A 70,638-nucleotide genomic window follows, 5' to 3' on the forward strand; every position below is an offset into this window, starting at 1 on the left:
CCCTGGGGGCTCTTATGTTCTGGAGGGAGACGAGCCTCTCTGTCTGCACGAGGCCCGTGGCGTCATCACTCTGAGAAGAGGTGGGGGGCAGGGAACTCAGCTGAGCTGGGTGGTTTATCACTAAGGAGGCAGGATCAGGCAGCAGGGCCTTTCATCTGGAGGGGACTCTGTGACCAAGGCTGAGGGTGAGAAAGATCAGGCAGCTGTTGGGGACTCGTGCCAACGGGCAGAGGGAGGTGGGGTTCCCAGACTCGAGGAGCCCTAGGAGGCTGGACAACTGACGACAGAAATAAAGACACGGAGTGTGTGGCAGCCATCAGACCTGGAGGCCTGGAGGTGGTCACAGGGCTGAAGAGTGACCAGGGAGAGCCTGGGGAAGGAACGCCGGCAGGAGAGGGTTTCACAGAGGAGACAAAGGGAGAAACCAGAGAACGCCCACCAGGGACCCAAGAGAAGAGAACCGTCTGTCAGACCAGCCGTGTGTGAGAGAAAGGAGCAGAGACTGGGGCAGAGACTAAAGAATAGAGACGGAGTAGAGACTGGAGTAGAGACTGGAGGAGAGATGGAGTAGAGACGGAGTAGAGACGGAGTAGAGACGGAGCAGAGACGGAGCAGAGACGGAGTAGAGACGGAGCAGAGACGGAGCAGAGTGGAGTGGTCGGAGCTCCCTCTGGATCCACCCGGCCTGACCACTGGGTCGGCTGAGGGGGCTTCTCCAGGGCACCCGCATCTGCCCCCGGCCGCGACTCCCAGCGCCTGCTCTGCAGCGCCGCCTCCACGAGTCTGTGTTGTCCCGACGTCGTCCTCGTGGCTGCACTTTCCTCCTTTCTGCTGCGACAGAAACCCGGGTCCCTTCATCCTAGAAGACCTGCCAAGAAAAAAGACTCTGAAATCACCGAGCAGAGGAGAAGGAGCGGAATGGCCCGAATCACCAAATTCAAGCTCAGGGATTCTAGAGCGGACTCGACCCTGCAGAAGGCCTCAACTCAAGGCAAACAGAGACGGTCTCGGCGCGGTCGGCGGCGGCGGCGGCGCTCCCCGGCAGAGGCGGCTGAGACGGGCTTGGCCGCCTTCAGGGACCTCCCCGACCTTTTCCGGGGAAGCGGAAAGCTGCCCTGGGTTTCTGCAACTTCGCCCTCGCCCGCCAGGGTGGGGAGGCGCGCCTGGAGCCTCGAGGCGGGGCTCGCGGGGACCGCGGTCCCGTCGCCGCGGCTGGAAGGAGGCGAGCCGGGCCCGCGAGCCGCCGGCCGCGGGGGGCCCGTCACGCGGGGCCTGCGGCGCCCCCTGCCGGCCGCGCCCTGAACGACCGCCGCTCCGGCTTCCGGAGGGGAGCCGGGCCCCGCGCCCAAGTCGCTCCGCGAAGCGGGAGCCGCGGGGCGGCCGCCGGGTCAGCAGGGCTCCCCTTCAGGCGAGTCTCAGCAGATGCTCCGAGAGCCGCTCCGGCCCAGACACCTGCCTGAGCATCGCAGCCCTGCGGGCTGGGAGAGCCAACCCCTCAAAGCCCAGAGCCGAGCCCTTGGTGCGCCTGGGCCCGCCCCGTGCTTGAGCTTGGGAAACGCAGACGGAGCTCCAGCGAGGTGAGCCCGGAGCCCGAGCCCAGCGCGGAGCTGGGCGGCTCCGGCTGAGCTCACGGCCCGGCCGGTCCGCGCCCGGCTGCGCCCTGACGGTGCAGCCACGGAGAAGCCGCCATCGTGAGTGCCGCCTCCAGGCTCGGCTCAGCTAGAGGTTACGCCTGGGTGTGGAAAGCGAGCTTAAAAATGTCATTTAGAGAAAAGGAGTCAGTATCTTTCAATACCCAGCAGAGCAGGCGTGCTTGGAGTCTGGGTTGATTGGGTTTCTTGCTGCAAGCCCGTGGGTTACCAGGTCTGAGCCCCTTGTCACAGTCAAGACGGTTGACATCCCCGTTGTTGCAAGTAAAGTACCAGAAACGCGCTGACAGGAATCACAGTAGTTTCAGTGATGGAAGTGTGAAACAGCTCAATGAACTTTTTTTTAACCCCACCAAACCTCTTTGCTTTAAATTTCTCACACACCGACCTCTTTTTTTCCCCAGAAACACAGCTATCGCCTTTTTCTTCCTCTCGCTGGACCACAGCCGCGACCAGCAGCCCACTGAGGGCAGGGCCGCCTGCTCTGTCCGCCCTCCGGGCCAGCGTCTCTTGCAGCACCCACCCGGTGACCACACCCTAGGGATTACTGGGTGCATCAACAGCTAAGTGAAGTGAAACAAGCTTGTTACATTTTCACTTCTGACACCAGATTCCAAGCGGTAGGGCGCTTCCTCGCAGCAAGCAGATCAACATAACCGGACACTGGCTGCCTGGAGTAACCTGGGGCGAAGGGTCCGGGCCACAGGACGACCCCTTCCTTAGCTGCCACTGGGCTTGCAGGTCATCTCCTGGGCTTCCCACTACCAGGCAGGGCTCCGGCTCTACTTCAGCTCATCACAATGCTACACCAGGTCCCTACAGTGGTAAGGTGACTGGGGAATCTTGACCAATATCTGTGCAAATGAAAAATGCTGCTGCTGTGTCAGTAAACAAAGGAGGCTGCAGCCCTCCAGCCCCGAAAGCCGCCGAAGGTGAGGCCTAAGGAGACTCAGGGTGGAGAGGGGACGCCCCCATCACACCGTCAAGTCACCCCAGAGGGCCTAGGACGGGCGGACACAGGCCACTGGGCCCCGGCAGCCCGGGTGCAGGTTGAAAGGAAGGTGTCAGTGAGCCCGGGCTTCACAGCTTCTCACACGTAGAAAAGGGCCGAACACCTTACCTAGAGACGTCTGCTTCCTTTTGTGAATAGTGATCTTTTGATGTTGCGACTAGCTGGTCTTTGTTGCAAAAACTCCTGCAGATCCTGGCTCCCTCCCCACCAACCACCACCTCTTAGGAGCGGTCCCTCAGAACCATCTGAGAGGCTGTGTCCAGGGCTCAAGTCTTCAGTTTTGTCCTCCAAGTGAAGCATCATTCTCAGCTTTAAGGCTGTGCATTTTTTTCAGTCGACATACATATGCACATATTTGTATAATAAGCACACTCACTGGAAAAGACTCTGAGGCTGGGAAAGATTGAGGCAAAAGGGGAAGGGGCAGCAGAGGACCGGATGGTTGGATGGGATCACCGACTCGACGAGCAACCTTCCAGAGAGATTGTGAGACAGAGGAGCCTGGTGTGCTGCAGTCCATAGGGTCTCAGAGTCGGACACGACTCAGTGAGTGAACGGCAACAATGCGTGTCACGCAGGTCTACAAGTCACAACTGATACTCTTTTCTGATATAGATTTGGCCAAAAAAAAAGAAAAGTAAAGAAGAGGAGGAGCTCTGCACGGAGCAGGGGCCCAGGCGCTTCAGAGACGGGTGATCAGAGGAGCTGATGGTGAGGCTGCTCCTCCTCTGCCCGTCTGCCAGGTCCCACAGGACCCGCAGGTGGGGCTGCATTCCCCTGGTCAGTGGGCTCGAGACTGTGCAGGTCACACTTCCTGGCAACCCCTGCTCACATCGATGAGGTAATATTTTCTAAAGGACTCTGAAATGCATCTCTAATGAATTAAGTACAGCACACCTGCAGACGATTGAAGTAACACATACCTTTAGGCCCAATCTCGAGCTCTCAGAAACCACACGTTGTTATCGGAATCAATACCCTGGTCGTTTTGTATTCCTGAAATACGGGCTTTGTGCCAAGCACATCTGTCTTGGTAGAAACAAAATCATTTTCTCCAATTTTCATGCCTTTGCGTTTGCTAAAATGCCCTTTTGAATGCATAGTTCAGCGCAAACATCTTATTTTTTTCTGTAGACTTCATACTTCTATAGGACCATCCAGAAAACAAATTGGAAGAATTACTTTAACTCTTTGGTTAATATTTACTGGACACAACTTCAGCTGCCATGGAAATGTATGTGTGTGTTTATGGCACACACACGCAATGCCACAAGTCCTCGATCTTAACTAGAAGCACTTTCTATTTGAGTCTTTGTATAATCTGGTCCATTCCTTCATGGAAATTGTTACCTGGTTAGATAATATACAAGCATTTAAAGAGATGATTAAAATCGAAATGACATGTGCTAGCGTTTGATGAGCAATGCCAGAGTGCTGCAGCCCAAGGGAAACGTGCGTGTCCCACGATGTTCCCCAATTTCTGCTGAAACATGACGGGTGGGTATCGGCCATCCCTTTCCCAGCTGAAACTTAGGCCCAGACTAGTCACCTCTGACAGATGGCCCAGCTTCAGGAGGACCATCAGCAGTGGTAGCGGGGGTGAAGGCAGAGGGGCAGGCGGGCGGCATTTACCCTAAGATTTAAAGACCCAGGGTGTAGTGAGTGTGGGAGGGTTCTGTTGGGTCCTGTCCGGTCTGGCTTGGTGCTGCCTGGGTCAGCCCGAGGGACTCGGGCCCTGGCCCGGCCACCTGCAGCGCCCCGGCCTGCGTCTCTGCAGAGATCTCGGCATCTCTCCCAGGGGAGCCTGGCCTCGGGAAGCTGCAGCTGGAGCCCACGGGCCTCCCTTCGGGGGGCCAGCCTGTTGCCGTGGGAGCGGGAGCAGCAGTGACACCTCACAGTCTCTCGTCGATGGTGGGCATTTCCTCCTCTGTCCCCTGTGGCTGCGGGGAGGGTCTGCGTCCATAGCCCTCACGTGGACAGGGAGGGGAGCGGGCCCTCTCCCTCTAGGTCGTGATCATGAGACTGTCCAGGGGGCCGACCAGACCCCCGACCCCCAAAGGCTGGACTCTGCACTGAGGGTGTCACCCTGCACCCGCCTCCCGAAGCCTGGAGGCACGGCCTACACGGCGCCCCAGGTCATGTGGACGGCCATCGGGCAGTGAGCCGGGAGAGCCTTCCTCTCTGGGCACCATCCACAGAGGCCGCAGGGAGGACAGCTTCCCAGCACGGCTGCTGTCCCATCTTCCCTGCTCTGAGCCCATTAGAGGTTCGCGTGATACCAAATCGTGGGAAACTCTAAGTGTTCAGACGATTTGTTTACGCGGGTGGATGCAATCGAATCAATAGCAGGTGTGCCCCGAGTCCGGGGAGTGATTTTCTGGAATGGATTCTGAAATTTCTGCCACCCGGGGGGTGGGCGTTGTCAGGCCGTGTGATGAAGTGTGGGTCAGTTAGAGAGCTCGGTGCTCTAAATCAATGCCACATGACGGTCTGCTCAGGCCGCTGAGCAGCGCATGGTTCTTAAAGGGCCTTGACGAATGGGACTTAGTGGCCTGTTTCCCCGCCTCAGGCCCAGGATGAAAAGGTGATTCTGCAGAGTCCAGATTTCACGCCAGTCATGCTTTGGCCCTGGGGCTGCAATGGGTTTAGCTTCTCAGGGGTCCACCACCCACTCCATGTGGTACCAAGGGACCCCGGGAGCTGGTTCTGTTCCCTTCAGACTGCTCCGAGCAAAGAACCTGGCAGTGTCGACAGAAAACCAGGGTTGAGCTAAATAACTGTGGGGAAAGAGCAAATTAGCCAAGATGGTCGGCCTCTTGCCCCACGATCGGTCAGTGTGGTTCTGCAACAGCTGGGATCACTCACAGCGCTGAGCGTGTGCATCGCCGTGCACCCCTTCAGCCCTGGCCACGTCTGTCTGTAAGCGTGTATACACTCCACTGAAAAGCCCCTGAAGCTGCGTTCCGTCTGTGTCCACCGGGTCAGCCCCGAGGCAGGAACGCAGCGTGTCCGCTGCTGCGGCTGCAGCCCCAGTTGGGAGAGTAGATGTGCCTGCAGCTCCCACGGCCCCTCGAGAGTTCTCCCAGCTTCCCCACTCGTGCCTGCCTGCCCTGTTCAGCAAACAGTGTGAACAGGGAGACAACTGGCATAGTCGGCAGGACCAGTGAGACAAGAACCAACACTTGTCTCAACTCGAGAATCATCCTGGGGCCTGCTGAGTACTAGGCCTTCTGACCCTGCTCAGACTTGTGTCCATGCAGGATGAACAGCGAGAGGAACTTTGGGGGGAGATGGACCGTGAGACCCTCTCTGGCCCCAAAGTCCAGAGCTTCCCCACGAGCCTTCCCTGCTGAGACTGTTTCTACCTGCGCTCGGAAAGGCTTTGCTGGTTGTTGAAAGTGTAAGTTGCTCAGTTGTGTCCGACTCTTTGCAACCCTGTGGACTATACTGTCCATGGAATTCTCCAGGCTAGAATACTGAAGTGGGTAGCCTTTCCCTTCTCCAGGGGATCTTCCCAACCCAGGGATTGAACCCAGGTATCCCACATTGCAGGCAGATTCTTTACCAGCTGAGCCACAAGGGAAGCCCGGTTGTTGAAGGGATTTCATCCAAAACGATATAAAACAAGGCCGGGTGAGGAGATGCCACTGAAGACGTAAACTTAGCTTGTGGGGTGCAGAGCCAGGACCTAGGGGTGACCTGTGTTGCCCTCTGAGGGCCAGGGAGGGTGAGCCAAGGCGGTGCTACCAGGGTCCTTCACGAGGCACCCCCGGAGGCAGGACAGCCCTGTGAGAACCTAGCTGCAAGGCAGAGACAGTTCTGAGGCAGGAAGTGGGCCGGTGGCTCACTTTTCATTATGGGGCCGTCCAGGCTCCCAGTCCACTTGGCCAGACCTGAGCACGCTGCAGGCCCCTGGGGGCTCAGCGCTTTGCTCCGAAAGTCAGTGTCCAGGTGCCTCACAGGACGTTGCCCGCGCTGAGCCTTGTGCCGCCAGAAGCCCTCGGCTGGGGTCACTCAGACTCGTGGGCGGGTGGCCCTCCCGCCTCCTGGGCACAGGGAACCGCCTTTGCGTGTGGCCTCTTTCCTGATGCTGCTTCTCACACCAGAGACCCTGCGCCCCTCTGTCCCCGCCAGCACCCACCTTCTTATGGACCTGGCAGCACCTCTTCCAGAGTCTTCAGCCGGAGCCCTGGTCCTTCTGCTTCCTGCACGTGGACCCTTGAGCATCTGGGCTGCGCTGGAGCGGCGGGCACCAGGGACACTCCCGCCAGGGACGAGCCCCAGACAGGCGCCGACTCCCTCAAGCACCCGCACCTAGGAAACGAGAGGAGCGGCGTCCGGGTGCAGGCACATTGTCTGAAGGGCGACTGGGCATTTGCTGCAATCATTCTACTGCACACTACGGCTTACTTGACATTAAATGGGATTTTTTTCCTTCAAAGTTGAACTTGGCAGAAATTCACTAAAAATGCTAGCTATACTCCTAAACCACAGGGAACATAAATCATTGAAATCAGAAGTGTTTCCAAGGAAATTGCCATTTAATTTTCTGAAAAGCAAGCGAAATACAATAACAGGTATGATTTCCCCTTCAGTCAAAGGGGGTCAGTGGTGGGGAGACTGGGACCCTTCAGCCTGAAGGGGACCCCCTCAGGATCAGGCTGCACTGGCCTGTGAAGGGGTCTGCGGAATCAAGGCCTTGTTGGGGGCGATACCGTGGGTGAGCCTGACTCATCAGGCGGGACTCCAGGAAGCCCTGAGGCAGCAGGTGGGGCAGGGGGACCCTGAATCTGCCACCAGCCCAGCACACAAGCACGGCGACACCAGGGCCTGGATGAGACCCAGCCTCAGGACCTGAAATGAGACCCGGGCACAGCTTTCGGAGCTCACACCGCAATGTCTGTTTTGCAGAGAAGCCTAAAGTGAAGTCGCTCAGTCATGTCCGACTCTTTGCAACCCCATGGACTGCAGCCTACCAGGCTCCTCTGTCCATGGGATTTTCCAGGCAAGAGTACTGGAGCGGGGTGCCAGTTCCTTCTCCAGGGGATCTTCCTGACCCAGGGATTAAACCCGGGTCTCCCACTTTGCCGGCAAACGCTTTACCCTCTCAGCCACCAGGGAAGCCCAACTAAGGCAGTTGCTAAAACTTGAATTACCTGCTGTCATTTCCCAGCAAAATTCTCTGCAACCGCTGCAGTACAAGTGAGAGCTGTGTGTTCGGGTCAGGGTGGCCGTGCTGTCCCTGGGCCGCCCTCGGGGCACAGGCCTCTAATGAACCGCTGGCTCGGCCAGACCCTCCTGGTTCTCCGACGCCTCATCCTGATGGAGCTGGGGCTGTGGGTTTTCCAGCCAGGACTGCAAGAGGAAGGGAACGGGAAAACTACAGGCCGCGTAGTTGGGTTGCTGTGGGTCCGAGGAGGCCAGGGCTGCAGAATTTAGCTCCAGCGTGAGAATGAGGCGCAGGGACTCACCGGGTGGAGGAGAGGGCGAGAGGCGGTACAGAATCCCACCAGCCCTGCTCACGGCGCGCGTCCAGAACAGGCAGCATTAAAGCGGTTGGGCCGTGAAAGCAGGACGCCACCGTGTGTGTGTCTGTGTGTGTGTGTGTGTGTGTGTGTGTGTGTGTGTGTGCGCGCGCGCGCGCGTGCGCGTGTGTGCGTGCGTGCGTGCGTGCGTGCGTGTGTGTGTGTGTGGTCGGCAGGGGCTCCGCACACAGGCCGTGTTAAATCTCCGGGTGACTGTGTCCTCGGGCTCAGCATGAGTCTGTCTGGCCGTCCGCCTCGCCCTCCGCCGGGAGAGAGCTGGCCATGGGCCCGCCCCTCGTCCTGAGGGAGAGGCCGCCCTGGGCTGGAGCTGTGGGCACAGCGAGGCCTGTCGGAGGAGCTTCCAGAAGCAACAGGTCATTGTCCAGGGTGGGGCAGCTTCAGCGCCGGAGTAGACTCCAAAATGCCCAAGCAAGCCAAAGACGAAAACAGCGAGACAAGCGGGCGTGTTGTGTGCTGTCATGGAGACACACTGCTTTCTCCCCAGCCTGCAGCTTGGGTTGTTACCCACAGCAAACTGTACGTAAACTCTGAATTTCTAGCCCCTTTATTGTGACACGAACAACTAAACCAGCTTTTACTATTTTTTCAGGTTGAATCTTGGGAAAATTCCAAATCATATTTTCTTTCAGGGTTGATCAAACACTGTATGGTCTTTCCCTGCAGTGACAACTGCTGGCATCTAAGGCGACAGCGGCGGGGGTGAGGGCGGGCGAGGGTCTGCGGCTCCGGGACTGTGGCCCCCCCCACCCCCCCGCCTCTGCTCGCTAGGCCCCTGGGCCACGGCTGCGCCCCTGCTCCGCGAGCCCCGCTGGCGGAACAGATCAGGATTCAGGCGGCGTCGCAGGTGCCTGTCCTCTGCCTCCACGGCTGCTTCTCACCCACTAACAGTTCCAACCACTGGCCTTCCGTCCAGTTTTAGAGTAGAAAAAGAAGGGAAACCGAGCGTCTCCAGGCGGGAGCTGGACTCTGAAGGCGCGGAAGCGATTCCCGGGCCCGGCTGACAAGCGCTGCAGCGCCCCCTGGAGTCGCGCGTGCGGACGCGCCCGGAGCCTGGGACCGGCTCCACCTGCCGCCTTAGGCGGCGGGACCCGCGGAGACCGCCGGGCCCGCGCCTCCTCTCCCCCTCGCTGGGCACCCGGGAGCGGGGAGGCTGAGAATTCAGACCGCCCGGCGTCTCCACGCGAGTCTGAGGAGTAGACAAAGCCGTGTACCAGCAGCACGAGCGAGAGCAGGGCGGGGAAGCTTCGCACCCGTCGGGCGTCTTGACCCTTGCTGTGATCTTATAAATAAGGCAGGTATCTCACAAGGGTAACAAATCCAGAAAAAGTCAGTGCGCTGGCCGGACACGCACGCCCCCAGACAAGTTCAGAGATCCGGGAGTCAAGCCTGCCTCTGACCCCAAAGACCCTGCACACTGGGCCCTGTTTCCCAGGCAGGGCCGCGGGGTGCGGGGCATGCGCGTAAGCAGGCCTGCGCCCTGGGAACGCCCTGTGCGGTGCCCGGGATCTCACAAGGCAGGGACCCTCCAAGGGCGCCTGCGGGCTGAGACGCAGCACAGCGAGGCCCCACCCTGGGCGCGCGTCCCGCACGCACGCGCCTCCGGGAGCACCCAGCGGTTCATGATCACGTGCTCCTCGTTAGCCCCTGTGCAGTGACGCAGGGAACGCCACAGCAGGGTTCTGCGGCTCTTGTTCCTGATTATAAGTTAACTGTACAAGAGTTTTAATTTGCTGGGGGCAGAATCGACCGCTCAGCCCACATGCACCCCAACTTGCAGCCTCTGTCCGTTTCCCGTGTTTCGGTTGTTCCAGCCGAGGAGGAGACTCCAGGTGGTACACGGTGGGTGCTCTGCGCTGGTCAGGCACACCCCTCGGCTGGCAGATGGGTCCCCTGGTCACTAAACCCAACCCGAGCAGGCCATCAGTCACAAAAGCGAGGTGACGACTGGGCGTTCTGCTGCAAAAAGGGAGCAAACCCCTCCCTCCCCACATTTCTACTAAATTATGTCAAAGTTTTAAATCTTCATATAATACATCAAGCATGTTTTCAGAGATTCTTGGATAAACTTTTATGCTGTCAAAATATAAACTGCCTGAATTTACAAGTTTAATTCTGCAGCTTTTACCATTAAATGCTTGTAACTTCAACACTGAAGTCTGACTTCCCTCACACTGAATCTACTATTTTGTTTAAATAACTGTATCAGTAACGGCTTGCAGAGCATAATTTAAAGAGTGAAAAGCCTGTCTTGAGCAACTTCAAGGCAACGCCTTGTGTTTCCCGTGGTTTGCACGACGATGCTCAGCAGGCAAACCTGTCAGGAAGACACTGGTCCTGGTGTCCCATCCATGGGTGCCTGCTGAGCTGCAGGAACGCGGCAGGCGGCCGCCAAGTGCAGCGCAGTTTGCTCACTACAGCCACAGGCACAGCGTCGTTACAGTTTTGCTTATTGCACGTAACCAGGAACCAAATCCACACCCTTTTGCTCAAGCTTTGGGGTGACACAGGGCTGTAGGAAGGAAGCCGTGACTGGGGATGTGCCTTCCTTCACCGACCAAGACCCCCAGCACAGAGAGCTCATGCACCTCAAACCCTCTACAGGGGGCCACAGACACACACTTTAGACAAAGTGCTGAAGGGTCAGGCACAATTCTGGCTTGTAGGACTTCCCTCAAGCAGCAGGACAGTGTTAACACTGCGATTTAAGCCTCTGAATATGAACTTACTAGAAATAGTTAAAAAGTAAAAGTTTGTGTTTGCGAAAACAAAATATAACTATTTTAAAACAGACTGCACACACCAGTGAATGAAAAGGTCCATGCCATGCCTTTAGGTTGACGAGGCATTAACACCAAAGTTAACCATATTGTTACAGTCATCACAGGGAAACGACGACTCAGTCAGTCCCATATTAAGACAAGCTGAGCAACCAGATGCTGAAAACGCCCCCACAGCCTCCCCGGCTTCCGCGGGGCCAAAGCCGGGATGTTCCCAGCTATGTGTCCGGTCCCCAGGGCCCCGGCCTGACTGTAGGTCTGCAGGGGACCAGCCATCGTCTGGGCTCACAGGAACTGGCCAGCTCGGTCCTGCGCTCAGAGGACTGCTTTGGACGTGGCGGACTCCTCTGAAGCCAGGATATGATTAAGCGCCCTCAACGGGTAATTCAGGCACGCTGCCAGGCACAATGAGCTTAAAATCTAGCTTCATGTGACGGGACGTTTTCAAGTCAATGTTTAAAATGTTCCTTACAGAAGTCTGAGATGAAGGACAGGTCAGAAGCCCCAGAGACGCATCGTGGAAGGTCTGTGCACACGGACCGGCGCTCAGTCATGTCCAGCTCTTTGTGACCCCAAGGACGGTAGCCCAGCAGGCTTCTCTGTCTGTGGAGGTTTCCAGGCAAGAATACTGGAGTGGGTTGCTATTTTCTACTCCAGGAAGTTCTATTCACTTCTAAAACTAATGTCAAAATTCAGGAAACTGTTTCTCTACTGAGAGCTTGTAACTATCTATAAAGACTTTATCTGGATTCAAAATGTAATTTCATAACCTGTCAAAGTGTCACCGTTTGAACTTCTAAATATAAATACTTTCATATGAACAAATATGACTTTTTGAAATTTGTAAAGTATATTTCAGTTCAGTCGCTCAGTCATGTCCAACTCTGCGACCCCATGGACGGCAGCACACCAGACCTCCCTGTCCATCACCAACGCCCGGAGCTCTCTCAAACTCATGTCCATCACATCGGTGAGGCCATCCAGCCATGCTTCAGTTAACTTCTTAAAATTATGATAACCACGCACAAGCAACCTTCTCAAACCCAAACCAGGAGCCAACAGCATCGTCCCTCCTGAGGGCTGTGCTTGGACAGGGGGCCCTCTGCTCAGCGGCCAGCCTCCAGCTGCAGCTCCAGACGGGACAGGAGCCACGACCTCCCGCACAGAAGTCTGTTCACAGGGGAACCGCACCTGCTCCAGCCGCCCTGAGAGGGCCCGCCCAGGGCACCAAAGGGCACAAAGAGGGGAGCACAGAGACACAGTCAGCGTCTGTATTTGCCACAGAAACTGTTTACTTGTAACGGTCCTTCCTGAAAGCAACACCAGGGGCTCATCCAACCCCCGCCTCCAGGGACCCCGACGTCTCCAACTGGACGGAGGGCAGGTGGCCCCTCGTGTTCTGTCCAGCGGCCACACCACCCGGAGAGGCCACCACCGAGCAGACAGACCAGGGTGACCGGGGTGGTGGGTCTGCCCAGGCGTGGGCACTGCCCCTCGCTCAGGCCCTGTCGCCAGGTGGACGGGGCATCAGATAGCTCACACCAGGCACGGGGGCTGTGGACACACGGCCTTGGGGGGGCCCTGCGCTGCTGTTTGTCCAGGTTAACTGGAGCGACCGGCGCCGCTCAGGCCCGGCGTGCACACAGGGCGTGGTAGGCTGCGTCTGTCCTCACAGCGTGTTTGCGTGTGTTCCAGGGGATGAGAAGACGCCTGAGCGGAGCGGTCACTCCTCCTTGGGCCGCGCCCGCGCCCGCGCCCTCCGCTGCTCGCGTAAGCTCCGCAGGTCGGTCATCACCGCCAGGGTCTTGCGCACCCACAGGACCTGGAAAGAACCGAGCGGACGCGGTCAGCACTGGCCCCGCGTCAGGGGAGGAGGGCGGCGCGGCAGCCCGGGAGGCACATACCACGATGGCCAGGGCGTTGAGCAGCAGCGGCGCGGAGAACACGAGGGAGATGAACGTGCCCCTCGAGTCGAAATACTGGTGTCTGGAGAACAATCTGTCTCAAGAAGGATTTGCGGGTCACCAGCTGTCACAGACGGCACTCCCGCGACTTTCTCTATCTCACAGAGTCTCGGCAAGCCGGCCTCTCACTGGGGGCAGGATGGCCCCTCTGTGGCCGCCAGGACCCCCACTCCCACACCGCCCAGGACCCCGGCAGGAGCCGCTGAGCACAGGAGGACAAGATGATCAGAATCGCCGCTGCACTGGGGAGAGCTCAGAGTCCCATGTCTGATGCGACCTTCCTGACCCTGCAGAGGGACGACCCCAGCCCCTCTGGAGAGCAGCGGCCTACACCCAGGCCCTCCGGGCGTGGGCAATGCGCACGGGGCCTCCTGGGGGGCGGGGGCGGGGCAGCAAGCCCAAACCAGGCTGCCCTCCAGGGTCTCAGGGATGATGGACACTCAGGTCACGGACTCAGGCACGCAGCACGGCTCTGGGTCACAGGGCACAGAGCCCTGCAGGGCGGGGCCCAGGCCGCTGAGGGCTGCTGGGGAGGCGAGCATCCCGATCACAATCAGGAGGCAAAGTGGAGAGGACGGGCCGCGTGGGCAGAGGGCAGGCTCTGCACCCGAGAGCAGGGCCGGGGGCGGCGGGGCTGGGGCTGGGACTGCGCGGGGCCCCGGGGTCAGGCCGAGGGCAGACCCGGAAGCAGGGCTCAACCAACCGGGGCGGCATCGCCCCCAGGGAGGGGCGGTGCTGGGGGTGCTGTGCTGCCCTCCCCAACCGACCGTGTCAGCCTCCCGCCTGACCTGAGAAGGCAGAAAAAACAGCTGCAACCGCCGAAGGGCAGAAGGCTGGGGAGTGGATCTGCAAGGTGGCGGGGTCAGGGGAAGCATGTTCCCGGACAGGGACCCAGCCACCCAGGCGTGTGCGCAGGGAAGGACACACAGGCGAGGAGGGAGCAGCCGGTGTCCTGGAAACCCGGGACCCCGCGTTTTCAGGACCAAGGACACCAAGTAAACCACGGGAAGGTCACGAGCTCCCCACCACGAAGGAGTGCGCTTCTGGACAGCAACCACCCCGTCTCACAGCGAGGAGTCTGGGGTGCGGCAGGGCGGAAGTCTTTGTAAACAGGAGCTGCACGCCGCCTGAGGGCGCCCTGCAGCCGACAGGGGTGGTTTCAGACACAGCCCACGTGCCCAGGACCGCTTACCTCCAATTCATCGCCGCCACTTCATTGATGTACTCGGCACAGTAGACCAAGGTCACTGAGGAGAAAGAACCCCGGGTGAGAAGTCAGAGGGCGGCCGACCACCACAGCCTACACATCCTTCGGAAGAGCGCGCTTCAAACGTAAGAACAAGGCCGCGCTACGCGGCTCGGGAGCCTGTCTGTCCAGTGCGTTCCTCACGAGGGCCCCTCGCAAACTGGAGGAACGTCCTCCCCGGCCTGGCGCACTCCTCACTGCGACGCAGGCCCCCGGATAACCTCCCGTCTGGATTTCCCGCCTTGCACACGATCAACTGAAACATCACCTTTAACATGAATTTTTGCATTCTGTTAAACTACAAGCAAAATCTTCAGTGTCTTCCCAACAGCTGCAAGATTAAGAGCCCAGCCTAGCCTCTGAGGCCCTGGCCCACCCTACCTATCTGAACACACGTCTAGCTCGTCAACATCAGACATGTGCTTCTCTGACAACTGACCCAACGCCGACTCTGTCACCCTGGTGCTCTCACGGGTGCCTTCGCCCCACGTGCCAGCCAGACACCTGTTCCTTGTCTCACCTAAAGAAAAAGAGATTTTTCTCTCTTTTTATGCCCCACACCAGGACTTCATTTCCTCTGTGAAATGATTCCACACAACTCTGTCCCTTCTCTGAATCTCGATGGATCTTATAAGCACAGATCTTACACTGCGGATCTTATATTTCTTGCCCTGTGTGCAGCTCCCAGAGCAAGCTGAGAGGCTAAGCCCACAGAGGGGGGCCCAGAGTCAGCGTCCCAGGAAACACAGCTCCTGTTTGCGTCACCAGTATTCAGCACCCTCCTGGGAGCACGGTAGGTACTTGAAAGACTCCTTTCAAGTCCAATATCCAAAATGACGTTTATTTTTATAAGAACCAAAAGTGAAATACGGGAGTGGCCTGAAATCAGAGAGAGGAGGATGGGGAGGCCTTGCAGATGCTTTTACATATCATGAGGCTGCAGAGGGAACACCCACCCACCCCCAGATCACACACACACCCTCGATCCCAGCAATCTGAACCCTGAGCAGCGGGACGGCTGATTCTACTCACCCAGGCACAGGAAGTGCCCCACCTGCAGCCTGTACCTCTGGGATGAGAAGCAGGTGAGCAGCAGGCAGAGCACGTGGAAGACAGCCAGCCCCACGAGCCAGGGCTCTGTCCAGTCCGTCTGCTGGAGGACAAACAGCAGAAACAAATCAGGGTCCTCTCGCACTGGGGCCAGGCTTCACACGCCGTCTTCTCTGAGCATGTCCAGAGCACCCACCAGGCTTCACAGGACACGGGATCGGGAGGGGAAACATGCGCCCCCACCCAGGGACCGTCGCTCATGTCCCTGGAGGACAGTCCACACAGCACTGAGGGCTTCACTGTTTGTCAAGCACAGCTCCTAGCTGGGAGAACCTAAGGACTTTCCATTCTGGGAGAGAAGACACGGAAGCCTGGTTCTGGAACGCACCAGGTCCCCGCGGAGGTAAGGCTACAACTCCTATTTCCAGCTCCCTAGACCAGTGATTAAAGCCTCGGAAAATCTGGGCTGCCCTCCAAACAGCGCTAGACCTCAGGTCAGCTAAACTCTAGGGGTGGCTGGTCCGCACACTTAAACTAGGACCCCCTCCCGGAGGCTCAGGTCTCTCGCGGGTAAGGGGCTGGAGTCGAGACTCGCGCCTGCCCCTTGCCCACTGCGGGTCCTCGCATCCAAGCCCAGATCTGCCCCTTCCCTGCGCCGCGCAGCAACCCCGCCCATCGCGGGGCCCCGTCCCAGGACGCCCCGCCCCTAACCCGGGCCCGGCCCACCTGGGCCACGCCCCGTCCGGGCCCCACCCCTTACCCGGACCCCGCCCCCAGGCCCCGCCCCGGAACGCCCCGTCCGGCGCCGCGGGCGTCCGTGTTGGAAAATTCCGAGCGGCCCTCTGCGCCAGCGGCCGAAGTGGCGGAAAGGCGGCGAGTTACCGTGATCACGGCGGGGATGCTGACGGGGAACCTGCTGACTGAGAATGCGGATGGCATCGTCCCCAGAAAGGCCCAGTCTCACCACCACCTTTTCGTCTTCCCGCCCCGCCTGGATAGGACAAGGAAGTCCTTTAACGTCCTCTCGCGATATTTCCCACTTGTCGCGAGGCCTACTGTGCCTGGAAGGGGGGGGGGGAGGCCGGCAGGCAGGCCGGCCGGCGTCCCGCCATCTCGCGATATCTGTAGTGCCGCGTACCGGGTCCAAATCTCGCGGTACTCCGTGGCGTTGCAGTAACGTGAGGGAGGAAACAGGCAGACGCCGGGTTTTCTCCACAGCGGGTCGGTGCGGGCTCTGGTTCTGTGGCGTGTGAGCGCACCAAGTCGCGTCAGTGCTCCTACTCTGCGTCTGCGGACAGCACCCCTCTGTCCGGGAGCTCTCCAGGCAGGAGCACCGGGGCGGTCGCCAGGCCCTCCTCCACGGGGTTTTCCCGACCCGGGGACCGAACCTGCGGCGCCTGCACTGCAGGCAGCCGGTTTGCCGCGGAGCCACCGCTCCTGGGAGCGGGAAGGGCTGGGGGCGTCCCGCCTTCTCACGGCTCAGCTCCCGGGGCCAGGCTTCGGAGTGGGTGTCGCGCAGTAGTGGTCTGGCCTCTGGGAGACAGGAATGACCCGGACCCTTGAGGACACAGGACGGTGATCCGAACCCCGGCCCGCAGAGGACACTGACTTGGACCCTGGGGGACCAAAGGTCGGGGGAGAGTGACCTGCATAGTCTCAAAATGAACTTCCCTCTGGGTCCTTCTCTTAACTGGCTTCAGTCAAGCTTCACGGAAAGGCTGAGTGGTGGAGGTGTGAAAGTCGCTCAGTCGTGTTTGACTCTGCCACCCCCTTTAACCAGCCTGCCAGGCTCCTCTGTCCCTGGGGTTCTCCAGGCGAGAATACTGGGCAGCAACACCCTTCTCCAGGGGACCTTCCCTGCCCAGGGATCGAACCCAGGTCTCCCGCATTGCGGGCCACAGTCTGAGCCACGAGGGAAGCTGAAAATCCTGCTCCTCAACCACTCGGTGGGGTGGACGTTATGAACTCACTTCACAGTGAGAAAACAGACTCAGAAAAGTAAATCCCCTGCCCGGGGAGAGGGTTAGGGTATGGGTGAGACTTGGCTGGTTCCATGGCACAGACTGCCAGATGCCTGCCCCACCAGCCTCCTCCTGGGCCCGGTCTAATGAGAAGCACTTGTCTAGATCAGCTCAGTCGCTCAGTCGTGTCCAACTCTGCAACTCCATGAACCGCAGCACTCCAGGCCTCCCTGTCCATCACCAGCTCCTGGAATTTACCCAGACTCATGTCCATTGAGTCGGTGATGCCATCTAACCATCTCCTCCTCTGTCGTCCCCTTCTCCTCCTGCCCTCAATCTTTCCCAACATCAGGGTCTTTTCAAATGAGTCAGCTCTTCCTATCAGCTTCAGCATCAGTCCTTCCAATGAACACCCAGGACTGATCTCCTTTAGGATGGACTGGGTGGATCTCCTTGCAGTCCAAGGGACTCTCAAGAGTCTTCTCCAGCACCACAGTTCAAAAGCATCAGTTCCTCGGCGCTCAGCTTTCTTCACAGTCCAACTCTCACATCCATACATGACCACTGGAAAAACCATAGCCTTGACTAGACAGACCTTTGTTGACAAAGTGATGTCTCTGCTTTTTGATATGCTGTCTAGGTTGGTCATAACTTTCCTTCCAAGGAGCAGGCGTCTCTTAATTTCATAGCTGCAATCACCCTCCCCAGAGTAGTGCCATGGATTCAATGCCTGATTCTCTTCCCAAATATAACCTAGTCCCTGAATTCATTTCTCCAGCAACTTTGCAGGCCAGTGCTCTGACCTGAGATGACTGATGTCCGGGTCTGAGGGCGGATGTGGCTCTTCTCTCGGTGGAGCTGGAGCTGTGGGGTGAGGGCCAGCAAGGCTGTGACTGTCCACCCTCACATGTGTCCGTGTGAGGATTCTGTCAGGAGATGGGGCTCTTTGGGAGTAAGAATCTGCTGTCCTGCAGTGACCACTCTTTCTCTGACGCTGGACGTTTCATGCTCAGTGTTTACTCCCCTGACCTGTCAGGGAGATGGTTTGGAAAAATCAAAGACTTCAAAGGCAGTATTTCTCCTTTCTAATGATGACTTCCTATGCTAGGGCATAGAGATCAGGCTCTAGGCTTCCTGCCGACGCTGGCTTCTGCAGCGTTGCTCGAGAAAGGCAGAGGCAGCGTGACTGACAGTGTCTGAGGCGGGCCAGCCTCATGCCTTTAGCAGCTGCTGCTCATCCCTCTGATTCCCCAACAACCTGCCCCAGGAAGTGACCGGGTCAGCTCTCCGGTCTCCTGTCCTCTCAGGGCTGCCTTCAGAGCAGCCACAGGTGAGTTTCTCTAGAGTCTAGAACTGGTGGAGAAGGCATGTGCGTGTCAACTGAAAAATAATGCACAGCCCGAAAGCTGAGAATGGTGTTTTATTTGGCAGACAAAACTGAGGACTTAAGCACAGAATTCAACCTCTCGGAGGGCTCTGAAGGACTGCTCCCTAGAGGTGCGGGAGGAGCCAAGATATAGAGGTATGTTTCCACAAAGGCCAGTTAGTCAGAACATCAAAAGATTGCTATTAATTAAAGAAAACTAGACATCGCAGTTCAGGGAATTTGGCCGCTTTCTACGAATGGGCAGGCGGAAGAGTGGGCCCACTGATGTCACCCCTTTGATGTGCACTCCAGCTTCCTGGCGTCCTGGGCTCTCACCCTGAGTCTGCCCGGGGCCCCTTCGGGTGTCCCGCGTCACCCTTTCCTCCGCTTCGGCTCATGCAGGGGAGGGGAGGGGAGGGTAGATGGCCAGCAGGGGTCAGGAGCCCGAGGCCCCGCTCAGGGCGTCCTCCTCACACCCAGCTTCCAGGGGCTGTTAGTGGCTTGCAAGTTACCACATTCGCACATGCTCAGTTTAACTTTTTCTTCAGTTACTGCTTTAAGATCTTGTCATTGCAAGAAGCATGACATTTTTGTTATCACAATGATTAGACTTGCTAAATTTCAGAGAATTTTAAGGAATGTCATAAGAATGTTCATAATGCATTATCTAATGTCACGTGTCCTCTGACACTGGGGCTTCTCTGCAGAAGGGACCATCTGGCCTGTCAGCCTGACCTTTCCTGATAGACATGGATCTTCCCAAAACCTCAGTTCACTGCATTTTATTCTCCAAACCTCTGTCCATCTGACCACATGCGTGCTTGCACGTCGGTGTCCATCTCTCTCTGCCTCCTTCAGGGGCCCATTTAGGCAGAATCTCCTTGCTGTTCCCACAGGGAAAGCAACAGTAGTGTGTTTTCAACCCCACAGTTGTCAGGAGACAACTGTGTCAGCAAACAGAGATGTCTGGAAATAAAGGATATGGGCAAATTCACCTTGTGAGTTGAGACACTGACCTCCTTCCAGAGAAACTCTGCAGGCGGTGCCCAAAGGCCTCTTCCTTCCCTTTAGCTGTCACTGTGTGACCCTTCCGCCTCACAGGCCCACAGGTGAAGCCCTGTCCCTCAAAAGACACAGAACTGGCTACTTTCTTGGTCTTTGAATTAAACTTCCCCTTGGTCTTTGAATTAAACCAATTAATGTTTCATTGGTAAAAAGAATTAAAACGGAAATGCCGCGTTCCTTTGCTCACGAAGATGCTGCTCCAAGTCTGCTCAGTTCTGAACTGGCAGGTACGTTGTCCTCCCTGGAGACTGCTAAAATGACAGGTGTCAAAAAACAAGCACTTATGTGAAACGTAACAGTCCATAAATCTGCTCCAAATTGTGTATGATAGTTTAAACAGCGTTTTTGTTAAACAGCCTTTTGTTAATCATCTATTGTTTTCCAGTGGCTGCTGTAGAGAGTGCTTTTACTTTTTTCTCACGTGATAGTCTATTTATAAAACGTTGAACATAAATGAGCGTTAATATTCACTTTTTCCAAGAGAGTCTGAAACTGAGCAGCTCAGACCTGAGAAGGCTGAGAGTCTGTCTCTCTCCTGACTTTGAAATCGCTCTGCCCCGTATGACTTATGAGAACATGTCTTTATTTTCTTTACTGTCTGTGACTTCACACTGAACTCAGTCTCATCACGTTAAGAGTCCAGCCCATGCCAACACTGTCTCCTGCACACAGCCACAGAACGTGTTTATGAAAGTTGATGCATTAAACTGTTTTATGGAAGCTTTACCTGCAGCAATAACGTTAAATCACATCTTCCTTTCCTGCCAGAGTGCAATGACCTTCTCCTTCCGGGTCACAGGAGCCACATTCTCCACGACTTGTCTGTTTATTTTAAGGGAGGAGCCAAGCTTCTTTTCCCTCTCTAGTCTGGTATACCTTAATTTGTAATGGAAATCAAATTATTTCTGCAACAGTAACACCTGTTTCATTGACGTACTTTCTTTCCACTGAGTAGTACACGTGAGCTGAGGGTTGTGTGTCTACTTTACATTCACTGAGGCATAAAAGGAAGGTTAGTTAGAATTCTGTCAGGCCTTCCCTCTCGCCAGGTCCAGTCTTCCAATATAAGTCCCATCTTCCTCTTGGAAATCTGTCACAAAAATCTCCCATTTTTATAGATTCTTTTTCTTACCATTTCCTAGCACCATCAGAGGGTGGAAAGGTAGACTCCAGGGGCTCTGGCCTCTGAATTGCTTAACATCATTAATCACCAGGGAAATGCAAATCAAAATCACAATGGGAGACCACCTCGTGCCTACTAGGATGGCTATCATAAAAAAACAAAGCTAAGTGTGAGCAGGAATGGGGGAGTGGGGAAAAGCAAACTGCGCTCAGCAGGGCAATGAACGCCACTGTGGGAAACAGCATGGCGGTTCTTCGAGAAATTAAAACAGAGCCACTGTGTGAGCCACAATCCCACACGGGGACAGGTATCAGGGTTAAAGCCAAGATCTGGGAGAGAGGCCTGAACACCTTGCATCGTTCCCTGCAGCACCATTCACAGCAGCTAAGATACGGCAACACTGTCAGTGTCCATCCATGGCTGAATGGGCCAGGAGCACGCAATGTGTACACACAGTGGAATATGACGCAGCCTGGAAGAAGGCACTGCTGCTGTTTGGACAGCCTGGACGAACTGGAGACACTGTGTTAAGGGGAGTGAGCCGTCACAGCACAAGTCCACTCGTACGAGGAGATGCTTAGAGTCATCAGAAGCCGAGAATGGGTGCTGGCAGTCTGAGACTAGAGCTGGGGGGGCAGAGAGGGAAGGTCAAGGGTTAAATACCAGTGCTGCAGGTAAGCTGTGGAGACCAGCTGTACAGCAGAAATCTGTACAAAGGGTGGATCTCATGTACTGTGGTCCTACCACAATCACACAACAGCAGGAGCCGCCACCACCTGTACTTGAAATGCTAATTCTCCGTGTCACCGATTCCATGAGTGTTGGTGACTAAGCAGCTGAACTCCTCGAGCTGGCTGCTATCAACTGGTGTAACCATTGTGGGAAACTGCCCTTTACCTTAGAATCTGGGTGTGCACACATCCCGAAACTTCGCATTTCTACTGCGGTCACACAGCCTACAGAAATGCATGCATGGGTGCCTGTGTTTTTGCCAGTTTTATTTATAACTGACTCACGTTGTAAAGAACCTCCCTGATGGCTCAGACAGTAAAGCGTCTGCCTACAATGTCGGAGACCCGGGTTCAATCCCTGGGTTGGGAAGATCTCCTGGAAGAGGAAATGGCAACCCACTCCAGTACTTTGGCCTGGAGAATCCCATGGGCACAGGAGCCTGGTAGGCTACAGTCCATGGGGTAGCAAAGAGTCGGACACGACTGAGCGACTTCACTTTCTACTTTCTTTCTTTCGCGTTGTAAAAACATCAATGAACAGGCCCTCCAGCTCCGAGGGGTGAGGCTTCACGCTCCCCAGCCTGAAGCGGCACCAGGCCGTGGCATCTCTGGGCGCATGTCTGGGCCCAGTCTCATGAACAAGGACACGATCCTGCTGGATAAGGCCCAGCTGGCCCAGGGTCACCTTGCCTTGACTGTTCACATCGGCAGGGACCCCAGGCCCCAGCAGGCCCTCCTGAGGCCCAGTGCTGTGGCCTCGAACTGACCTGGTCCAGGGTGACTGCACCTGGACTGGTCACATCGGCAGGGACCCCAGGCCCCAGCAGGCCCTCCTGAGGCCCCGTGCTGTGGCCTTGCACTGACCTGGTCCAGGGTGACTGCACCTGGACTGGTCACATCGGCAGGGACCCCAGGCCCCAGCAGGCCCTCCCGAGGGCCTGTGCTGTGGCCTTGCACCGACGTGGCCCAGGGCATCTCGGCACCAGGGAGGCGGTCAGTGCAGCGCAGGCGCGGGTCCCCACCAGCGTGGCAGCAGGAAGTGCCGCTCCCCACGGAGGAGCCGGATGTGAGGTCTCGTGTCCGAGGAGCTGCCCCTCCCGCCACCGCGACCTCTGCTCATCCTCCAGGGACGAGCTCTGGGCAGCTGGTCCCCTCAGACCCTGCCCCAGCCTGTGGCCTCCGAGTCCGGAGGTGTCGCCCAACGCTGGTGGGCCTGCCCCCTGGCCCCTGGGGGCCTGCAGGGGTCCTCGTCTCCTTCTCTGTCTTCACCTTTGGTAATTAAAGTCAGTTTTTTTCACCCCATGCAGAAAATATGAATTCTTTACAATTTTCTTTTCCATTACTGTTATAGATTAACCCCTTCAAGCCACCAGATTTTCACTTTTCCATACTTACTGAGAAGGCACTTGAGCTGAAGGGACAAGTACCTTCTGAACTCAATCACAGCCAACAGCTTCTCTCTTCACTGTGAAGGGCCTCTGAATGTGTGCGAGTCTTTCACTAGGAAGAAATTTATAAACTGATACTAAACTTCCTTAAAGGCATTCTAGATAATGAGACAAACACCACGTTTGATGTGCCAGGGATTCAGTCCCGGGAATGCTATTTACGAATCACCAGCTGAATCTTATCACGGGAAAACAGATTTAGTTTTCAAACAGTTTTGAGAAGCATCTGAAATTCAAAATGCACCGAACCTTCAAATGCTTTTGAAGGAGGTTTTCTGCTGAAAAGCTAAAGACTGAGCTCTTTAGCTTCCGGCTCCAGGTCAGGCCGCCTGCTGTGGGGGAGCCAGTGTGACTTGAGCACCTGGAAGCCCCCCGGGCCTTCCCACCCTGGGCACCTTGAGGACCTGGGCTGGTTACAGGAGTGATTGTCTTCGGTGTTTTGCCCAAAGCACTCTAGGGCTCCCCTTGGTGGCTCAGCTGGTAGAGAATCCGCCCGCAATACGGGAGACCCGGGTTCGATCTCTGGGTTGGGAAGATCCCCTGGAGAAGGGAAAGGCTCCCCACTCCAGTATTCTGGCCTGGAGAATCCCACAGACTGTACAGTCCACGAGACCACAAAAAGTGGGACACAACTGAGAGACTTTCAGTTCAGTTCAGTTCAAAGCACTTTTAAAGGCTAGTGTGACATTTTCATTCCTAACCATAAAAACAATATAAAATAAACTTTGTGAAATTATGATGAAAACATGTAACCTAAATCTATTACATACCTGATAATGAAGCAGTAAGTCAATCACAGTTAAGGGTGTTTGTGCACATGCATTTAAATACATGGAATTTATAAACACACACAGAGAGGTCCCCTGCAGCAGCCCCTGTCCGCTGGCCTCCGTTAAAGCTCTCTGTCCTCGGGTCACGGCCTCTCAGATTACTGGGAAACAGCGGAGGAGACGCCACAGGCTCAGCTCTTGGTTTAGGGTCTTAGCACAGGATTTGACCTCCTTCTGACCTGGGTCTGAATCTCATTCCTGCAATTTAGGAATGCATATTGTCCTGGACAAAAGGCAGGGTTCTCTGAGGATGAGCGTCCTTGTCACAGTGATCTCCCACTGGAGTTCCCATGGGTGTTAAGTGTGTGCACACACACACACGCACACCCCACACGCGCCCAGAGTAGCCAGTCCAGCTCGTTAGCCACACCGTGCTGACGGCTGCATCAGGCCATTTAACCTGATACCATTCCTGGGAATAACCAGCTAATAACCTGCCCAATTCCTGGCAATTTTTCAGATGCTTTGCTCAAGAAACTCCAAATATAACTTAGCTCTGATGCTTGCCCATTTCATGCTGTGGCCATGCGAACAAGGAGTTGTGTGCTGTCTGTTGCTTGAAGGAGACACACGTGTCTTTTTGAATTTCGAGGCAAGCGAAGGCTCGCTAAAAGGTGACCGTTGTTAAGGCTAGTTTCTGCGCACATCACACGCGTCACGAAGTAGCTGTCGTGGAATGACCACCGCTTCTGAATATCAGCTTACCCGCAATTGGTTCCCAACTGTTGACCACGTTCAGTTGCTTAACTTTGATCTGTTTCTTTGTAGACTTTGCTCAGTGTATGTCTCAGTCTCATCTTTGTGAAACAATTGATGACTGGCTTGAAAACTCTTTATCCCAACAGTATTTTGTATAATTTACTAGCTAATGAGCATCAGGGACAAATGTTGAAGAATCAGAACAGCAGGTGATCTGCAAGTCACCCCAGCTCCACCAGGGCTTTCTAACCGTCCCCCTCCCTCCACCGTCCGACAGCCGCTCTTGGTTGCTTTCTGGACCGAGGTCAACATTCCCCCTCCAGCTCCCGAAGCTTCCTCTCCTGTGGCTTCACTCTTGCTCCTCCCCTTCCTGTGTCCTTTGCTCACCTCCTCAGTAGTGTCTGTCCTCCTGCCCCGAGAGGACAGGAGCCCCCAGCCTGCTTCTCGGTTTGCAGTCACATTAAGCAAAACTGGTAAATTCAACTTGCTTTATCTCTTAAAGCAATGGTCCCTAACCCCCAGGCCGCATCAACCAGTACCGGTCCATAGCCTGTTAGGGGCTGGATCCACAGCAGGAAATGAGCGGTGGCTCCGTGAACAAGCTCCGTCTGTATTTATAGCCACTCTCCATCGCTTGCATTACCACCTGAGCCTCACCTCCTGTCAAGCCATTGGTGGCATTAGATATTCATAGGAGCACAGACCCTACGTGGACTGTGCATGCAAGGGGTCCAGGCTGTGAGCTCCTTATGGAACCATCCCCCTAGCCCCTTACCCACATCCATGGAAAAGTTGTCTTCCATAAAACCAGTCCCTGGTGCCAAAAAGGCTGGGAACCGCAGCCCTAAAGCAGCAAATGCCAGAGCTGGACGTGGTCAGGGCCCTGCGTGTGCTCAGGCCCGGCTCTGTCGCCTTCTATCTGATCCCAGGTGAGTTCCAGAAGTTCAAGCCTCAGCTTCCTTTGCTTGGGAGAAGGGCCAACAGTTTCCAGTGACACATGTGTAAGAAGGGCTCGCACAGAGGAGCTGCCTGATATTCCAGGAAGCCCTGGCCCAGCCAGGCTCCCACCACGCAGCCCCTCAGGAGCCCTGAGACCTTGGCGGGACGGTCAGCTATGCCTGGAGGCAGAGGGTGTGAGGGCAGAGAGGCCCTGGAGCTCAGGACCTGAGCTTGAGGCGCCCGCTCCTGTCAGCTGGCTCACTCCTAAGCTGATTGCCACATGTCACAGGGCAATTATTCGTGACGCACTCAGCAGAAGGCCCTTCAGTCTGCCGTTAGTAATTTCAAAGGCAACAACAAAATTATATAAAGAGCATGTAACACAAAGGAATAACGGACTTCCCTTCGATCGTCTGTGTTTTCTTTTCAGCTTAGCCATCTCTTTTTCACTTTGACTATTCCTGTCTTAATAACAGCAGGAGTGAACCAGCCCTGTTCATTACTCACAGTGATGTCAGGATCCCTGAGCATCACCAGTGATCTTTGCTGAAACCTGGAGAGAGCATGTATTACCGAGTGTGACCACTAGGTGGACACCTGCCCACTTTCCTGCCCCTGCAGGTCTGTGTGCAGTTCAGTTCAGTTCAGCTGTCTCTCAGTCGTGTCTGTTCCTGGAAAAGGGGATTTTTATAACACTTGCATTATCCATTTAGTCATACTTGAAACTGTCTGTTCAGTTCAGTTCAGTTCAGTCGCTCAGTCGTGTCCGACTCTCTGCGACCCCATGAATCGCAGCACGCCAGGCCTCCCTGTCCATCACCAACTCCCAGAGTTCACTCAGACTCAACGTCCATCGAGTCAGTGATCCCATCCAGCCATCTCATCCTCTGTCGTCCCCTTCTCCTCCTGCCCCCAATCCCTCCCAGCATCAGGGTCTTTTCCAGTGAGTCAACTCTTCGCATGAGGTGGCCAAAGTACTGGAGCTTCAGCTTTAGCATCATTCCCTCCAAAGAAATCCCAGGGTTGATCTCCTTCAGAATGGATTGGTTGGATCTCCTTGCAGTCCAAGGGACTCTCAAGAGTCTTCTCCAACACCACAGTTCAAAAGCATCCATTCTTCCGTGCTCAGCCTTCTTCACAGTCCAACTCTTACATCCATACATGACCACAGGAAAAACCATAGCCTTGACTAGACAGACCTTAGTCGGCAAAGTAATGTCTCTGCTTTTGAATATGCTATCTAGGTTGGTCATAACTTTTTTCCAAGGAGTAAGCATCTTTTGATTTCATGTCTGCAGTCACCATCTGCAGTGATTTTGGAGCCCCCCAAAATAAAGTCTGACACTGTTTCCACTGTTTCCCCATCTATTTCCCATGAAGTGATGGGACTGGATGCCATGAAACTGTCTGTACCTTCCCTTAACCCCAAGGCCAGATTATTATTCAAATGGGCCCATTTGATAAAAATACTAGGTGTCTGTTAAGTTACCACAGCTCAGTCCCGGCCCCTGGCCCGCCGCGCTGGAGCTGCACGCGGTGATGCAGGCCCGCCTCCGGCCACTGCGCCTGCGCGGAAGGGCTGAAGGCAGAGCCAAGCGGGACGCGAGCCCGGGGTGCGGGGCCTCACGGGCCCCGCCTCACGGGCTTGCCTGACGCCTTTTATAAATAGCCCTGGTCTGGGAAGGGGATCTGGAAGTCATCACCCCAGATACTTGCTCCAGGTCAGTGCTGTTTAGAAGCAGCTCAAAGCTGTTTCAGGCAGGGATCCTTCTCTCAGTTCAGTTCAGTTCAGTAGCTCAGTCGTGTCCGACTCTTTGTGACCCCATGGACCGCAGCACGCCAGGCCTCCCTGTCCATCACCAACTCCCAGAGTTCACCCAAACATATCCATTGAGTCGGTGATGCCATCCAGCCATCTCGTCCTCTGTTGTCCCCTTCTCCTGCCGTGGGTCTTTCCGCCCCAGCCCCAGGCGAGAAAAGGGACCGCCGTGTGCAGTCAGCGTGGAGCGGGAGCCGCCTGGGGACCAGGGGCCCGCCGCGTCCTGCTGGACCGACCTAAGCACTCGCCCACTGGGGGCCCGCAGCTCCCGGACGGGGCAGGGCTCCCCGAGGCTCCCCGGGGTCCAGCCAGGGCCACACGAACGTGGGGCGCTCTTCCTGCCTTTCCGGGGTTCCCCCACCTCCTCCTGGAGCGAAGCCCCAGCGCCGGCGGACAGTCGCAGCGTTTCCCTGGAGAAGAGTTGTTCTCGGAACTAAACCCGAAAGGAAAGGAGCTGGACACAGAGAGGACGGGCCTCGCCGCAGGCCGGGCAGCAAGCTCCTGGGAGCCCGCTCGGTGAGCACATTCCCGCCCTTTGTCGTCGTGAGTGAGCGCGGCCAGCGCTTCCCACGACGCGAGACAGGTGCTGGCTCCCCGTGGAGAACACGGGGCGCAGATGGGGGATTTAGCCGTTAGGGAGGCGGGGGCCTTTTCAGGGCGATTAGACGGGCGCGGGCGTCGGGGTGCGCGCGCCGCCGCTGCAGGCTGCGCGGGGGGCCTGCGCCGCAGGGAAGGTTCCCGGGCTTCCCGCCGAGAAGGGGTCCCGGAAAGCCGCGGCAGCTTCCGGCCGTTCCCGTGCAGCTCCGCTGGGGGCCGCGTGAGCTGCGTTCCAAGCCGAACCTCGCCCTTCCCGCCTGCTGGGAGAGGCGGCGGCGGCCCGCTTTCGCCGGAGGGCAGGTTTGGTCTGGAACCGGCGCCGAGGTGGAGAAAGGGGCGCGGGACGCGCTTCTGGCAGCACCGGCTCGCGGAGGCGCTGGAGACCTGGAGCTTCCCGAGGGGTCCGCGCGGGGGTCTGCCGCGCCCTCGCTCCGCACCCAGCGCGGTCTCGTTCTGGACTCACCTGACCCGGAGGCCTCGTCCCGGTGGAAGAGCCACACGCGTCTCCCTCGGAACCGGTTAACGGACCTGGGCTGAAGGCCCCGCTCTGTGGAGCCGCACGCGTCCGGCGGGGCCCCTGGGCCAGCGGCCTGGGCCCCTCACCTGCCCGCGGGCGGCGGGGTCTCCGGGCCTTAGAGCCCGCGCCTCCGGCGCCCGCGCTGGGCTCCTTCTCACATCCTTCTTTTCCTTTGTCTTAAATGTGAGAAGCAGCTTCTGGGGGCAGCGGGTCAACTGGTATCTTTCGGCATTAACTTATGTTAATTTTGAAAATGAGAAGGATGGCTTGAAGATAATGTTTAAGTTTTTATTTCTGTTCTGCTGTCTTCTACAAAGCAGTTGAAAACGGGATAATCTTTCCAACTCAGCAGAATATGAGGAAAGCGTTGAGAAGTGACTTTTATTTGAAGAAAATGATTGGAAGTCTAACAAAACATAGAAAACACTCGAAGGAAATGGGATGAAAACATGACTTGTGACGCTGCTTGGAGATGGGGCATGCGCTTTTCAGGTCCCTTGGCTCCTTGGAAACAGGTAGGACTTGCCAAGAGTGTCTACAGGCCTGACTTACACCAGAAAAGTCCAACCAGGAAGGAAGCTCCTGTGCCTGCTCCACGCGGCAGGTGTAGAGCCCCAGAGCGCTCCAGTTCTCTGATGCTTCATGAAAATGCACCCTTTTTGCTTTTAAAATTGACATCTAAGTCCTGGTGTATACCCATTTAAAGTCACTGCTGACGTTTTTCACGTGTCCAAAGAGCTGAGCTGTGAAGCGAAGCCTGGTGAAAGGAAAGCACCTTATTTTCCTGTTTACTAATTCTTATACATTATTCAGCTGGTTGGAATTCCAGGGGTTGGCGGGCGGGGGTGGGGGGCCTGGGGTGGGAGTAGGGTGGGGGGTTCTGGGATGCTGGAGCCACTCTCCTGGGCTGGTCCAGGCGCCTGTGCAGTTTGCAAACGTTCCCTGAGCCTGGGAACGTGCACCTTTCTGTATAATGCACTCACTTACTGAAACTTTCTTGAAAACACTCAGGATACAACACAAAAGGCTTCTCCTGGAAAAGGACGGGACAGTTTTAGCATCAGAAATGATAACTGTTAGGGATGGAAACACCTATTATTACATAAAATTCCATGAATTATTGATGGTTCTCAACAGTAAAATCAAAGGAATCAGGGATCACTTTTGGGAAATTCTAGACATACAACTCGTAATTTTGAAAATGGAAAGAAAGAGAATAAAGCATTGATCCAGCCTTTCATATAAAAACTGTACCTCAGAGTAACCAAGGAGTTGATAAAGGGAGGTTTCTCTGTGTAGAAATATTTCAGCTAATAAGTGAGAAAATGGTAATGTTAAAATATCATGACTTTGCTATCCTTAATACATTAATGAGCCTGGGGGGTGATGGGTAACGCCAGTTAGTGAGGGAGACAGAGAGAAAGCGGTGACCAGACCCTAGATACGTCTTGGTCGTGGGGCACAGTGTCACCAGGGGAACAGTCTCACCAAAAACGTGGATCAGCACCAGGAAGTTGGTGAAGCATCTTGATCTAAGGATCAATTTATAGCAAATACTGGGAACTGACGAAAATACTTTCAAAGTCACACGTCAGGGGTGCAGTCGTCAGCACCAGCTGCTGGGGCTTCTGGAAGACAATGCGTTGCTCAGTGTATTCAACACACAGATTGTAAGAGGGAAAAGAAGTCGACAATATATTTCAAGTTTCAGAATGTATTGTTAATTTCTTCAAAGACTGTTTCTAGGGTTCAGCCACAGATGAGAACTAACTGGGAGCTGATGGCTTATCCATTAGGTGAAGAGAACGTTTCAGTGTTACGTGTCTATACGTGTGGATATAGAGGTGAGCTCAGAAACGTGCCTTAGGAACAGCAGCACGACCGCAGAAAGGAACACGAAGCTTTCACGGCCGCGTTACTGCTTACAGAGAAGCTGGAAACAGGCTGAAGTCTCCAAGCGGTGAGAAGCGGCCCACCGCCTGGCGATGGGGCCAAGCCCGGCCCTGAGCCCAGCTGGGTCACAGCCTGGACGTCTGGCCTCTCCCATGAGCGCCCTCTGGGGTGGGTTTCAGTGGACCATCTTACGAGTCTTTCTCAATTTATCCTCTTTGGGCCCCTTTTTCTTCTTTTGCTGTATTCTGTTTTGGCTTGAACGGGTGAATTTTCATGACCCAGTCTGTTCCTCTGTTGACTTCTGTCTCTATTATTTGTCAGTGGTTTCCCTCAAAATCACCAATTTTGTCTTTACTTTTTATGGTTTACTCTGACATAGTCTCACCCGTCTCTGTCGTTAGAGACCTCATGGCAGTGAAGCCGCCCGCAGTCTCTCCTGTATTGTCTGCGCGTCCCTCCGGCTTCAACTTCGTGCGGCCATCTCGGCATGTTCTGTGTTTTGTTCCCTTAAATAGTCAACTTGTGAAGAATGAGGCGGAAGAAAGGGAAACCCTGCTCTTATCCACCTTCCTCTTTTCTCTTCCCAGTGTGTGTTATTACTTCGGACACCACGCTTCTTTCTGATAAAATCTCTCTTCAGCCTGAAGAACTTCCTTCATCATTTCTCAGGGTGCAGATCAGCTGGGAACACATTTATCAGCTTTAATTCGTCTTAAAATGTCGTTATTTATCCTTAATGTTTGAAGATGATTTTGCTAGATGCATTCCTGATTTGACAGACTTTCCATCCAGTGACATTTTCTTCTGCGGCCAGTCATTATTTTTGTGACAGAATATCCTCTGTGAGTTTTATCATTGCTCCCGACGTGGAATAAATCTCTGTCTGCATCTGGCTGCTTTTTAATCTTTGGTTTTCAGCAACTTGCTCCAGGGGCCTCGGGTGTCTTTCCTTGTGATTCCCCTGTTCAGGGTTTGCTGTGCTTTCTGGATCTGCAGATTGCTGTTTCAGATAATTCCGGTTATATTCTGCCAATAATTGCTTCACATATATTTTCTGTCCATTCCTAGGCAAAGCAGAAAAGGAAAGATTGTTGTGCCCAAGTCGCGAAATCTCCTAATGACCACCAGGGAGCCGATATCCGATGCAAAAGCAAGGGAGTTTTTATTACCAAGCTCGAGCTGGGGCTCCCACCGATACCAACTCAGCAGCTATAGAGAGGAGCCCTGAGCTGTGGGTTACATTGCTTATATAGGGTATTATTGCAGGAAAAATTCAAAAAACGGGAGTATCCGGGTCTGATTGGTCACCTTCTGGTGAAGGGTTAGGTGTTCAGTTCTGATTGGTTCTCCTTTTCCGGGCTTCACTCGAATTTCCCGGGCTGGCCAAGGGTTCTGATTGGTTTGCAGGTGGTGGGGTGAGGTCAGGGGATTTCCAAAGGCTCTTTTCCCGGAACCTTACAAAATGGGAGTAGCTTTGATTCTTCAAGATATATCTATTTTTTTTTTTAATTTTAATTTTTATTTTTTTTTAGTTTTTTATTTTTTAAATTTTAAAATCTTTAATTCTTACATGCATTCCCAAACATGAACCCCCCTCCCACCTCCCTCCCCATAACATCTTTCTGGGTCATCCCCATGCACCAGCCCCAAGCATGCTGCATCCTGCTATATCTATTTGAATGCAGAGTTCCAAAGAATAGCAAGGAGAGATAAGAAAGCCTTCCTCAGGGATCAATGCAAAGAAATAGAGGAAAACAATAGAATGGGATAGACTAGAGATCTCTTCAAGAAGAATAGAGATACCAAGGGAACATTTCAGGCAAAGATGGGCACAATAAAGGACAGAAATGGTATGGACCTAACAGAAGCAGAAGAGACTAAGAGGAGGTGGCAAGAATACAGAGAAGACCTGTACAAAAAAGATCTTCACACCCCAGATAACCCCCATGGTGTGATCACTCACCTAGACCAGACATCCAGGAATGTGAAGTCAAGTGGGCCTTAGGAAGCATCACTATGAACAAAGCCAGTGGAGGTGATGGAATTTCAGTTGAGCTATTTCAAATCCTGAAAGATGATGCTGTGAAAGTGCTGCACTCAATATGCCAACAAATTTGGAAAACTCAGCAGTGGCCACAGGACTGGAAAAGGTCAGTGTTCATTCCAATCCCAAAGAAAGGCAATGCCAAAGAGTGCTCAAACTACCACACAATTGTACTCATCTCACATGCTAGCAAAGTAATGCTCAAAACTCTCCAAGCCAGGCTCCAACAGTATGTGAACCATGAACTTACAGCTGTTCAACCTGGTTTTAGAAAAGGCAGAGGAACCAGAGATCAAATTGCCAACATCCGCTGGATCATGGAAAAAGCAAGAGAGTTCCAGAAAAACATCTACTTTTGCTTTATTGACTATGCCAAAGCGTTTGACTGTGTGGATCACAAAAATCTGTGGAAAATTCTGAAAGAGATGGGAATACCAGACCACCTGACCTGCCTCCTGAGAAATCTGTATGCAGGTCAGGAAGCAACAGTGAGAACTGAACATGGAACAACAGACTGGTTCCAAATAGGAAAAGGAGTATGTCAAGGCTGCATATTGTCACCCTGCTTATTTAACTTATAGGCAGAGTACATCATGAGAAACGCTGGGCTGGAAGAAGCACAAGTTGGAATCAAGATTGCTGGGAGAAATATCAATAACCTCAGATATGCAGATGACACCACCCTTACAGCAGAAAGTGAAAAGTAACTGAAGAGCCTCTTGAAAGTGAAAGAGGAGAGTGAAAAAGCTGGCTCAAAACTCAGCGTTCAGAAAACTTAAGATCATGGCATCTGGTCCCATCACTTCACAGCAAATAGATGGGGGAAAAGTGGAAACAATGACAGACTTTATTTTTGGGACTCCAAAATCACTGCAGGTGGTGACTGTAGCCATGAAATTAAATAACACTTGCTCCTTGGAAGGAAAGCTTTGACCAATCTAGACAGCATGTTAAAAAGCAGAGACATTACTTTATCAACAAAGGTCCATCTAGTAAAAGCTATGATTTTTCCAATAGTCATGTATGGATGTGAGACTTGGACTATAAAGAAAGCTGAGTGCAAAAGAATTGATGTTTTTGAACTGTGGTGTTGGAGAAGACTCTTGAGAGTCCCTTGGACTGCAAGGAGATCCAACCAGTCCATCCTAAAGGAGATCAGTCCTGGGTGTTCACTGGAAGGACTGCTGCTGTACCTGAAACTCCAATACTTTGGCCACCTGATGCAAAGAATCAACTCACTGGAAAAGACCCTGATGCTGTGGAAGATTGAAGGCAGGAGGAGAAGGGGATGACAGAGGATGAGATGGTGTGATGGCATCACCAACACAGTGCCCATGAGTTTGAGCAAGTTCTGGGAGTTAGTGATGGACAGAGAGGCCTGGCATGCTGCACTCCATAGGGTCGCAAAGAGTCAGACACGACTGAGTGACTGAACTGACCTGAACTGAACTTTTTCATTGATATTTTATCTGGGCCTTAAAGTTCATGGTTCACACCCTATTGAAGCCTGGCTTGGAGAATTTTGAGCATTACTTTACTAGCGTGTGAGATGAGTGCAATTGTGCGGTAGTTTGAGCATTCTTTGGCATTGCCTTTCTTTGGGATTAGAATGAACACTGACCTTTTCCAGCCCTGTGGCCACTGCTGAGTTTTTCAAATTTGCTGGCATTTTGAGTGTAGCACTTTCACAGCATCATCTTTTAGGATTTGAAATAGCTCAACTGGAATTCCATCACCTCTACTAGCTTTGTTCATAGTGATGCTTCCTAAGGCCCACTTGACTTCACATTCCAGGATGTATGGCTCTAGGTGAGTGATCATGCCATGGGGGTTATCTGGGGTGTGAAGATCTTTTTTGTATAGTTCTTCTCTGTATTCTTGAACCTCTTCTTAATATCTTCCGGTTCCGTTAGGTCCATACCATTTCTGTCCTTTATTGTGCCCATCTTTGCATGAAAATTTCCCTTGGTATCTCTAATTTTCTTGAAGAGATCTCTCATCTTTCCCATTCTGTTATTTTCCTCTATTTCTTTGCATTGATCCCTGAGGAAGGTTTTCTTATCTCTCCTTGATATTCTTTGGAACTCTGCATTCAAATAGGTATATCTTTCCTTTTCTCCTTTGCCTTTTGCTTCTCTTCTTTTCACAGCTATTTGTAAAGCCCACACATTTGATTAACAAAATAGACCCATGTGTGGCCTGGACTACCACTCCATGACCTGGAATAATAAAGGTGCTTTATATGCAGCAACAAATTACATTAAAAATAAGAAACAAAATTATACACTGCACAGTAGTAACTATGTAAATTAAAATGCACAAAGAACAGTCTCACATATTTTTTCACACAGAAGTTGGACTACAAAAACATCCATTAATTATAAAAGAGTGAGTGCCTACTGGAGGGAGAATAAAGACTGGGAACAGGGAATAAATGGGACAAAATAGAAAATACAGTTTCATAACAGAGGGGCAGCCTGGGCTTCTGGTGATCAGCTTTTGTCGAGCACAAAACACGAGAGAATCAACTCTCTTTTTTAGTATCTTTATAATTGAGAAAGACTGTGAAGTCATAATTTAAAACTGGTTTTAGATTATAAAAGCAGATGAATTATTATTAACAAACAACATTTTAAATCAAATCTATTAAGCAGAGGCTGTTTTTAATGCTACTGATAGATAAATGTATTGACAAAATAGCTAAGTGTTCTATTAGATGATTAAATGGAATCCGAACAGTCATTGCACAGAAATAATAAATCTTCCATTATTTTTTGACAGACTGGAAATTATCGAGACTCTTTAATTAAAATATCATCAGCTGCGATGGAAAATCCACTAATAGTTTGTGGGTAAAAACGTGAAGTTAGAAGATAACAGTTTCCTCGGTAAAACGCCAGTGTGTGCCTGCTCAGCCGCTTCAGATGTGCCCGCCTCTCCACACCTCCATAGGCTGCAGCCCACCAGAGTCCTCTGTCCTCATGGGCTGAGTGGGTTGCCATGCCTTCCTCCAAGAGATCGTCCCAACGTGGGGACTGAACCTGCATCTAGGTGTGTCTCCTGCACTCCAGGCAGACTCTTCATTGCTGAGCCACCGCGGAGGCCCATACAATGGCAAGCTTCAGCCGTAATTGTCACTATTCACATTAAATGAAGCTGGCTTAATACACCAACGAAGTCAGGGATTGTCCGAATACATTTTTCAAATGATGATAAAAGATATTTAAAAGAAACTCACTTCAAATATAAGGGCATATGTAGGATCGAAATAAAAGGCTGGGAATAGATATACTCCACAAATTTTAATTTTAAAAAGTAGGGATTATTATATTTACACAAGATAAACCCTAGAGCAAAACAATTTACCAGGGACCAAGATAGACATTACTTATGGATAAAAAGATTGATCTGTGCAGAAGGCATAGCAATCCTCACTCCTGAAAAAGAAAGTAAATCCATTAAACAGAAGACAGGAAAAGCATGCAGATCACCAGTGAAAGACAACTAGGTTCTTTTAAAACAGTTTAAAAATGATACGCCTCCAGTGAGACTGAAAGACAGGAAACAGAAAAGGTGTAAAATCCCAGCACGAAGGAAGAAGGGCGATGCGTCCCTGTAGATGCCACAGATGTTGAAGCGCAACAGGATTTGCCCACCCTGTGCACGAGTCTGACAACACAAAGTGCCGTTTCCAAAGAAAACACACTCAGTGTGAGAAGGATAATCGGAATAGTTATGCAAGATCCAGAAAGACCATGTTCTGGAATAGGCCAACTGGCATTATTCAGTTGGTGAAGCAGGAAGAAAAATGAATTACGACTTCTGAGCAGACCCTAAGGGTCAGTGAGATGCCACCGCGTGGACCAGCACGCACAGCACGCACAGACGCACAGCTTTGCTGTAAAACCAGACTGGAAAGGGCTTATCTGACAAAATGTGCTGTTCCGTTCACTGTCGCAGGGGAAGGGTTTTCTGTGTGAAGAGTGCAGCCCCCAGGTAAACTCCCGCCGAGGCGTTGGCGCCCCGGGGCGGGGAGATGGAGTGAAGGGGGCTGGCCTCCACGGTTGCTCGCGCCCACAAGGCGCTAGCCTCAACCTTTGGGGAGTAACCCAGCAGAAGCCAAGCAACCTAGAATTCCGTGCATTCCAGCACTTTCCAGGATGACCACGGAAGCTTTTTCCAGAGACGTTTGCACCTGAAGACTGAGTGGATATATAAACACAAGCTGATATGGTTCAACTTTGCAGACTCTGTCGTCAGCTGCGACCTGAGGCGTCTTCAGGCTCCAGCATCTCCTTTTCCAAAGTGCGTGTGGCATCTGTGTTTGTAGAGTCCGTCACACCTGGATGCGCTGATTTCTCCCCCAACTCAGTGGTTTCTTGCCTGAGCATCCGTTATAATTAAAAAAAAAATGTTTTAGAATTGTTTGAACACCTGGAATGTGGAATTTTAATTTGCAAATGGAGAATTAGGTGCTTCATCATCTGTCCCACGAAATCACATTGATTTCTCTCTTTGAAAAGATTTTGTTTACTGAACCCTTAGCTGTATTTTTTAAGCAGCTGTTGTTAATCTTTTTAAAGGGCATTTATAAATATTTATCAAGGAACTTAATTTGAGCAGCCAACCCTCCTCCCTGTGTGAACACTAAGCTTGAAGAATGTCACAGAAAACATTTTTCTTTCATCTAATTATGTCATTTCAGCTGGATTTTAACTCAGCTGGTTGTGTTGATGTCGGGTGGAGGCAGACTGAGTATGTGGAAACAGCTAAATTTGCACTTGATGCCCTCTGCCGATGCTCTGCTTTGACCGCTTGCTCGTATTATTCCCCACAAACAACAGAGGGTCTTGGTCAAGTGGGTCGCACACTGCCCTCCAAGGTCAGGCGCAGCTGAACCGGACAGATGGCGAGACCCCACTTCTAGGCCTGGTGCTCGACCACGAGGTGGGGCCTCGGAAGGGCCAGGCAGCAGGTTGCGCAGGAACAAGTATCTTTCAGAGGAACAGACATTGGAAAGTCCATCCCCGAATGAGCTTACGCCCAATAAAAAACTGACTGTTGGTCAGCGAGTCTGCTGTCGGACCTCCGGCCATAACGCGCTCCGACAGCACGCCCGGCCGCTGCTCCCCTCCGCTCATCCGGCTGAGGGCGACGCGGGGCGGGGGCGGGGGCGGGGCTCTCCCGGTGGGGGGGCTGGAGCTTGGGGGGCGGGGCTTTCTCGGGGGTGGGGGCGGGGGAGAGGGCGGGGCTTTCCCGGCGGGGGCGGGGATAGGGGCGGGGCGGGGCTCTGCGGGAGGGGCCTTTCGGGGGGCGGGGGCCTTCCTGGAGTGGGGGGGGGATCGGGGGCGGGGGCTTTCCCGGAGTTGGGGGAGCTGGGGCTTTCCTGGGGTGGGGGGTCTCGGGCTGCCAAAGCGTCTTCGACAGAGAAGCTAGGACGTCAGTGATGCAGACTGTCGCAAGGCTCCGGGACTACACAACATTTTAGCTGAATCTTAATACTCTTTGGTGTCGTGGTGAGCAGAGGCCTTTAGAGCACGGGCTGCGAACATGCCAGCCCAGGCCCTCGACCATCCCAGGGAGACCCCGCCTTCCCGCCACAGCCCCCCACGGCCCCCGTGCCTGCCCACCTCCCAGCCTGCCCTTCCGTTTCCCCCAGGTGCCACCTGCTGGCTCAGGTCTCTGCCCACCACGCACCCAGGGCTGAACCAAGAGGCCTGCAGACACTGGGAGGATTTAGGGGCTCTGCAGAAATTCTACTTAATATTGCCTATTTTTTTCTCAAAGTAAATAACCATGAAAGAGGAAGAAAATAGAATGGATGTACAAACTGAATTGCAGGGAATCACGAAGTTTCTGGAGAGAACAGTAGAAAGCACTGTAGTTCACCGGCGGCTTGTCTCACTGTCGACTATGCCAGCCAGAGTTTCGGAAAAGGGCACCTGATGGGAATACAGAGATGTTTGCCAGGTACTTGCTCAGACTGCAGCCAGGATTCAAGGGGCGCCGGTGCTGTGCTCCGCTGGCCCGAGCGCTGGAGGGGACTTACGAAGGCAGAGCTGCCAGGCGACCGCTACGGGAGCCGGGAGCCGCTCACCAAGCACCTCAGCTGGAGCTGCAGGAGGCCAGGGCGCTGGCTGCGCAGGGACTGGGGCCTGAGTGAGACCAGAGCAGAGCTGGAGGCCGTATGCAGCCGCTGGCAGACGTGGTTTGGAAAACTGCGGGTGCCTTGAGTTTGGAACAATCCTTATCTAGAGTTACAGTAATATACTACTCACTTTTTCAAAGCCACAATCTGGAAATACTTCAATTCTCTTTTCTCCCCACAATGTGATGAGCTTACATGTACTTACGAGAAAGTAATTTTATTTCAGTCTTCTATTTCTATTGTGAGGGTTTATGTAGCCCTTACAGTATTTTTCAGACTGCAATCCTGAAGGTTTGAGTGAATTAATTTAAAAAAATTAAGCCCCCAAGCGTTCAGAAAGTTCAGTTTCAACTCTTTCACCTGTTTGTCCACTAATATAATTTTAGTCTTTTAAATAATGGCATCCTTTTGCGGGGGGCTTCACCCCCCAAACATTTGAATTTTCCCAGTAAACCTGCCTCGGGGTGGACAGTGTTTGGCTCCTGGCGGTATCCACAGCTGACTCTCATCATGCGTGGTCTTTCCCATCAGTAATTTTCCCAACATGAAAAATATTTGATTATAGAAAAGTTAAGTTTGTTAGCTATAAACTGGAATGTAATTGACAGCAAGATACAATAGATACAAGCACAAACACCTCCTCCCTCTAAACCTCCAAAACAGTCTGTTTTTTACTATTTCTGTGTCTTACCAGAGAAAGCAGCATCGCAAATGTTCCTCAAGGTGACTGTTTCCTCCAGGGAGCATCGCTGATGCTCCACGCGTCGCTGCACAAGCCTGTGGTGCCAGCCTGCGACTCCACCTTCCCTCTTTAAATTCAGGAGTGCCTTGGGTTTCTTTTGATAATTGTGCCACCATTATTTAATTTTTATGTCCCTTAAATGGTAGACGAAGCTTTCAAAAGTACTTTATTACATTTTTGCCTTTTCATTCTAAACATTCATTTCACCAGATTGGATTTGGGGGAAGTGGAGAGTTAGATGCTTACTGGAGAATTTTCAGCGTCTCATCATTTTCTGAAGTTCATGCTTTCAGAGTTTGTAAGGCGTGTCATTGCAGGGAGGGGCCACAGCCACCCTCCTGGGCCTCTCCTCGGCCACGACGATCCAGGGGCCCCTGGGTGTCCTGTTCCTTGGGTTCACCTCCGTCTCAAAGCCACAGGGCTCCTTGTCCCTGGAGATGGTGATTACAGCAGAGACGCTGTCCTCGGACCAGGTAGCCGTCCCCACAGCTTGGCCAAGTCCTGAACTGGAGGTGAAAGCAGACTCCCGGCGCTGCGTTTGGTCCCTGGGTGGTCCTCCAGGCCCACAGAGGCCCGCAGGCTGGCGGGGCAGTCCTGCTTCCTGTGAACGTGGAGCGCCAGGGAGTCCAGGGGGCACTTGTGTCTCCCTCTTCACTGGCCTTTTACCAATATCTGGTGTTTTCTCCCACTGAGAACAGAGGCCACAAAGCACAGAACTCAACTCTGCCTGTGAATTTGTCACCCAGAGAGATCACGAGTTTTTAAATGTGCGGTTTTTGATATCTTGATTTACCCCCCAATTAATCATGCTGCAGTCAGACTTGCTCCTCCCAATCTTCCTTTTCTTTGCTGCTCCCGACACGGCTTCCTCTGAGGCCTGCAGGAAGGACATGGACCTGGCAAGTCTGATGCCTTAAATTACAGCAGTCCTTGCCTGTCCTTGACAGTTTTAATTAGCAGAGGGTTTCCTACAAAATAGCTTATTCCTCATAGAAAAGCTTGGATGCAAAATTTATTTTTAATTGAGTAGGTATAAATTTTAACTTAGATTTAAATTTTTATTTTGATTTGTTTTCAAAGTATGTCAAATTTGACACCTTGTTAAGAATCGAATCTCTTTTCTAAGATTTCAGAAGCTTGTAATAAATTTAAAGAAACCAAATACACTGTAAGAGAATCTAGGGGCCTTTTATGTTCCAAGTGATGCTATAAATAGCTCCCCTCAACCCTCACAACCCCCAGACACACACACCTAAGTATCAGTAACTAACTTGGCACCCTGCAAGCCCTGCTTGATCCACAGACTCAGGAAACTTCAGAGGGAAACTTGCACACTGACGAAGTGGTGGCCGTAAGAGCTCTCTGCCGCAGCTGAACTGTGCCAGCTGTAACCAGGTGCTGGAGGGAGCCAGCGTGGGCACCCCCGGGTCGCACACGTTCATGTCCGAAGCCGAAAGGAACGGGGACCAGACACCCGGCAAGGCTGTTCTGGTCCAGGAGGCGCCTTCCTCCGGCAGCAGGAACTCAGAGTCCTCCATAAGGCTGCAGTCAGTGCGCAGTGACACACTCCTGTGTTTGGTGTGATTTTATGAACTTACGCTCGCACCGCCTGGATGAGGCAGTGACACGCGTATTACACTAAATTAACACCTGCCAGGCTGTCCCCACACTCACGGTCACACCTTCTCAGGGTGGAAAGCGCGGGTCTCAGGTGCTGGGTGGGAGAGAAATCACCGCGGCGATGCTGTCGTCATGGCGACACCAGAGCATCTGCAGCTCTCAGCAGAGTCAGGCCCCTTGCAGGTTCAGCTCCTGGAATTAACCTTGGAGAAGGAAACGCAACCCACTGCAGTGTTCTTGCCTGGAGAATCCCATGGACAGAGGAGCCTGGTGGGCTACAGCCCATGAGGTCACAAGAGTCAGACACGACTTAGCGACTAAATCACAACCACCAACTTTTCCTTCAGGGCTTGTTTGTCAGAAAGGCATCATTAAAAAACACACACTCCCTCTGTCTCTGGTGAAGGGTAGCTGGTTATTCAGGAAGCACTGCCAACGCGTTTATGGTGTGTTTAGTGACAAGTTGAGGGGTTTTCCAAAGGAGCAGCTCAGCCATGACGCGTTTGTGAAGAACATCAACCAGACACGGTGCCCACTGCAGGGATGAAAGTCAGGAAAGAGGCACCGTCATCAACCAGACACGGTGCCCACTGTGTGGACAAGACTCAGGAAAAGGGCACCGTCATCAACCAGACACGGTGCCCTGCTGGGAGCCAGCATGAGGAACTCTGCCCATGGCAAAGGTCATGAGGAAGGAAGCTTGGCATACGCAAAGGCGTGATCAAGCCTCAGGAAACCCCCTGTTCCCGAGCATCTACCCCAAAGCCAGAGTACTTTACGGGGAGCTCTCCCCCATAACCATTTCTCTCAGAGAAGGAGTTAACTTGCAGCTCCAGTTAATAAAAATTCCTGGACGTGATAAGAATGTTTCAACTTACAAACTCTGGAGGGTCTCTGGCGTGCCTGGTCAGGCTCGTCCGGCCGCATGTGATTGTTTACAGCCTCCCAACTGTGAGAGGCACGGGATGTTTTAAAACTTTCTAAATACAGACTCTTTTGAGACGTTAGAAGATCATTAGTATAGTATTAGTAGGTTGATTAGGAATTACATTGGTGAAGGGTTTTTTCATTTGTCCTGCCAATAATTACTGCTAATTCCCTGCCCTGGGTGTGACAAGGATGTCTCAGGTCAAACCTCTCTGCTGACAGACTAGCTTGTGTGACAGCCTCTCAGCCATAAACAGCACAGAGAGCTTGGAGTATTAGCATAGGGCTTTTTTCATTGATGAGTCAATGATTGCCATCAGGCCTCCATATCCTTAGGCACCTGGGAATATATTAATCAATGTATTTGGAATATAGAAAAGGAAACATAGTAGTTTTTGATGTTGGCAATACTAGACTTTTTGAGTTAATGAATCTTCTCTTCTGTTATAGATAACTGTACTTTGTTATAAATCACTATAAATCACTGTGTCCTTGCTATGCAAAAATGTAACTTTATCACTATCTTGAAACAAAATAGATCTTAAGGGGAACATTGGTGAAGGGTTTACATTTATTTGCTGCTAAAACTTCATATTCCTGCCCTTATAATGAATATAACTAGCATATAGGAAAAATAAGTATGAACCTTTAAGATTAATCATGTTAAACCTTAGGTTAAGTAAATTCCTTTCCTGATGGTAACTCACTACACCCTCACCCTATAGGAATGCAACTTTATTTGGAGGGTGGCGCCTGATTTAAGAAAAAATCACCCCTGGAAAATTAAGTTTTCTGGTTAACTGACTGGTATCAGAAAGGGCCATAAAATGTCAGCAAACCTCGTGGCCAAAAGATGATGAAACTCATAAGACCTTTGTATAATTTTATATGAAGCACCTGATTGTGACAAGGGTCAGGTCTGCTGACCCCGCGTGACTCTGTATTCATCCCTATGTATAACAAAAAGGTATATAAACAAACCCGAAAAATAAAGAAATCGGATCAGTTTCTGGAAGGACTGATTCCCCCGTGTCGTCTTTTTCTCGCTCCCCATTTTCCTGGCTGAATTCAGCCTCTTTTCCTACTACACTATCTGTTCCTGATCTCCCTCTATATCTATAATTAAATAAGTTTTTTCCAGGACGCCGACTCCATCCCCACCTTCGAATTCCCCGGATCCACCGGGGCTGGACCCCGACAGTGCCCACTGCAGGGACGAGACTCAGGAAAGGGGCACAGTCGTCAACCAGACACGGTGCCCACTCCTGTGACAAACACACGCTAAGGCACCGTGCAGAGAGCTGTGAAGCCCCGTCTTCTCTCTGAAAGAGCCTGGCCCTCCAGAGGGGCTCGGAAGTGGGGTCACACTCTGGCAGTCTCAGTCTGACTTGGTGGCCAGAGTTCTCTGTGGCCCGAGGGACTCTGGGCCCAACTGGCTCTGATGGTGGAGGGGGCTGGGGGGCGTCTCTAAGGAAGGGGCCAGCCCTGACGCACCCTCACCCCCTTCTGCCCGCCCCCGACACAGGCACCCACAGCCCTGGGCTCTCACGATGCCCAGGCCCCTCACCGCGCCTCACACGGGCTCTCGGCCACCTTCCTTTTCTGCTTTCTTGCCTGAGATGGGATTAAAAGCTAAGTTAAAATTACCCTAAAGAAAGAGAAATACAATGAGGTTTACATGGTCAATTGGTGGCAAGGTGATTTGCCTTCATTTTTATTTCTATATTTATTAGTGATTTTTCATTTCAGATTGGTGAGTCAATGTATATAATTCTCAGGAACTTATGCACAGATGTAAAATATGACACAATGCTTAAGCCATATTAGCTGGTCTGCAATATTTTTGTGTCCAGAAGTACATTTTTGCAATACTTCCATTGTAATGTAAAGTGTGGCTATTCATTGTTAAACCCTGGATTGGTGCTTCAGAAACACCAACGAAGCTTGAACTTGCTATGGAGCGTGGTCACTTTCCTCCCAGTTCTGATATATTTGCAGCTCCTCAAGTTAGCCCAACTCTCGCTGTGACCTCTTCTTTACCAGAACGGCCCAGAGATCGTTTTCAAAAGTCAGCCTTTCAATTAGCCGCTTCTCGTGGAGGTGCACTGTCGGAAGCTTCACAAGCCTTCTTAGACCAGAGCTCTGAAAGCAACCACGTCTTTTTCCAGTTTCTGATAAATTCGATTAGGACAATGATAATGGAGTCTAACAGCCAGGGCTCCTACAAGAAGCGATTATTTCTAGCCTTGAAAGGGTGATTTTGCCTAAAACTGATGAAAAACATGGAATCATTTCCATCTCTGAAGTAGTAATGGAGCAATTATAGGGTTTTTTTGTTTTTTTGGTTTTTTTTTGGCTACCTAGGTGACTATCAGTAACACATTTTTTAAAAACTGTCACAGAGAACAGCTGAGAAGGAAACACATCATTGTTAAACTGATCAATATCACATACAGGTTATAGACTAATTAATGCACAGCTAGTGAAGCAGTCAGCTTTGCTTATTTTACTTGGCTAAATCTTTCTATTTAAGTCATCATAACCTTAGAGCATTGCTCTTGGCGTTATTGGGGGAGCTTGTCAGCACAGATGATGCGCTGGCCATAGCTCATCGGAATGTTCCCTTAAGACCTGCCTTTTGTGCGTCAGCTGGAAAAACAAATTTTACCGAACTGAGAAACAAAGATTTGGGGTCAGTCTAGTTAGAGCGAGTTCTGTGAGGCCCTCAGTCCAGGGATGTGTCTCTGCGGGAGGAGGGCTCCCTGGGTCATCCCTCCACCATCTACTTGCTCCCTCCTTAGCCCAGAAGGTGCTGAGCGCCTGTGCATCCAGGCATGAGGCGACCCTGGGACCAGACTGGTCAGTGAGTGCAGCAGGCAGACCCGTCTGTATTCCAGATGTGGACTGAAGATGTGTGGGGGGTGAGCATGGAAGGCTGTGTTGGGGCAGGTGGCACCTAGGCAGGGCTGAAGGGCAGGTCGTCAGCCCAGCTTGGAAGAGGGGCAGAGGCCCTCGGGCAGGAGCTAGTCATTAATAGAAGCGTCCAGAGCTCATTTATTTTGGAGCTAAACTCATAGATTCCATGTCTTCATAAGCTAATGTAGGTGCAATTTCATATTTTAAAGTTTTCATTGTTAAAAACTATATTTTAGAAATGGATTGTTATCCTTTAATTTATAGTCATAGGCAATGTAAGTAGATTGCATGAAGCGGTATAATACAAGATGCTCCACTTTTATAAATAATGGAAGTGTGTGAGTTATCATAACAACTTTTTTGAACTAGAATCATCTAAAGTTCAATATTACAGCTCATTAACCTGCGAGATTATTTCTGGGCATATTTTTCTATAATTGCAAAATCATTACTGATAGTATTTTCTTATCTCTTATTGAATTTTACTTTACATGTTTATTAATAAGAAAATAAGACAGAATAACTGAAAAATCAATTTCTTATTTTAAAAAGTAGCTAATATTTATTAATGTCTTGGCTTAAGAGTATTTACACTAATTTCTAAGTTCCTAAGAACTGAGAATGCTAAGAAGATTAAAGATACTAGATGCACCTTGATTTTTTTGGTGACACCAAGAGGCAGCTACACAGTGGGAGTGAGAAATAGACTTAAGAGGCCTAGATCTGACAGATAGAGTGCCTGTGGAATGAGATTCGTGACATTGTACAGGAGACAGGGATCAAGACCATCCCCATGGAAAAGAAATGCAAAATAGCAAAATGGCTGTCTGGGGAGGCCTTAAAGTAGCTGTGAAAAGAAGAGAGGCAAAAAGCCAAGGAGAAAAGGAAAGATATAAGCATCTGAATGCAGAGTTCCAAAGAATAGCAAGAAGAGATAAGAAAGCCTTCTTCAGCAATCAATGCAAAGAAATAGAGGAAAACAATAGAATGGAAAAGACTAGAGATCTCTTTAAGAAAATTAGAGATACCAAGGGAACATTTCATGCAAAGATGAGCTCGATAAAGGACAGAAATGGTATGGACCTAACAGAAGCAGAAGATATTAAGAAGACGTGGCAAGAATACACAGAACTGTACAAAAAGGATCTTCATGACCCACATAATCATGATGATGTGATCACTCATCTAGAGCCAGACATCTTGGAAAGTGAAGTCAAGTGGGCCTTAGAAAGCATCACTACGAACAAAGCTAGTGGAGGTGATGGAATTCCAGTTGAGCTGTTTCAAATCCTGAAAGAGGATGCTGTGAAAGTGCTGCACTCAATATGCCAGCAAATTTGGAAAACTCAGCAGTGGCCACAGGACTGGAAAAGGTCAGTTTTCATTCCAATTCCAAAGAAAAGCAATGCCAAAGAATGCTCAAACTACCGCACAATTGCACTCTTCTCACATGCTAGTAAAGTAATGCTCAAAATTCTCCAAGCCAGGCTTCAGCAATACATGAACGTGAACTCCCTGATGTTCCAGCTCGTTTTAGAAAAGACAGAGGAACCAGAGATCAAATTGCCAACATCTGCTGGATCATGGAAAAAGCAAGAGAGTTCCAGAAAAAACATCTATTTCTGCTTTATTGACTATGCCAAAGCCTTTGACTGTGTGGATCACAATAAACTGTGGAAAATTATTCAAGAGATGGGAATACCTGACCACCTAACCTGCTTCTTGAGAAATCTGTATGCAGGTCAGGAAGCAACAGTTAGAACTGGACATGGAACAACAGACTGGCTCCAAATAGGAAGAGGAGGACGTCAAGGCTGCATATTGTCACCCTGCTTATTTAACTTCTATGCAGAGTACATCATGAGAAACGCTGGACTGGAAGAAACACAAGCTGGAATCAAGATTGCCGGGAGAAATATCAATAACCTCAGATATGCAGATGACACCACCCTTATGGCAGAAAGTGAAAAGGAGCTAAAAAGCCTCTTGATGAAAATGAAAGAGGAGAGCAAAAAAGTTGGCTTAAAGCTCAACATTCAGAAAACAAAGATCATGGCATCTGGTCCCATCACTTCATGGCAAATAGATGGGGAAACAGTGTCAGACTTTATTTTGGGGGGCTCCAGAATCACTGCAGATGGTGGCTGCAGCCATGAAATTAAAAGACGCTTACTCCTTGGAAGAAAAGTTATGAGCAACCTAGATAGCATATTCAAAAGCAAAGACATTACTTTGCTGACTAAGATCCGTCTAGTCAAGGCTATGGTTTTTCCTGTGGTCATGTATGGATGTGAGAGTTGGACAGTGAAGAACGCCGAGCGCTGAAGAATTGATGCTTTTGAACTGTGGTGTTGGAGAAGACTCTTGAGAGTCCCTTGGAGATCCACCCAGTCCATCCTAAAGGAGATCAGCCCTGAGATTTCTTTGGAAGGAATGATGCTAAAGCTGAAGCTCCAGTACTTTGGCCACCTCATGCGAAGAGTTGACTCATTGGAAAAGACTCTGATGCTGGGAGGGATTGGGGGCAGGAGGAGAAGGGGACGACCGAGGATGAGATGGCTGGATGGCATCACTGACTCGATGGACGTGAGTCTGAGTGAACTCCGGGAGATGGTGATGGGCAGGGAGGCCTGGCGTGCTGCGATTCATGGGGTCGCAAAGAGTCGGACACAACTGAGCGACTGAACTGAACTGAAGAGGCAGGTGGGATCTTAGTTCCCAGACCAGAGTTCGAACATGAGCTCTGCAGTGGAGGCATCAGGTCTTAACCACAGGCTGCCAGGGAAGTCCCTAGATGAGCTTTAGAAATGACCCCCTCACCCCTCCCAAGGATGCCCTTGCTGTGGGGCTTGTCCCCCAAACCTGCTCATCCTCTCATAAAGGAAGAGAGCAAGACATGGTGCCGCAGTTCCCCAGTCTCAGCCTCCCAGGAAGCGGCCAGGTTCCCAGCTGGTTCTCGTGGTGGGGACGTGTGGGGAGCCTTGAGCTGGTCCCACAACAGTGAGGACCAGGCTCCAGAGCCTCAGGCATGAGGGAGCCGCTCACACCAGGAGCTCACAAGGGCACCCCCGCCAGTGGGGCCAAGATGGGACTCCCCTGCCCTCATGCACCGCCGCCTGTGCTTGCGGTCCTTGCTGACCACCATGCGCTCACACGGCCCTTCATGCACACACGCCTCTGCCTTGAGCTACTTTGTCGAGAAGGCAATGGAATCCGGTCTGAGCCTCTCTGTTCTGCCCACCCACCAACCCAACTCCCCTGGAATCAGGCCAAGCAGGGATGCTCCGTGTTGAGCGCGTCCCGGCCAAGCAATCTTTTTCCAAGGAGGTGCTCGTGAGTTAGCAATTTATGCACACTGCCTGTAGGTCTCGATTAAAATTCTGTCACTGTAACACGTCATGCTAAAACTACAGGAGCGGCTCAGAAAGCATGTGGTGCTGAAGTTAATGAAGCGAGGCTCTTTGACAGCCTCTGCCGCTTTCTCAGCCATCAGCTTACCCGTCCTTGTTCAGCCGTGAGCCTGGGTGAGAGCACAGGAAAGCAAAGCACAGGGGAAGGAGGAGGAGGAGGAAGGGGGCTAAGTGATCGCAGGGGCAGGGCGAGGAGCCACTCCAGGGAGGAGAGGCTTGGGGGCACTGGAGCCTCGGGGCGGGGGGCACCGCCACACGTGCAGGGTCACGAGTCCCGAGTCAGAGCCACTCAGACCCGACCAAGTGACGCAGTTCCAGACTCCACTGCACCCCGGCTCTCCCTTTGTCTCCCACACCAAAGCGCCGTGTGCACACGCGCGTGTCTATGTGTGTGCGTGACGGAGAGGGAGAGGCTCCCACGAGGTGGCGGCCACTGAGTGATCCCTGGGTGCTGGGTCCCGGCCAAAGCACTCTTCATGCAGCCCCGAAATCCTCACAAACCCCGACTTCCGTCCCCTCGGCCCCTGTCAAAGGCGCGAGGGTTCCAAAGACGTGTGTTCTGCGCATCATGAAGCTCTCCGCTCGCTTCTCTGGGATGCAGTCACAGCCACCAGGGCTTGGTTGTGACCCTAACTGTCCCACCGGAGTGGAGTTTTCCTGGGCCTTTGAGTAAAACTGTCCGCTCCTTAGGAAGTTAATTTCCCCATCACACCTGACAAGGGGCTTCACACCGAAACCGGAGCAGAATTAGGAGAAGCTGTGTGTCAGAGGACCTTAAAGGTTGGAAAGAAATGCCCTGTGAACTCATGGACGATGAACAACCTACACGCAGTTCATGTGCAGACCTACGCAGCAGCCAGAGGCAGGCGCAGCCCAAATGCCCACTGTCTGATGGGAGGATGGCAAGTGTGGCAGGGTGCCGGTTGGCAATGGCAGAGGATGACTCTTGTGCCAACACATTGCTGCGGCCTCGTTAGTGACCAGCCAGCAGCAGAAGACGGCGCATTGTATAATTCCCCGTGAGGGTGGAGACCAGACCCGTCCAGAGAGACAGCAGGTCAGTTACACGCAGAATGAACAACAAAGGCAATAAAACACACAACTGATAGAGACAGAAGCAGAAGCCTGTGAAACTGAAAGCAAGCAGACTCGGTATCGCAAAGAATTCTCACAGGCAGACAACTCTGAGGCGGCTAACAAGCAGAGGGGGTGCAGGGCGGCAGGCAGGGCGAGGAACAAGGCGGGGAGACACTGAGGATGTAAAGGTTCCCCGAAGCAGGGATGTGGACACAGAGGGGATAGCAGTTTCCATGCCCAAGCGTGCATCACATTTGCTTGGAGAGTTTGTTAAAACAGATTGCTGGACCCACCCAGCGGTCCTAATCCTATAGGTTTGGTTCAGCTTGAGACTCTGCGTTTCTGACTAGTTTGTGGGCAGTGCTGAGTACCCTCCATGAGAACCATTGTGGTAGCAAGGAAAAAAATCAACAATAGTGACAGCAATTAACACACTCTTAGCGATAGTTTGAATGATTTCATGCAACTCATTTTCAAAATGTATGTAGTTATATGCATGAGGGCGTGCTCAGCTGCTTGGTCATGTCTGACTCTTTGCAACTCCGTGGACTGTAACTCACCAGGTGCCTCTGTCCAGGGAATTTTCAAGGCAGGAATAATAGTGTGGGTTGCCATTTCCCCCTCCAGGGATCTTCCTGACCCTGGGAACAAATCAGCATCTCCTGCCTTGGGAGGCAAATTCTTTACCACTGCACCACCTGGGAATCCTGTATACCTGTATATAATTTCATTAATAAGAAGGAAAAAACACTTAAGTCTAAGTGCTGCTTCAAAATAGCTCCTCCAGCTAGCCATCCAAACTTCTCCTCACCTTGAAAAAAATGGATGAGCTTTATTTAGAGTTACAGTGTATAGGACCCAAACCTTAAGGAATTAATAATCTGTTTCTCAAACAAAAAAACAGCTCCAGAAAACAAGAACACATAAAATGAGGCAAATAATTTTGTAAGTCTAGCAAAACTCTGACATCAAATAAAGCTTTGCTAAAGAAGATGATCATTAAATGACTATTTAAAAATCTAAACGCAAAAATTATTTTAAACAAGAAAACCAGCATACCCATTTACCTAGCAATGGTGCATACAGCATGACCAAGCTGAGTTCATCCCGAAGAAGGCCAGCGTGATTAGATGTTAGAAAACTGCAGAGGAAGGTAAACTTCCAAACTCATTCTATGAGGCCACCGTCACCCTAACACCAAAACCTGACAAAGATGCCACAAAAAAAAATAAAGAAAAGAAAGAAAACTACAGGCCAATATCACTGATGAACATAGACGCAAAAATCCTTAACAAAATTCTAGCAATCAGAATCCAACAACACATTAAAAAGATCACACATCATGACCAAGTGGGCTTTATCCCAGGGATTCAAGGATTCTTTAATATCTGCAAATCAATGTAATACACCACATTAACAAATTGAAAAATAAAAGCCATATGATTATCTTAATAGATGCAGAGAAAGCCTTTGACAAAATTCAACATCCATTTATGATAAAAATTCTCCAGAAAGCAGGAATAGAAGGAACATACCTCAACATAATAAAAGCTATATATGACAAACCCACAGCACACATTATCCTCAATGGTGAAAAACTGAAAGCATTTCCCCTAAAGTCAGGAACAAGACAAGGGTGCCCACACTCACCGCTACTATTCAACATAGTTCTGGAAGTTTTGGCCACAGCAATCAGAGCAGAAAAAGAAATAAAAGGAATCCACATTGGAAAAGAAAAAGTAAAACTCTCACTGTTTGCAGATGACATGATCCTCTACATAGAAAACCCTAAAGACTCCACCAGAAAATTACTAGAGCTAATCAGTGAATATAGTAAAGTTGCAGGATATAAAATCAACACACAGAAACCCCTTTCATTCCTATACACTAATAATGAGAAAATAGAAAGAGAAATTAAGGAACAATTCCATTCACCATTGCAATGAAAAGAATAAAATACTTAGGAATATACCTACCTAAAGAAACAAAGGACTCATATATAGAAAATTATAAAACACTGATGAAAGAAATCAAAGAGAACACTAATAGATGGAGAAATATACCATGTTCATGGATCAGAAGAATCAATATAGTGAAAATGAGTATACTGCCCAAAGCAATCTATAGATTCAATGCAATCCCTGTCAGCGGTATTTTTCACAGAACTAGAACAAATAATTTCAAGATTTGTATGGAAATACAAAAAACCTCGAATAGCCAAAGCAATCTTGAGAAAGAAGAATGGAACTGGAGGAATCAACCTGCCTGACTTCAGGCTCTACTACAAAGCCACAGTCATCAAGACAGTATGGTTCTGGCACAAAGACAGAAATATAGATCAATGGAACAAAATAGAAAGTCCAGAGACATATCCATGCACCTATGGACACCTTATCTTCGACAAAGGAGGCAAGAATATACAATGGAGTAAAGACAATCTCTTTAACAAGTGGTGCTAGGAAAACTGGTCAACCACTTGCAAAAGAATGAAACTAGATCACTTTCTAACACCATACACAAAAATAAACTCAAAATGGATTAAAGATCTAAATGTAAGACCAGAAACTATAAAACTCCTAGAGGAGAACATAGGCAAAACACTCTCTGACATAAATCACAGCAGGATCCTCTATGACCCACCTCCCAGAATATTGGAAATAAAAGCAAAAATAAACAAATGGCACCTAATTAAAATTAAAAGCTTCTGCATAACAAAGGAAACTATAAGCCAGGTGAAAAGACAGCCTTCAGAATGGGAGAAAATAATAGCAAATGAAGCAAATGACAAACAACTAATCTCAAAAATATACAACAAGTCCTGCAGCTCAATTCCAGAAAAATAAACGACCCAATCAAAAAATGGGCCAAAGAATTAAATAGATATTTCTCCATAGAAGACATACAGATGGCTAACAAACACATGAAAAGACACTTAATGTCACTCATTATCAGAGAAATGCAAATCAAAACCACAATGAGGTACCATTTCACGCCAGTAAGAATGGCTGCGATCCAAAAGTCTACAAGCAATAAATGCTGGAGAGGGTGTGGAGAAAAGGGAACCCTCTTACACTCTTGGTGGGAATGCAAACTAGCACAGCCACTATGGAGAACAGTGTGGAGATTCCTTAAAAAACTGGAAATAGAAATGCCTTATGACCCAGCAATCCCACTGCTGGGCATACACACCGAGGAAACCAGAACTGAAAGAGACACGTGTACCCCAATGTTCATCGCAGCACTGTTTATAACAGCCAGGACATGGAAGCAACCTAGATGTCCATCAGCAGATGAATGGATAAGAAAGCTGTGGTACATATACACAACGGAGTATTACTCAGCCATTAAAAAGAATACATGTGAAATGGTTCTAATGAGGTGGATGGAACTGAAGCCTATTATACAGAGTGAAGTAAGCCAGAAAGAAAAACACCAACACAGTATACTAACACACATATATGGAATTTAGAAAGATGGTAACGATAACCCTATACGTGAGACAGCAAAAGGGAGATAGATGTATAGAACAGTCTTTTGGACTCTGTGGGAGAGGACGAGGGTGGGATGATTTGGGAGAATGGCATTGAAACATGTATACTATCATATGTGAAACGAATCACCAGTCCAGGTTCGATGCATGATACAGGATGCTCAGGGCTGATGCACTGGGATGACCCAGAGGGATGGTACAGGGAGGGAGGTGGGAAGGGGGTCAGGATGGGGAACACGTGTATACCCGTGGTAGATTCATGTTGATATATGGCAAAACCAATACAATATTGTAAAGTAATTAGCCTCCAATTAAAATAAATAAATTTATATTAAAAAAAGAAAAAAGCTATTACTGTAAATACCACATGAACACCATAAAAAACTACCTTTGGATTATCTAAAAGGTTCAGAAATGAACTTGTCAATAATGTCTAATTCCTATTCATAACAAAAGAGCTTTTTTGCAGAACAGGAAAGGAGAGGGCTGGCATTGTCCCGATAAAGAATATTCACAAGGAGAAAATCAAACACAACAATGGTGAAACTTTAAAGTGATTTTTTCTAAAGGTTTCCAGTGTTATGCTCAGTTTCTTTTAAAGGCATTTCCTTTGAAGTCAAGAACAAGGCACAGATAAACTCTCTCATGGCTAATGTTGAACACTGTATGAGCACCATGAAATTGAAGGACAGGATTGGAGGCGTGAGTATCTTAAGTAAAGGAATGACATTTCCCTCCTAAGGAGACATAAGATTGAAGAAAAGGGAATTAGTAAGGGAATTCAAGACATTCTACAATGATCCATGGGAGTTAAGCTTAACAGATGAATGGATTCAAAATAAATTACTTAAGAAAGCATAATTTATTATCATAATTGAGAAAGGACCAATGATAAAAATACCATATTGCAATAAAATATTATGTGGCACCTCCCAAAAACCTAACACTTTTGTAAGATCTTTTTAGAGAAAATTATGTAATTGCCGGATGCATAACACAGACATAGATCATGATGCTGACGTCTCAATATTCTAAAAATGTCAATCGCACCGAAATTGATCTATGCACTCAGTGAGATGTTAAAATGTGTAGTACTGGTGAAAGTCAGGCTAACATTATATGGAGGTACAGGAGTCCCATTTAAGCAAAGGAAAATTTGAAAAAGCAGAATGAGGAAATCAAGTGGCGACCCCATGAACCGCAGCACGCCAGCCCTCCCTGTCCATCACCGTCTCCCAGAGTTCACTCAGACTCACGTCCATCGAGTCGGTGATGCCAGCCAGCCATCTCATCCTCGGTCGTCCCCTTCTCCTCCTGCCCCCAATCCCTCCCAGCATCAGAGTCTTTTCCAATGAGTCAACTCTTCGCATGAGGTGGCCAAAGTACTGGAGCTTCAGCTTTAGCATCATTCCTTCCAAAGAAATCCCAGGGCTGATCTCCTTTAGAATGGACCATAGCCTTGACTAGACAGACCTCTGTCGGCAAAGTAATGTCTCTGCTTTTGAATATGCTGTCTAGGTTGGTTGTAACTTTCCTTCCAAGGACTAAGCGTCTTTTAATTTAAGATTCGGACACGACTGAGCGACTGAACTGAACTGAGCCAGACAGCAGACTCACTTCACTTCTACAGTAATTGAGGGAAAGTAGACTCACCGCAAAGATTCAGAAACGGCTGCTCTAAGGGTTTCCTTTGTGGTCCGGGGTTAAGACTCCACCCTCGCAGCGCAGAAGGCACGTAGTCCATTGTCTAGATCTTACATATTAACCTGAAAGAGCTGCGCTCTGTCTATGAGGTGTAACAGAATTGTGTCATACAGCTTTTATCTTGGAAAATCCATCTTTCTGTCAAGTAACAATGTTCACATTGCAATCTTCTAAACACCAAGTATAAAAATAAAACCTATTCCACACACAGACATCTTAGTCATTGAGTGCATTTCTTCCCGTCCTTTTTTTCTCTTCCTGTCCAGGGATAATTAGTTATTCTTTGAGAGATGAAGGTGTTGGGGTTTCTTTCTAAATAAAGGAGTTCCTTCTGGGGCATTAAGAGTGGTAAGGAAAGGGTGTGTCAGCTCTCAGGGAACCAGCAGTTACTTACGAGACTTCCACGGGCCTGAGACTGCCGTCCTAGGAGCGAGTAAGAGGTGAAGCGGGCAGGCTGGCAGCAAAGGGCATACTGATCTATCCTAGAGGAGCTTTCCTTTTTAAAAACGTTATTGCATAGAGCTCTCTGAAAGCGGGGCGTTTCTAAAGGACTGCAGGGAAAGAAGGCGTGAAAGAGACAACCAGACATTCAGGCAGCATCCTCCGGCCCGGGCGTCAGTGTTCCCGACAAGACTGATCAAGGCGTATTAGGAGAAAACCAAGGTGCACACGAGCTATAAGTAAGAAGAAAACTGTGCATCAGAGACGCTTGAATTGATTTCAACACTAGATATTGAGCAAATCGCCTGTGTATGTCTATGTACATGTGTACACATTAATATATAATGTGGACGTGTGTAACACAGATACATACGATCATATGTGTACATGCTGGTAGGGGCATTGAGTTTCGGCATGAAATTCACAATTTGCCAATATTTAACTTTATATCTCTGAATGTTTTCCCGGGCTTGGGTTTACAGGATGTTGCCGGCATTTCTAACTCATCCATCCAGGCGTCTACGCTTAGAAAGGCCTAGATCTCGTACTGTTGTTCAGCAGCTCAGTCGTGTCCTACTCTTTGCATGGACTGCGGCACGCCAGGCTTTCCTGTCCTTCGCCATCTCCCAGAGCTTGCTCAAAGTCATGTCCATTGAGTCAGTGATGCCATCCAACCATCTCATCCTCTGGCGTCCCCTTCTCCTCCCGCCTTCAATCTTTCCCAGCATCAGGGTCTTTTCCAATGAGTTGGCTCTTCACATCAGGTGGCCAAAGTATTGGAGCTTCAGCTTCAGCCTCAGTCGATCTTGCATACTTATTGAAATTGTTTTTAATGCTATCACTGTCTTGAAATTTCTCATAAGTTTTGAACAACAGGCCCTGCATTTTATTTTGCACTGGGCACCTCAGATTACACAGCTGGCCTGGTTGCGGGGGGAGCACACACTTGCCTCTGGCCTGGACAAGGCCCCTCTGCTCACCTTCCATGGGCTTCCAGCCCAGCAGCACAAGACAGGCAGGGCTGAGGCCAGGGTGCAGCCCCTGGCAGCTGGGACCTGGTGGCCTGAGGACGCTGGAGTCCAGGGAGGGGAGGGACGGGCCTAACCAGGTGAGCAGGGTGACAGGTGCAGGGACACCCCTGGACTCCGTGGTCCATGGACATCGCCTCTGTTTTTCTTCTCCTGACCTGTCTTCCCGCAGAAGCAGGGCTACTCAGACCTCCGCACGCCAGGCTGACCTTGGGCACCTAAGAGGCAGGGACACTGAGCCAGGCCTCCTGGTTGCTGGCGCTGAGACTCGCTGTTGAGGTCCCTCAGAGCAGGCTGGCTCCCGTGGGCATCTCCACTGGGGGACCAGGGACGAAGCCAGGGCCGGGGGCCAAGACTGCTGCAACCTGGCCCTCAGCTTCTTCTCCAGCAGGAAAACGGAGACGTGATCGAAGCCCTGGGGCAGCTCTCTGCGGTCATTTTAGAGCGTGCCCCGCCCCAAACCCCCACCCCAGGAGAAGCAAGCGAAGAGCTTGGGGCGGAAACCTGCGCTGTCAAGGAGGCAGTGAACAGGCTCTCCCATCAGGTCAGCGGATGCTGGAGGTGCCGGGACTGTGTTCTTAGGAGTCGCGCGGTCTCGGGTCTGCACTCCCTTCACTCGGAACCACGCCCCATCAGGTCCGCGGATGCTAGAGGTGCCGGGACTCTGTTCTTAGGAGTCACGCGGTCTCGGGTCTGCGGTCTGCGCTGCCTTCACTCAGGAACCACGCGGAAAGTTACGCGCCTTACCTGCTCCGGGAGGGTCTCCACTCTCTCATTTCCTCACGCACACCCTCCAGGCCCCCGGCAGGTGCTCACACCTCAGCGTGGGCGCGGGCCCAGGCGAGAGGCATCCTGAGATGCAGGATCCCATTCCCTCCGTCCCCCTCCGGGGACGGCTGGCCGGGGCTCACGGGGGTGTTAGTTAAATGCAGTACCTGAAAGTTTTTGAAAAGGTTTATCTTTAGGCTAAATAATACACTGATGGCCTCGAGCCCTTCTCTTAGGTTTTGGAAAGTGCTCTTTGTGAAAAGCATCAGACCAGGATGTTGGACGTCCTTTGTTGTACAAAATACTTTGTCTGCAGACCCTGAAGATCTCCAGGGAGAAGCCTGGGGCTGGCCCCTCCAGCCTCGGAATGAACCCCCCTCCCCAGGCTGCAGAGGCCTCCCTTAGGGGTCTGACCCCTCTCAGCAGGGGGCCCGCTGTCCCCCTGGACGCGTCAGCTCGCCGCTCACCTGGCAGGTACCCGGTCTGTCCACGAGGGGAACAAGCCCACACGTGACGTCGGCACCAGGTCCTGGGTGATGGGAGTGTGTGAAGTGAGTCCCACTGAGAAACTGCCCCCAAGACGTCCCCACCCGAAAGCCGGCTGGCCCTCCCGTGGAGGCGGGCGCCCCATCCCGTCAGCTGCGTCCTGGCCTCGGGCGGGTAGACGGGGCGGCAGGGGGCTGCTCTGGCAGGGAGGTCAGAACACAGGCAGCCACAGGGCGTCTGGCTGGCCCCTCGCCGTCTTTAGGGATACTCTAAGGCACGCAATGTGTTGCCTGCTCGATGGGATTTCTGTGCGAGCCCCGCGAGTGTGTCTACAGAAACTGACCAATTGTTAGTCCTAGAGTCTCTCCAGGGAGAACGCGGCCACAGACCCCTCCCAGCCCCGCCGACAGAGGCTGCTCGTCAGCCTCTGCTCTGCTCTGCCGTGCTGATGGACAGACGGACGGCGGCTCCTGAAAGGACAGACACACAGCAGCTCCCAGGGGATTCACGCTAACTCAGTTTCCCAGAGCTTTTACCCGAACGTTAGCAATGTGCAGAGAAGGGCTTTCTTCCTTGGTTTGGGTGCACGTTTTTCCTATTGAGAATTAGCAGCTTAGTAATTTCCAGGTTGACAGCCAGTGAAGCCTTATTGAGTCTGGCAGCTGTGTGCTTTGTGCTTTTTTTTTTTTTTAAGTGTGCATTTTCTAGAAGCAGAAACACTAAAAACTTGCCCGATCTTTGCTGCTCTTTCATTGACATCAGGGCCGAAAAGAGCTAATCAGTCTGAATAATAGACATTTTATTTTTTCTTTATGGATTGTAAGCTCTTGACAAAGAGACTGAGGCAGGGATTTTGGCCACTTTGTGGTTTGGGCCTCAGCAGAGGAAGCGAGGGTGGGTGATGTGTCCACATTCAGAGGAGGGACCGCGCCTGAGTCGGGCCGGCCGCCCCCTCCATCCAGAGGGCTCCCTGTCCCGCAGGAGCCAGGGGAGGGCCACGCCCGCTGCCGCTGCTGCTCAGCCCTCGGAGCACTGAACTGGGGGCGAGGCGTCAGCCCCTCACCCGTGACCCGGGGTGAGCAGACCCTGCGGGGAAGGGCCCGGCCGCGTTGGGGGGCCAGGACCCCTTCCTCCCCGGCTCCGCCTCTCTCCTCACACGCAAACACTAGAAGACGGGTCAGTACCCGCTCCCCGCCCACCCAATATGAAGACCAGTCAGTACCCCCTCCCCGCCCCCCCATATGAAGATGGATCAGTACCCCCTCCTCACCCCCCTACTGTGAAGACCAGTCAATACCCTCTCCTCGCCCCCCCAGTATGAAGACGGATCAATACCCCCTCCCCGCCCCCCCAATATGAAGATGGATCAGTACCCCTTCCCCGCACCCCCAATATGAAGACAGATCAATACCCCCTCCTCACCCCCCTACTGTGAAGACCAGTCAGTACCCCCTCCCTGCCCCCCCCCACTATAAAGACCAGTCAAAACCCCTCCCAGCCCCCCTACTATGAAGACCAGTCAATACCCCCTCCCCGGCCCCCACTATGAAGATGGATCAATACCCCCTCCCTGCCCCCCACTATGAAGACAGATCAATACCCCCTCCCTGCCCCCCACTATGAAGACAGATCAATACCCCCTCCCCGACCCCCCAACTCTGAAGACCAGTCAATACCCCCTCCCCGCTCCCCCACTCTGAAGACCAGTCAATACCCCTCCCCACCCCACCCCCACTCAGAGGACAAGTCAATACCCCCTCCCCACCCCCCCACTATGAAGACGGATCAATACCCCACCCCCACCCCGCCATGTCCTTGGGTGTGGACGGCCCTGGACTCTGAACAGCTCCGCCCCTCCACTTTTTGAACCTCCAGCCCCGCACACAGGCTCCTCCCGGGAGAGCCGTCCCTGGGGCCCGATCTCGTCCTGAGGCTCGCAGCCCAGGCCCCCACCCCCACGTCATCCGGAGGGGCTCCCCCTCGAGAGACGGAGGCCAGACCCAGCTCCTTCCCCCAGGAGGCCGGCGGGGCGATGCTGGGGGCAGCTGGCGAGCAGTTTCCTGTTGTCTCTGTGTGCCGGGGCCGTCTGGCCGACCCCTCTGGTCTCTGTATTTGACCCTGCTGGGCAGGCCCCTCACCGAGTCTGGAGATCTGAACCCCCCAGCACCTCTGTCCTGGGGTCTGCTCGCACTTGCCCAGGTGCTCCCAGCTCACCTGGAGCCCCCAGGTGGGCTCACGGAGGAACAGGCCCAGCTCTACCTACCATTCCCCAACCTGACGGGCATGGACCCTGCACCGTGAGACGTCTGTGGGCCTGTGAACACCCCCAGCTCACGGCTCTCTCACTTCTTACAGACCAGTTTCCCCGGGGGCAAACACCCGCACGGGCTGGACAGACCTGCGTCCCAGCGAGGAGAGCGTGGGGTTTCAGACCTGCTCACTCCAAACACCACCAGCTTGCCCCTCTACAGAAGGAGCCCCCCTGAAATCAAAGCTCAGGGGCTCTGTGTGGTTTGGAGGAATGACCACATGTCTGAGGTCTGATCTGAACACAGTGTAAGAATGAGCTGTGTTTTCTGCTAAAGCTCATTCTGGAATCATCTCCAACGTTACAACCAGCTAACAAACAGCACACAATCGGAGACCAGTTTGCTTATTTCCAGAATCATAACTGGCCTCCTATTCGCAGTGATTCTCCTGTGATCACGGCCGATGTGGTGCTGTCTCTTCAATGTGGCTGCCTCAACACAACGCCCTTCTCCGCTGCCCACACCTCCATCCTGTCCCCCCCCCCACCCCCCGCCGCTTCTGGCCAATACTGGTTCCCTCGGCACAACTGTGTGCTTATAACTCTGTTTTCTAATCCATCAGCCATGGTTTCTCAAGTGGTCATGCGTGGATGTGAGAGTTGGACTATAAAGAAAGCTGAGTGCTAAAGAATGGATGCTTTTGAACTGTGGTGCTGGAGAAGTCCCTTGGACTGCAAGGAAATCCAACCAGTCCATCCTAGAGGAGATCAGTCCTGAATATTCATTGGAAGGACTGACGCTAAAGCTGAAACTCCAATCCTTTGGCCACCTGATGGCCACCTGATGGGAGAACTGACTCATTTGAAAAGACCCTGATGCTGGGAAACATTGAAGGCGAGAGGAGAAGGGGACGACAGAAAATGAGATGGTTGGATGGCATCACTGCCTTGATGGACATGAGTCTGAGTAAACTCCAGGAGTTGGTGATGGACAGGGAGGCCTGGCGTGCTGCAGTCCATGGGGTCACAAAGAGTTGGACACGACTGAGCGACTGAGCTGAACTGAACTGAATCCATTAGCTTTGTCACACTGACTGCAAAACAAAAAGCTATCCTAGACACACTTGGTAAAAAAATCTGCTCTAAACATAACTGAACAGAAAAGAGAGAGGGAAGAAAATGGACTCAAGGCTGTCATTTCTGCAGCCTCTGCCCTAGCGAGTCTGGAAGCACCTGGGGCCCCTGGCAGCTCTGATCTTCCCGGGTCTCCTGTTGCTCGTCTCTCCTCGGCCTGCTGTCCCTTCCTGCTCCCGCAGGGAGGCTGCTGAGACCCTGAGCGCCCCCTCCTCGGCATCAGCATGGCCATGCCTGAGAATCCAGACCCTACTCCATGATCCTTGGTGGCCTTGTGATGCCCTTGCTCAGGGTCACGAGTAACCTCCGCCTGGGTCGCCCCATCTTCGAGCAGACAGGCAGACTTCCCGAGGTCAGGAGCCCTGGCCATGGTCAGGGAGCTCTTCCCAGTTCGCGGACATGACTGCATCTGACGTGGACTCCGGTGGAGACGCTCAGAGGTCTGTCCTCCGGGCACGGGGTCCACTTTCCGGCACAGCTGCCATCAGAGGCACAGTCAAGACACGAGAGAATTCGCGCGGAATCAAGCCCTGGGAGTCCCTCCCCACCCCCAGGAGGATCCACTTGCCGATGTCTCAGAACATGACTTACTGTCTCAATAGCTTCTGTGCATGCAACTCGTTTATTAAAAATGGCAAAGCCATTAGTAAACAATCACTGCAGTCAGGGCCTGCTTCCTGCGTCCATGGCTCTTCCACAAAGTCCAATCTGTATCTGACGCTCGCAGCACCCTGTGAGGCGCCTCTGACCCTGTTTCCACTTCATCTGCAAGGAAACTGAGGCAGGGAATCCAGGCTTCCTCAGGCCCCAGCGTGCGTGGCCCCAAGGCGCTCCTGCCTCAGCTCTGCCCTGAGCCCCCAGAAGAGGTGCAGCAGAAGTAGATGGTGGGCACAGAGCCTCCTCTACCCCCAAGCCTGGGCAGGTGTCCCGAGTCCCCACCGCTGACCCCCGGGCTCACGTGGGAAGAACGCAGCTGGGTGGGCTGATGGTGTGGCCTCGGGGCCCGGAGAAGCTGGGGTGCAGCCACGGATGCTCTGTGAGCAGGCGAGGACCCCCACCCTCAGCTTCTCAACACCACGCAGGCTTTTCCAGGCTCAGCTGCTGTGAAAAGACCTGAATTGACTAAGGAAACCTTGAACTGATGGAGTTTAACATGAATTAATAAAGGGAAACTTGCCAGCAGGCAGAAGGAAGGCTTGAAATAGTAATTTATGCTCAGCTTCAGAAAAACAGGGATCGAAGCTCTGCACCCCGAGTCGATGGCCTGAGAACTCCACGCCGGCTCTGTCTTGACACACACGCTTCTGTATGCACCTGCCTGACATACACGGAACACTGGTGTGTGTGTGTGTGTGTGTGTGTGTGTGTGTGTGTCCGGGCGTGCCCACAGAGCTGCTGTGTAAGTGAGCAAGGAACACAGATGTGAGTGTAGGGGCGTGCCCACAGAGCCACTGTGTAAGTGAGCAAGGAACACAGGTGTGAGTGTAGGGGCGTGCCCACAGAGCCACTGTGTAAGTGAGCAAGGAACACAGGTGTGAGTGTAGGGGCGTGCCCACAGAGCCACTGTGTAAGTGAGCAAGGAACACAGGTGTGAGTGTAGGGGCGTGCCCACAGAGCTGCTGTGTAAGTGAACAAGGAGTGTAACTATCCCTGTCCCAGGAGTGTGAGCTCAGCAGCCACACGTCTGACGTCTGTCCCCACCGGGTGGTCCTGAACACTCTCATCGACAGTCTCCCAGGAACTCCTCACACCTTACCTTCGAGGATCACTGGAGATGGAGGCTTCGCCGGCTACTTTCCTTTCCATCGGCTGGAAACCCTCCTCCGGAGAGGAGGCTCTGCCGGCTCCCTGGGCACCCCCGCCGGCAGGCGAGTCTGCTCCAGCTCACTGCCTCCCACCCCATGGAGGCCAGTGCTTGGCGACAGGGCGTCTACACTGGGTGGGGGCCCGTCTACACTGGGTCGGCCCCAGCCGGTTCCCTCCAGGGCGCCTGTCCAGTCAGTGAGGGAGGAAGCCGAGGGCCGGGTCAGGCCGTCGCCCATCGGTTGGTTTCGAGTCACGTTGCTGACCACCCAGTGTGACTGTCTGCCCTTCCTTCCACCTGGGAAACCTTGTTGCCTTTTCTCAGCTTATCGGTGGACTGAATGTTCGTCCGTCCTGGGCAGTAGCGAGGTCGGGGCTCTGGAGTCACGGGAGCTGGAGGCGGTGGTTCGGCTCAGCCCTCTCAGGTAAAGCACACGTGCGTGGTCTCTGAGATTAGCACTGATGCAAATTTCAAACCTGAACGTGTTTAGTGGCTATTAAGCTGCCTTTCTTTCATTATCTGTGGCCCAGAGATAGTAAGTGATGTGGGCAGAACCACAGTCTCTGTGAGCGCCTGCTCCAGCTTTAAAGCAGAACATTGCAGCAAACACTGGCACGCTCACCCCTAAGAGCAGCCCAGGCCCGCTCGCAGCACTCCAGAGCCGCGTCCTTTCGCTGACCCGACAGACGTCCAGAGTGAAGGTGGCGCAGGGTCTGCCGGCTACGGGATGAGCTGCTGCTGCTGAGTCTCTTCAGTCGTGTCCCCCTCTGTGCCACCCCATGGACTGCAGCCCACCAGGCTCCCCCGTCCCTGGGATTCTGCTGCCATTTCCTTCTCCAACGAGATGAACTAGCCAGCACAGCTCAGCTCCGTCGCTTAGTCGTGTCCGACTCTTTAGAGCCCCATGAACCACAGTGTGCCAGGCCTCCCTGTCCATCACCAACTCCCAGAGTCCATCCAAACCCATCTCCACTGAGTTGGTGATGCCATCAAACCATCTCATCCTCTGTTGTCCCCTTCTCCTCCTGCCCTCAATCTGTCCCAGAATCAGGGTCTTTTCAGATGAGTCAGCTCTTCGCATCAGGTGGCCAAAGTATTGGAGTTTCAGCTTCAGCCTCAGTCCTTGCAATGAACACCCAGGGCTGATCTCCTTTAGGACAGACTGGTTGGATCTCCTTGCAGTCCAAGGGACTCTCAAGAGACTTCTCCAACACCACAGTTCAAAAGCATCAATTCTTCAGCACTCAGCTTTCTTCACAGTCCAATACTCACATCCATACATGACCATTGGAAAAACCATAGCCTTGACTAGACGGACCTTTGTTGACAGAGTAATGTCTCTGTTTTGAATATGCTATCTAGGTTGGTCATAACTTTCCTTCCAAGGAGTAAGCGTCTTTTAATTTCATGGCTGCAATCACCATCTGCAGTGATTTTGGAGCCCCCCAAAAATAAAATTAGCTACTGTTTCCACTGTTTCCCCATGTACTTCCCATGAAGTGATGGGACCAGATGCCAAGATCTTCATTTTCTGAATGTTGAGCTTTAAGCCAAGTTTTTCACTCTCCTCTTTCACTTTCATCAAGAGGCTCTTTAGCTCCTCTTCACTTTCTGCCATAAGGGTGGTGTCATCTGCATATCTGAGGTTATTGGTATTTCTCCCGGCAATCTTGATTCCAGCCTGTGCTTCCTCCAGCCCAGCGTTTCTCATGATGTGCTCTGCATATAAGGTAAATGAGCAGGGTGGCGATATACAGCTGAGGCGCGCTGCCTTTCCTAGCCAGCGCAAACGACTGCAAAGCGCCGAGAGAATGCCGTGCGCAGCAAGGAATGGAGCTCGTCTCTAGAGGGCATCTCCTGCAGTCTTAATAGGCCTCTGGCCAAAGAAAATAGACCGCGCGACTGAAGATGATGAGCATGATTAGGACTGAGCCTACCAAGCCCTGTCTTTCCCAGAGGACAGCGCTCTCTGACCCTCTATATGCGATTCTGCGTCTTCACCCAAGGCTGGTGCAGACAGCAGTTGCTGTACTGAGCGCATGATGCACTATCGTTTCAAGATGGCTGCATACCAGAAGACCACTTTAGAGAACACAACGTCAGAGCAGGGTGTGGTGACATCCAGCTTGAGCTGAGGCACACAGAGGTTCAGGGAGGAGAGACGTTCCCCAGCGACCCCGGGTGACGGGCGTCAGGTAGATTCTGTCCTGGAGAGTGCGTCAACAGGGCTGAGCCCATTTTCATGACGGTGTTCTGCTTGAGATATTTCAGTTCCAGCTGTTGCCTAAGGACAAGCACCCCCTAATTAAATCCTCTGCAGTAATTCCGGTCCACGCAGCAGTGGCACACGTGTCGAATGAGTGTGTTTGTTGCAGAATGAAGCTGGTCCTTAATTAAAGAGCATGCGATAGTGAAAGAAAGCAGTGAAGTCCATTACCAGTGTCCTTAGCGCGCTTCAGGTGAGCTCCAGGGCGTCACTGGCCTCGGGGAAGACTTTCTCTCTCCCTGCTCCTAAGAGAGCTCTGCTGACGGGGTCACCAGCCCGCACGTGCTCTGGTCATTTCTTTGCTGGGAGCTCACGAGTTCGTATTTGCTCTTAGGATCCTGAGGTCTGGCCATGGGGCCCCCTGAGGTCGAGGGGCTTCCAGAGCCGGTGTGAGGTGCAGCGCCTCCGTCCAGGTGCTCTGGGGAAATGCTTCCTGATCAGCTCACTGCCGTTTTGATGAGATGCTCACAGTTCTGTCAGCCCTGTTCCCACAGAAAACATCTTCAAACACACGGGGAAAGCGCCAGGAGAACCAGGGAAGGGAGAGCTGCGTATGCGCCAGGCACCTGAGTATGCAGAGCATTAGACCCTGCCAGGCCCAGGGGTCCTCTTTGGGACTTCCCACTTTTGATGGGATCCTCGTTTGGATTTCTCACTTCCTTCATTTCCTCAGAAATGAAGGAAGCTGGGAAAACGGATGTGGGGGCGCCCACTGCATGGAGTGCCGGGGTCAAGGTGCCCTGCGGCTACCTGGGTGCGGCCTTGAGGGTAAGCGTGCAGACCACGCGTGGGATCACCGCAGTGCTCAATGGCGTGATGGCGCGGCCTGCCACTGCGGCCTGTCCTCTCGGTGCTGTGACATCATCTGGAAGCACAGGCGTGCAAGCGTGTCTGTCCTCAAGCCCAGCCCCCGACCTGGAGGTGTGCACACCAGTCACTCCCTACATGTGATAAGAGACCCACCGTCTGGTACTTATTAACGGGAAGGAGCATGTGGGGAAATTGATCGCTTTGTTCTGTGAAAAGAGCAATGTATTTTACTGACTTTTAAGATATATTTTTATTGTCTTCTATTTTGAAATACTAAATAACCCCCAAAGCAATAATACTTAATAAAATAAAATTGCTCTAAATTGCATAACTTAAAGCTAACACCCAGATTCTGATACACAACAATAAGGTAGACATTCAGTGTCTCAGTTTCCCTTCCCTTAAGGATAGATAAAGACCTGCTCGTAAGGAAGTCTGACAGGAGTGAGCAGAGAGGGCCAGGAGCTTCAGAAGCAGAGAAGCAACAGAGAGGACAAGCTGTGGCTACTTCTCTTCGGTGTTTAAACCATGCGACAGTTCAAAGTGCAAGTTATTAGCGCAGCTGAGGTTATTTCTAAGGCATGATGTAAAGCTAACGTCCTCTACACCCTCAGCTTCCTTCAGTCAGCCAGGGGGCTTTTCTAGCTCTTTCGAAGAGTCTCCTGCTTGGAGACAGAGCTACTTCTACTACTAATAATTAATGGTAACAGTAAAATAACGAAGAGTGTTTAGTGGGTGCTGGCTTTGGGTAGGGCTCAGCGGGTAAAGAACCCGCCTGCACCGCAGAAGACACAGGAGACGCGGGTGCGATCCCTGGGTCAGGAAGGTCCCCTGGAGGAAGAGACGGCAGCCCCCACCAGTGGGAGAGTCCCACGACGGAGCCCGGCGGGCCACAGTCCACAGGGATCACAGTCTAAACTCACGCACAACACGGCTTCGGTGGCCAATGGGCTATGCCACTTACTTCCATAATTATCTTTATTTCAGCCATACTGAGGAGTATAATTTTTGATTCCTAGGTTACAGATCAGAACCTTGAAGTTCAGTAAAGTGAACTCTCTGCCCCGGACACTGAGGCGGAGAAGCTGAGGGAGACAGTCTGGGCTTGAATCAACCGCTCTTGCGATGACCGTGTCTCTCCTTCCATCACGGACCCGGGGCTCTGGCTCCTCTCCTGGCCTCAGGCTCACCGGGAGGGTGGTCTCCTGTTGAGGGGCAGGGAGCACCGTGGAGGGAGCACCCTGGCATCAGAACCGCTGCCCTGAGGCCAAGCCAGACGCTCCTGAGGACCTGGAAAGACTGTCTTCTGTGTCGGCGGTGAGAGCAGTCACATCCACGAAACCCCAGGAGGCTCCACCTTCCGCTGACTTTGTGTCCACGTCTACCATCAAATAAAGCAACAGGGCTCTCCTCTCAAAGTGAACACAAGTCTCAGTTCTTTGGGGAATTTAGTTTTGAAGGTCAGTTAGGGTTCAAGAGAGTTACTCTTGTACAGTTACCAAAAGGAGCACATATTTTTCAAAAGTAAGTCCCATTTGCTTTTCTTGCAAAATCTTCCATTTTGGATTACCTTGAAAGCAAAAAGTGCTTATGAAGTAAAAAAAAAAAAAAAAAAATTCTTCGTATGCTTGCCTGAGACTTACGTTTATCATACGGATTTTATTTCATGGGGAAAGAAGCCTGAATGCTCATTACGATGTGGAGGAAAAGAAGAAAATGAAACTCACCGTTCATGGGCCAGCGGGAGTCACAGATCACCCTGTTTAGGGTTACACGGCATTCTGCTGTGCCATTACCGATACAAGCAGTTAGTTAGGATGTTATCACACTCTTCACAATAACCACCAGCTTTATCTACTGCACCTGGACCCAGCGCCCTCAGCCACTACTCTGAGTCTATCAGCTAATAGCCACGCACACAAATCTCGTTTGTACAGCATTTTCCTGTGCTTCCCGCTTTTGGTGTTAACAACAGGACTATGAAGAAAAAACTTTTAACTCCATTTCTATTTATTACTGAGGACTGTGTTATAGGTGTGTTTGTGTTCGGTGGGAAAAGTACCAAAATTTACCCTCAAATATGGAACCCGTTTACGGTCCCAGGGAAAACGCCAGAGAACTCCAGCTTCCTTTAATCTAAGCCAAGTCTTATCACTGTGTGTGTTTCCAATGTTTGTTTATTGGTAAAAATGTTTGCTTTTAGTTTCAACATCTCTCACCACCAGTAAGAGGGAACACTTTCTCATGTGAATTGGTCTCAACTTCAGCTTCGGCTGCTTCCTTCCCCAAGAAGGAGCCCTCTGCCCCATCCATTCACTTCTCCCGTTTCATTTTCTTGCTCCCAGAGAGCAGAGATCATGCGCTCCTGGTAAACCCAGCGCGTTGGTTACAAGTGTGAATCGTAAGCCGAATCCATGGTGCGGGGGTCCTAACTCCTGCTCCTCTCACACAGCAGTACGAACAGCTCAGGACATGTTGAGACCCTCAGACCCTCCCTGCCTTGTTTGCCCGTTATTCACTGACCACAATTTCCTGAAAACTATGAGATACTCTTAGGAGCTCATGATCTCAACCCGCGCACCCTTCATTGGCAGGCTTCAGGGCAGACATCATTTTAACAGAGAAGCGTTAAACTTCTGCAGCCCCTTCAGATCTTCAAATATTCTCAGCAAGGAGCAGTCGATGTCTCCTCCACACGGCAAGAGGAAATTCAGCGTTTGGTCAAAGGGTGTTTCGGAACAGCATTTTTAGGTCGAGAAATTTTCCTCGTATTAACTCAGCTGAAAAGCCGAATCTGCTCTCCAGCCCCTCCACGGTGAGGCGTGGAGACGGGCAGGCTGTGGACGGAGACCCGCGCTTGCTTTGCGCCGTCTCCCCGAAGCCATCCCGGCTGGAGGGACGTGTCCTGCCTCCCCTCCACGCAGGCTCGCCGGTCATCGAGAAGACACAGCAGCACACACTTTGGTTTCCATGCGAGTAACAGCAGCACTTCCCAAACCAGTTGATTCTATTCAAAACTGCCGTGCCTTCGTACAGTGACGGCATGACCACGCGCTACTCACGCCTGACAAACCCAGTGTCTCCAGATGCTGAAGCTGCTCGCAGAAATCCAGGGCGCCCTTTCCACCGCAGCTCCCGGGACTCTCGGGCAGAAACGCCCGGGCAGGGGCGCCCCGCCGCGGAGGCGCCACCCAGGCCCTGCCCACCCCGAGCTCGCGTCCACCGCGCCCCCGCCACCCCACGCCCCCGCCACCCCACGCCCCCCGAGACCATCTCCCCTCAGACTCCAGCACAGACGCCCTCCAGGCTGGCGGTCCGATGGAATGACTAACGTCATTCAAGCAGCTTCAGATTTTCAACCTGCGGCTTCCAGAAAGCGGGTGAAAGTGCCTACTGAGCTGACCAGAGTAGATCCCTGGAGACACAGCCTGGCCCCCAGTGGCGCCCACTGGTCTCGTGAATATCCCAGAGTGCAGTGAGGGTGCGGTGCATATCTGCGGTGCAATGCTGCTCAGCCACGGAAAGGGATGGAATAACACCATCTGTGACGACATGAACGGACCTAGAGATTCCCGCGCTAAGTGAAGTAAGTCGGAGAGAGAGACAAACATCAAATGGTATCACCTACACGTGAAACCCACTAAAACGCAAGCTTCTTACAAACCAGAAATGGACCCCCAGATTCCAAAAGCAAACTTAAGGTTGCCAAAGGGGCAACACAGGGGGAGTGATAAATCAGGAGACTGGGAATAACACACACACGCTACGATATATGAAACAGACCCACACCAAGGACTTCCTCTGCAACACAGGAAACTGGGCACAATACACTGTGAGAACCTGTAAGGGAGAAATCTTGAAAAGAACACACGCACACACACACACACACACGTCTGAATCACTTTCCTGCGCGCCTGAGACTGTCGCAGCGCTGTACATCGACTAGATGTCGGCTGCTGTGTTTGCTGCTCCGTCCCCTAAGTAAACACAGATGTTCCCGGGGGTGGAGGCTTCCTCCGTAGCTGTTGCTGGCGCGTCGAGGGCACACTCAGCACAATTCCCCAGACCCTTATTGACCACAGTTCCTGGACACCACAAACTTGGGGGTGAGAGAGACACAAACTGCCCACACACCCTGGGGGCCAGCCCGTCCTCTCACCGGACGGCCAGGAAGACACTCAAAGGCCAGTGCCCTTGCCATCCCAGGATCCCATGCACACACATTTGGGGGACATTTTCATCAGCTTTGGCATTAAGATTTCTGAAATAAGGAGCCATATGCCATCCGTTTAATTTGGGCTTAATTTTTAAACAGCCTCCATGCTTATAAAGATGAGAGTGTTGAATAATGTTTTATTTCAAATAGTAATTAGGGCTTTCTTATAAGATTATTTTTAAAACTGCTTGAAGGATTTTCAAAGCCTGCTTAACTTTAGGCTGTCTCAGAGGCAGACGGTTTCCACAGTTTTGTTTTGAGAGTGCAGAGATGCTATTCTTCCAGGCACCTTGAGAAAGCACTTTCTTTAAAAGGTTACAGAACCTTTCTTCCTTCTATCGTATTCCTCTTCAAAAAGTAACCAGTCTCAAAGAATAGATAAATATTTTATTTGTGCTTTTAAAATTCTCTGTTTTTAATACTAAGAACTGAGACGTTTTGGTTTCCTTGCAGATGGCATCTGCTGACTATATGCACGCTGAGAGGAGGTATGAGTGTGTGCATTGGACAGATGTAGGTGTGTACACGTGTGCATTGGATAGGTGGGTGCATGTAGGTGTGTGCATTTCATAGATGTATGTGTACGTGTGTGCTTTTGATAGGTGCTTTTGATAGACATTTGGTTTAAAAAGTCCCCTTTGGAGCTGATTCAAATGGTAACTGCAGTTGCCCCAGAAATCCACTGTGTGTCTAAAAGAACAGAAAGCAACCCATTTTAATCGCTTTTATGTTCTCTCAGGACCCCACCAACAAGGTGAGTTAGATGGGCCTTTTAGGCAGCTAAGCAAGCAAGGCAGAGAAAACTAGATTAAGAGACAGAAGATAAAACCCACAAGACTGCCGGGATCTAAGTTAATTATGCACATGGTTTATCACTAACCTCCAACTCTAAGTTTATGCAAAATACCACCACTTTGGGTGAAACTCAGAGGAAGGTCTGTACCCAGGTAGCCAGGCTGCCTTTGAGGAAGCTGTGACAGCCGCCGGAATGCTCCCTTCTGTGCGCCCTGTGAGCATCGCTGCCCCCGGGAAGGGCAGCTGCAGACTCCGCCCTGAAGCCTGACGGGAAGCAGCACGGCGTGCAGGGCACCGGGGAGCCGTCCTGCGCTCGCTCCTGCCCCTGCTGC

At 51.8% G+C, this 70,638-nt stretch overlaps 1 protein-coding gene and 1 long non-coding RNA gene across 3 annotated transcripts; both read right to left on the reverse strand.

Annotated features, from left to right (window-relative positions):
- Positions 1 to 7,183: 7,183 nt before the first annotated feature.
- On the reverse strand, positions 7,184 to 8,249 carry LOC138432505 (uncharacterized). Its single transcript, XR_011253874.1, has 3 exons — positions 8,133 to 8,249; positions 7,818 to 8,016; positions 7,184 to 7,515 (listed from the first exon to the last, which is right to left on the reverse strand). It is a non-coding gene; the product is annotated as an uncharacterized lncRNA (long non-coding RNA).
- A 4,005-nt stretch (positions 8,250 to 12,254) lies between these two features.
- TMEM18 (transmembrane protein 18) lies at positions 12,255 to 16,689 on the reverse strand. 2 transcript variants are annotated; one of them, XM_069573803.1, is made up of 5 exons: positions 16,127 to 16,689; positions 15,227 to 15,347; positions 14,141 to 14,195; positions 12,889 to 12,982; positions 12,255 to 12,806 (listed from the first exon to the last, which is right to left on the reverse strand). In XM_069573803.1, the coding sequence occupies exons 1-5, from the start codon at positions 16,181 to 16,183 to the stop codon at positions 12,708 to 12,710; spliced, it is 426 nt and encodes a 141-aa protein (XP_069429904.1). In that variant the 5' UTR covers positions 16,184 to 16,689; the 3' UTR covers positions 12,255 to 12,707. The 2 variants fall into 2 exon arrangements, with proteins under 2 accessions (XP_069429904.1, XP_069429905.1); XM_069573804.1 differs by having other exon boundaries at positions 15,227 to 15,344; positions 16,127 to 16,364.
- Between the last annotated feature and the right edge of the window lie 53,949 nt (positions 16,690 to 70,638).

Source organism: Ovis canadensis, chromosome 2 (genome assembly GCF_042477335.2).
Source record: "Ovis canadensis isolate MfBH-ARS-UI-01 breed Bighorn chromosome 2, ARS-UI_OviCan_v2, whole genome shotgun sequence".
NCBI lineage: Eukaryota > Metazoa > Chordata > Mammalia > Artiodactyla > Bovidae > Ovis > Ovis canadensis.

What these genes read in the sequence shown, in the direction of transcription:
- TMEM18 (XM_069573803.1), bottom strand. Translation starts at nt 16,183, where the DNA reads ATGCCATCCGCATTCTCAGTCAGCAGGTTCCCCGTCAGCATCCCCGCC. An exon ending in GGGGCACTTCCTGTGCCTGG is followed by an intron (nt 14,196 to 15,226) that starts GTGAGTAGAATC and finishes CTTTCTCCTCAG; the next exon opens with TGACCTTGGTCTACTGTGCC. An exon ending in TCAACGCCCTGGCCATCGTG is followed by an intron (nt 12,807 to 12,888) that starts GTATGTGCCTCC and finishes GGTTCTTTCCAG; the next exon opens with GTCCTGTGGGTGCGCAAGAC.